Source organism: Emys orbicularis, chromosome 13 (assembly GCF_028017835.1).
Source record: "Emys orbicularis isolate rEmyOrb1 chromosome 13, rEmyOrb1.hap1, whole genome shotgun sequence".
Lineage (NCBI taxonomy): Eukaryota > Metazoa > Chordata > Testudines > Emydidae > Emys > Emys orbicularis.
The window spans coordinates 17460601-17532252 of NC_088695.1; the positions used below are offsets into that span (position 1 = coordinate 17460601).

The 71652-nt window shown below is 47.2% G+C and overlaps 2 protein-coding genes across 2 annotated transcripts; one reads left to right on the top strand and one right to left on the bottom strand.

The window, feature by feature from the left end:
• Positions 1-8866: 8866 nt before the first annotated feature.
• On the top strand, positions 8867-16765 carry LOC135887523 (L-amino-acid oxidase-like). The gene is made up of 7 exons (XM_065415253.1): positions 8867-8903; positions 9844-10058; positions 11391-11503; positions 12641-12842; positions 13569-13637; positions 14716-14852; positions 15904-16765. Exons 1-7 carry the CDS (start codon positions 8867-8869, stop codon positions 16763-16765), a joined length of 1635 nt encoding a protein of 544 aa, XP_065271325.1.
• Positions 16766-22045: 5280 nt separating this feature from the next.
• Positions 22046-38203, bottom strand: LOC135887524 (L-amino-acid oxidase-like). The gene is made up of 7 exons (XM_065415254.1): positions 38167-38203; positions 28670-28884; positions 27103-27215; positions 25991-26192; positions 25181-25249; positions 23656-23792; positions 22046-22907 (listed from the first exon to the last, which is right to left on the bottom strand). Exons 1-7 carry the CDS (start codon positions 38201-38203, stop codon positions 22046-22048), a joined length of 1635 nt encoding a protein of 544 aa, XP_065271326.1.
• Positions 38204-71652: the final 33449 nt, after the last annotated feature.

Below are 71652 nucleotides of genomic sequence, written 5' to 3' on the forward strand. Positions count from 1 at the left end.
GGGCCTGCCGGTTTGGTGTGAGAGATCACTCACGCAGTGCCAGGCCACAGATTTCGACTTGCAGGCAGCCATGGTAAGACACAGTCTTTTGGCTTTTTTAACCTTCTTAACATGTGGGAATGGTTTCAAACAGTAGCGCTCTCATTTCCCATACCAAGCACCCGTTGGGTTGGCCATTTAAAATGGGTTTGCAATGTAAAAGGAGGGGCTGCGGTTTCCGGGTTAACATGCAGCACAAACCCAACTAACTCCCCTCCCCCCACACACACCCAATTCTCTGGGATGATCACTTCACCCCTCCCCCCCACCACGTGGCTAACAGCAGGGAATATTTCTGTTCAGCAGAGCAGGAAGGGGCACCTCTGAATGTCCCCTTAATAAAATCGCCCCATTTCAACCAGGTGACCGTGAATGATATCACTCTCCTGAGGATAAGAAAGAGCAATAAGGAATGGATGTTGTCTGCATGGCAGCAAACACCGGGACCATACGCTGCCATGCTTTGTTAAGCAATGATTCCAGACTACGTGCTACTGGCCTGGCGTGGTAAAGTGTCCTACCATGGCGGACGGGATAAGGCAGCCCTCCCCAGAAACCTTTTGCAAAGGCTTTGGGAGTACATCCAGGAGAGTTTTCTGGAGATGTCCCTGGAGGATTTCTGCGCCATCCCCATACACGTTAACAGACTTTTCCAGTAGCTGTACTGGCCGCGATTGCCAGGGCAAATTAATCATTAATCATTAAACACGCTTGCTTTTAAACCATGTGTAATATTTACAAAGGTACACTCACCAGAGGTCCCCTGTGTGCCCTCAGGGTCTGGGAGCACGCCTTGGGTGAGTTCGGGGGTTACTGGTTCCAGGTCCAGGGTGATAAACATATCCTGGCTGTTGGGGAAACCGGTTTCTCAGCTTCCTTGCTGCTGTGAGCTATCTACATTATCTCCATCCTCATCTTCCTCGTACCCCGAACCCGCTTCCCTGTGTGTTTCTCCAGTGAGGGAGTCAAAGCACACGGTTGGGGTAGTGGTGGCTGCACCCCCTAGAATGGCATGCAGCTCCGCGTAGAAGCAGCATGTTTGCGGCTCTGCCCCGGACCTTCCGTTTGCTTCTCTGGATTTGTGGTAGGCTTGCCTTAGCTCCTTAATTTTCACGCGGCACTGCTGTGCGTCCCTGTTATGGCCTCTGTCCTTCATGGCCTTGGAGACCTTTTCTAATATTTTGCCATTTCGTTTACTGCTTCGGAGTTCAGCTAGCACTGATTCATCTCCCCATATGGCGAGCAGATCCTGTACCTCCCGTTCTGTCCATGCTGGAGCTCTTTTGAGATCCTGGGACTCCATCACGGTTACCTGTGCTGATGAGCTCTGCGTGGTCACCTGTGCTCTCCACGCTGAGCAAACAGGAAATGAAATTCAAACGTTCGCGGGGCTTTTCCTGTCTACCTGGTCAGTGCATCTAAGTTGAGAGTGCTGTCCAGAGCGGTCACAATGAAGCACTGTGGGATAGCTCCTGGAGGCCAATAACGTCGAATTCCGTCCACACTACCCCAATTCCGACCCGCTAAGGCCAATTTTATCGCTAATCCCCTCATCGGAGGTGGAGTAAAGAAACCGGTTTAAAGGGCCCTTTAAGTCGAAAGAAAGGGCTTCGTCGTGTGAACGTGTCCAGGCTTAATTCGATTTAACGCTGCTAAAGTCGACCTAAACTCGTAGTGTAGACCAGGCCTTAGACCCAGAGCAGGGAGGTTTCATCGGCACTTATGGCCTTCCATCCCCCCCGAGTTACCTGGTAGCTATGCCTAGTGACACCAACAAACCCTTTATCTTCTCCTACCTCATGGAAGTCAAATCTTTCCCCAATGATACGGAGTACTTGATTGAAGAAGGGAAATTAAGCCATGGGGCTGTACAGATGATCGGAGACTTGATGAATGAGGGTGCTGGATTCCACACGTCATTTCTTAACTCTCTCATGGAGTTTAATATCTTCTTTCATGAAGATGGGTGAGAAACGAATGTACTTAAATTGCAAGGTCTTTGGGGCATGGCTACATCTTTTCATTCTACATGTGTGGAGTTTACCTAGGACAATGGGGCCCTTGATTGTTGGCCTCTAGGAGTACGTCTACATTGCCACTGGGCTGCCCATGGCAGTGAGTCTCCTAGGACAGGTTGAGAGACTTAGGCTAGTGGGGATTTTACTAGCACTGTACAAATAGCTGTGTAAACAGCGCTCTGAAGTTGCAGCTTGTGCTGGAGCTTGGGCTCTGTAGCCTTGGGAGACGGGTGGGCTTGAGAGCCCGAGTTCCAGCCCAAGCAGCAACTTGAAAGCACTGTCTACACAGCTATTTCTACAGCGCTACTGAGAGCCCCACTAACCTGAGTCTCTCGACCCGGGCTGGGAGTCTTGCTGCCACCGGCACTGTAGATGTACCCTTTGTGTGACTGCAATGTGAATAAATAACTAAATAAATAACATCCTTCTTCTTGTAGTTGATAGGGGAAGAGGCAGACACTCCAGATTACCAATGGGAAACACCCCGTGCGGAGAGAAGCACACTCTGTTATCGAATGGGCATATTGTCAGCAATATACTCCTTGATTCCTTAATCTGGGCCATAATTTTGACTCACCCCAAAATATCATTAGCAGAGATTTAATGTCATCCGGTGGGCCATGTACACTTCCAGAACGCTGAGTTCAGTTACACTGAAACATCTGGAAACCTGGAAATGAAGTCATGGTATATTCCACTCACCCATCCTACTGTTCAAAGTACTCCAAATTGGGATCTTTACTCCTACCCCAAAGCTACAGGAAGGTCAGCAATTTTTTAGCTAATGTGAGTAAAGGTCGATTTTATAGCACTCAGAAAAATTGTCTGTCAAACAGCAGTAATTCTCAAACTGCTGCTCCACTAAACTAACACAAAGAAACATTTGTCATAAAGCAATTAAAGTTGGGTAAGTCTCATATCTCCCAACACAAACCATTCAAAGTTAGATAATGCTATGGTATAAGACAATGCTTGTTCATAGACTTGAAGGCCAGGGGGCATTAGATCACTTGGAGGATGGGAAGGTGATCAGGAACGGTAAATATGGATTCACCAAGGGCAAGTCATGCCCGACCAACCTGATTGCCTTCTATGATGAGATAACTGGCTCTGTGGATATGGGGAAAGCAGTGGACGTGATATATCTTGATTTTAGCAAAGCTTTTGATACAGTCTCCCACACTATTCTTGCCAGCAAGTTAAAAGAGTATGGATTGGATGAATGGACTATAAGGTGGATAGAAATCTGGCTAGATTGTTGGGCTCAACGGGTAGTGATCAACAGCTCGATGTCTAGTTGGCAGCTGGTATCAAGCAGAATGCCCCAGAGGTCGATCCTGGGGCCGGTTTTGTTCAACATCTTTATTAATGATCTGGACAATTGGATAGATTGCACCCTCAGCAAGTTTGCAGATGACACTAAGCTGCGGGGAGAGGTAGATACACTGGAGGGTAGGGATAGGTCCAGAGTGACCTACACAAATTGGAGGATTGGGCCAAAAGATATCTGATGAGATTCAACAAGGACAAGTGCAGAGTCCTGCACTTACGATGGAAGAATCCCATGCACAGCTACAGGCTGGGGACCGACTGGCTAAGTAGCAGTTCTGCAGAAAAGGACGTGGTGATTACAGTGGACGAGAATATGGATATGAGTCAGCAGTGTGCCCTATTGCCAGCAGATCAAGGCCAGAAGTCTATGTTGGATATTAGGAAACACTATTTCACTGGGAGGGTGGTGAAGCACTTACCTAGGGAGGTGGTGGAATCTCCATCCTTAGAGGTTTTTAAGGCCCGGCTTGACAAAGTCCTGTCTGGGATGATTTAGTTGGTGTTGGTCCTGCTTTGAGCAGGAGGTTGGACTAGATGACCTCCTGAGGTCTCTTCCAACCCTAATCTTTTGTGAATCTATGATTCATCTCGTTTGATCTCCTGTTTATCACAGGACAGAGAATGTCACCCATTTACTCTGGTATTGAGCCCAATAACTTGTGTCTGACTAAAGCATCTTCAAGAAAGTCTGGTCTGGAATTGTAGACATCAAGCAATGGAGAATCCACCTCTTCCCTTGGGAGTTTGTGCCAAGGGTTAATCACCCTCTCTACTAACAAATTATGCCTTATTTGTAATTGAAATACATGTGGCTTTAGGTTCCCAATCATTGGTTCTTCTTCTGCATTTATCTGATAGATTAAAGAGGCCTCTAGGACCTGATATTTTCTCCCCCTGTTAATCTTCTTTTGGGATAAACTAAACAGCTCGAGCCTTCTAGTAAAGGCAAGTTCTCCAGCCCTTGAATAATTTCTGTGGCTCTCTTCTGCACCTTCTCCAGTTCTCCAACATCCATTTGGAAGTGTGGACACCGGAACCAAATACAATGTTATAATGTTGGTCTGACCAATGCCATGTAGCGAGGGAAAATAACCTCCATGCTCTATCTCCTCTCTTTACACATCCAAAGACCGCCTTAGCCCCTTGTGCCACAGCATCACACGGGGAACTCATGTTGATCTGCTTGTTCATTATGACCCCTGAAACCTTTTCAGAGTCACTGCTTTCTAGTAATGTGTAAGGAGCGGGATTTGAACCCACACCCCCACTGAGAAACAAAGCATACAAGAAAAGCCAGGACAGAATTTCCTCTTGAGACAACTCTAGCCACATTACAATACCCATTCAACATGTTTGCATTGATAGTCAGACTCTGCATGGTCATGAATCCAGACACAGAGAGTACATTAATCTCCTCACAGTACAATCCAAATATTTTATCACAGCCCCTGCAACACCAGCTTTGATGTGTGTCATGATGCAGCATGGTATATGTTTGGTGGAGAAGCATTAGAGTGCAACTGAGGTTCTGCATTGTATTGGGAATGAGACCATATCTTTGTGTGCCCCGTTTACATTAGCACCTCCTGTGGAAACACATGCCTCAGGACCCACCTAATACATTACAGAGCAAGCAAGAAATTCTTCCAATCACGCCTCTTCCACGTTGCTGCCTCCGGTTTCTGGGAGTTCACAGAGCTAAATGATGGCTCGGCAGGATGTGTTGGCAGGCTGGTCAAACTTCCTGTAACGTGTGCAGTGGACAGTCAAGTTTTCCCACATTGCACCATGAACAAAGGGCTATTTGGTGAATGTCTTGTACAAGGTGAACAAACAGTTTGACTTTAGGGAGAGTTCCAGGAATGACCACATGTTTGCTGTTCGCTGGTACAAGCTGGCAACTTGGGGAGTCACTGGACTCTGGGAACTCACTGTCAGCCCGACTCTTTTATGAGGAATTGGACTGGGTGCTGGACCGAGCACCAAGCCACTACCACTTCACAACACCACTGGTCAGGCGGGATGGTGACTTTCTGACCTCTCAATCGGGGGGGTGGGGATTCAATTTTCCTCCTGGGTCCTCTTTATTCTCCTTTTTAAAGATAGGTACTATCTTTGCCCTTCTCCTGTCCTCTGAGACGTTACTCTGCCTCCAGAAGTTCTCAAAGATAATTGCTAAAGGTTCCAAGATTTGTTCAGCTAGTTCCTGATTTGGTGGTCTATATTAGAGCCCTACCATGATGTCGCCTTTATTTTTCATCCCATTTACCTTTACCCAGAGACTTTCAACTGGTCTGCAGGGCCGGCTTTAGCAAGAGCGGGGCCCGATTCATGGGGGCGGGGCTTGCGGCAAGCCCTGCCCCCAGGAATCGAGCCGCACTCCGGCCATGTTCGCCGGGCTCGGGTCCAGCCCAGATCCCCTCGGCGGCCGGAGCCGGGCCGGGCTGGGCGGCCAGACCCGAAGCCGCGCCGCGAGGGCCGGGCCGGGCGGCCGGACCCGAAGCCGCGCCGCGAAGGCCGGGCCGGGCGGCCGGACCCGAAGCCGCGCCGCGAGGGCCGGGCCGGGCCGGACCCGAAGCCGCGCCGCGGGGGCCGGGCCGGGCCGGACTCGAAGCCGCACCACGGGGGCCGGGCCGGGCGAGGCCGGGCCGGGCTGGACCCGAAGCCGCGCCGCGAGGGCCGGGCTGGGCCGGGCCGGCCGGTCCTGAAGCCGCGCCACGGGGGCCGGGCCGGGGGGCCGGACCTGAAGCCGCGGAGGCCGGCGCGCTCGGCCGGAACCGGGGCCGGACTAGGCCGTGCCTCCCCATAGCCCTTCTCGCGCCCCCCGCCACCCTGGGTTACCTGGTGCTGCCTGCCCACCCCTGCTTCTTTTCAGACTTCCCGCGAACCTCTGATTCGCGGGAAGCAGGGGAGGGGGAGGAGCAAGGGGCGGAGCGTTCAGGGGAGGGGAGGAGGGGGAAGTGAGCTGGGGGCGGGGTGGAGTGCTGCGGCGCGGGGCCCTCTTAGCGCGGGGCCCAATTCAGCCGAATCGGCTGAATCGGCCTAAAGCCGGCCCTGCTGGTCTCTCTCCCACCTCCTTCTGGACCTCAGAACAAGTGTATATATTCTTGATGTATGATGCATCATCATCTCCAATTTCTCCATGCCTGTCCTTCCTGAACAAGCTTTTTGAAGTGTGGACACCAGAACTGAGCACAACATTGTAATGTTGGTCTGGCCAATGCTATATAGACAGGTAAAATAACCTCCCTACTCCCACTCTTCTCTTCACACATCCAAGGACTGTCTTAGCCCTTCTGGCCACAGAATCACCCTGGGAGCTCATGTAGAGTTGCTTGTCCATTCTGTCCCTTTTTCAGAGTCACTGCTATCTTGTAATGAGAGCACACAGGAAAGAGGAAAACTGATCCTTGAGTTTGCTGTCTCGACAACTCCAGCCAGCCTGATGCTTGCTATTAGTCACTCTATAATGCCCACACGTGTGCCAAGCTGTACTATGCAGTGTGATATGTGTTTGCAGTTGAAGCATGAGGTTGTAACTAAGGTTCTCCTTTGTACTGTAAGGGAGATTATAGCTGTGGATACCCCACTTCCATGAGCACCTCCTAGGAGACCAAATGCCTCAGGGTGCGGCTAATGCATTCCAGAGTCTGCACCTCTGGGTCACCAGCTGGAATCCAGCCCAGCTCAGCAAGGACTGACAGCTGTTCCCATCCCATCTAGTCGAGATCTGGTTTGCCCTGTGTGAGTTGAGTTTGGTGAATCTCAGTTCCAGCTCCCACATCACAGACTGACCACCTAGCTTTGCACTGATTGGCAGACTCAGCCTATGTGACACTGTCTTTACTAAGCCGCCGCACCTAAAATTTTAAAACAAAAATCCCTAACCTCGAGTTGGATGGTTTACATCAGATTTTGGCTAAATGAGTACAGTAAACTTTCTCTCCTCTGTTTTCTTTCTTTCTTTCTTTCTTGGAACAGCCTTCCCCCCCCCCCCCCCACCGCCAATATTTTAAACTCTGGTAAACGTCTTGTGTGTGTGTGTGTGTGTTGGTGTTGTCATCATAGGCACTGACTCCAGGGCTGGAGCACCCATGGGAAAAAAATGGTGGGTGCTCAGCAACCACAGGCATCCCCACTGATCAGTGCCTCCCCCTCCCTCCCAGCTGTTTAGCAGCATGCAGGAGGTGCTGGGGGGGTGTACTTAGGAGAGGGGGCAGATCAGGGTAGGAGGAGGTGGGACTGGGCAGGGCAGGGGCAGGAAGGGGTGGAGTGTGGGCGGGGCCTGGTGCAGAGCAGGAGTCGAGCACCCCCCAGGAAAGGACAAAGTCTGTACCTGTGGTTATCATTATTCATGAACAGGCAGAAAAATTAGGCAGAAAAAAGTTGTCTTCAACCATAGGCTTAACCTATTAATTTTGAGCTCAATATTCCTCAAGTTGTGGATTTTAAAAGAGGGAGCCATTATATGGTTTAGGGCTTATCTACAGCAATGGTTCTCAACCAGGGGTACACATACCCCTGAGGATACACAGAGGTCTTCCAGGGGTACATCAACTCCTCTAGATATTTGCCTAGTTTTACAACAGGACACCGAAAAAGCACTAGCGAAGTCAGCACAAATTAAACTTTCATACAGACAGCAATTTGTTTATATTGCTCAACATACTATACACGGAAATGTAAGTACAATATTTATATTCCAATCAATTTATTTTAGAATTATATGGTAACAATGAGAAAGGAAGCCATTTTTCAATAACAGTGTGGCTGTGACACTTTTGTATTTTTATGTCTGATTTTGAAAGCAAGCCGTTGTTAAGTGAGGTGAAACTTGGGGGTACGCAAGACAAAATCAGACTCCTGAAAGGGGTACAGCCATCTGATAGGGTTGAGAGACACTGAGCTACATAATTGCAACCTTAACTGTCAACCATAATTGGAACCTTCATTGTGAAGGGGCTACCTTCCCTCCAGGATATTGCTGCTACAAAATTTCCTGATTGGGTCACGTGCACAGCAATTTGCATAAATGAAGCCCTCATCGCTGGAGGTAAAATAGGGAAATACCCTTAGCTATCTGATGTTTCAAAACATTATTGTTGTTGGAAATCAACAAATTCCTCAAGGGGATTCAGACCCCCTTTGAGAGGAATCCATACTGAATTATGTCTTGAACTATCTCTGCTGAGATGAAGACAGATATATGTATGAGTTGGATATATACATGTGTGGGACTTCCAGAAAAAAATAGTTGCTTGGGTACTAGTAAACTGGTGTCTCCTGATGAAAGGGTGTGACCGAAAGAGGGAGGGAACTATACAGAGGTGGGTCTTTAGATTGGAAATTCACCTCCTCTAGAATTTTTAATTACGTATTTCTCAATATTTGGAACATACTGATTGGTAGGAATTTTTGAACCACTTTTTTCTTTTGAGCCAGCCTTCTTCAGGCTATATAATGAAGGTTCTCACTTGATGACTTGTCCTACTGGTGGAAACATGGACAGATTCTGTAAGTGAAACTACTGTGCTGGGAACCCTGCTTTGGGGCTGGGAAAGATTGCCTATTAGTCCATCTTAAACTTGAGTTCTTGTTTTGCATCTTTCTCTTTCTCACCTCATACTTTTCTTTCCCTCTTCTTTTCAGACAGGTATGTTTTTGGATTTGTTTTTCAGTGCCACTTTCTGATCTGTAAGGGTTCATTCCAAATGCCATTGAAATTGATGAGAAGATTCCCAATAATTTCCATGAGCCTTGGATCATGCCCTAATGGTAGCTAGTGTGGTGTGTGGGGTTTTTTGTTTGTTTGGGGTTTTTTTTGAGAGAGAGAGAGAGAGAGTGCATACCCATCTATGTGTGTATTTTACGGTACAATTAGGTCAACAAGGGCCTGATCCTCAACCATTGAAAGCAATGGGAGTTTTGTCATTAACTTCAATGGGGGCAGGATCAGACTCTGACGTTGTAAATACATTTATTGTCATTAACCTTGTATAATCCTCTGAGAGAGTGCACTAAGATATTGGGGGACACATTTACAATTTCTCTGCTCTCTTCAAAGCTGTGGCACAAATCAAGGACAATGTTCTAATGCCAGGGATGATTCCATGAGATTCCTCATGTGCTTAAGTTTTGTAGGATCAGTGTTTAAAGCAAGTCACATTATTCAAAGGAAATTGTTGACACTGTTTTGTTTCCTGAGTGAAATTGATGCCCATTTCAAAAGAAAAAAAAAAGGGGGGGGGTTATTCTGTAGTTCTTTGGGTAATTCGTTTGTACCTGAAATTCAGGGCTGTTTTGTTGCACACCTTGTCTGGATTTTAGCTCTGCTGTGGACTGATTTGTGTAATTTCAGTGATGCCACTTGCCATCTAGATTTCAGAGGAGTTTGCTTCCCTGACTGCATCATTCATTCACTGCACCATGCTTTTCTTTGCGCATATGTCCCCAGTGCTTTCCAGGCTGTTTCTACTTGTGGCTGTACTATGGTCTGAGAGTTTCTCTAGATTTCCCGAACCTTGCCTTGATGATCCCGACTACGATGAGCTGGTGAAGATTGCAGAAAAGGGGCTTGGAAAGGCAGCTCATCCAGTGGAGGTGGTCATTGTTGGGGCAGGCATAAGTGGACTCACTGCTGCCAAACTGCTCAGAGATGCCGGTCACATGGTAATTCTATGCACAGAGACGTGTCAGAGCCAGGCAGGGAGTCAGTGCTGGCTTGAGTATTTTTCATTATTTCTTTTCTGAGGAATAAAGGTTATTAGGCTAAAGAATGGTTAAAAATAAAACAAGGGGAATTCACACGAAAGAAAGAGAAAGAAAACTGACAAAGGAAGAGATTTTTCAAAGGCAATAATGGGACTTTAGGTGCCCAACTCCCATTGTATTTCAATAGGATTTAGGCTCCCTCTTCCCATTTCTGTCTTGGAACATTTCCCTGACCCTTCGTTAATTTAAAGCTGGAGGAGTTACAGTAACTATTGTAAGAAATAAAAAACAGAACAAATCCCCAAAAAGCTCCATTTTCAAAATAACCCTATCCATTAGAGAGTGGCAAGTTACAGGAATATACTTTCAAATTCCAATATCTGTACAGGACATACATTCTCTCACAGAAATCTAAGCACAGGAGAATTGATATGCTATTGGTAGCCTTCACTCTTCCTTCTTTTTATGTTCTTTACATGTCACAAACAACAGGGGTGAATTTCAGTCCAGTGGAGACATACCTTTAAATGATCTTCACCCCTGCACAGAGGAGTCACTGCAAGACTTATGAAGTATTGAACTTCCACATAAATCCATTTGTCTTTAAGGTCGGGATGTGCATAGAAGCCTAGGGAGTTGTAAATCCCAGTCTAAGCCCTTTGTGAACTCCGATGACCCTGATTCTATGGAAAACTTCTAGACAAAATGTTCAAACTTGGGTGCTTAAAGTTAAGCAACTACAGGAAGGTTCCCCAAAGCACAGCAGCAGTTAGGTGCAGCACCATTTGTGCTTTAGAAAATTTTCCCTCTAAATCCTTATACCAGCATGTAAGGCTCAGCCCTTGCCACCCTGCCACCTCTCCAAATGACATTAGCTACGTCAACAGAAGCACTGTTGTGTTGTCATAGCTATGTTTACACTGGGTTTTTTGCCTGGAGTGTGTGCTTTTTTCATACCCCTGACCAACACAACTAGGCTGACAACACCTGGGAGCATAGAACTGGCTCTCAGTTTTTTCAGACACACTCTGCTCCCATTGACTGCAGTGGGTGCAGTTCAACCAACACGGAGCATTTTTGAAAATCCCACCTTAAATAAGTGGGTGCAATTTTCAGAGGTGCAATGTACCTAACACATTTATTGATTGAGTTAGGATCTGGTGAGTGGAGAGACATCACAACACTTATTTAGTTGCCTGAATGTAGATTCAGTTGCCTAATTTGAGTCACCAAGGTTTGAAAGCTTTGTCATTTGCACCTGCTTATTCCATTTTCCATGCTTGTTCCTAGGTTACAGTTCTGGAAACCAGTGGTCGTGTGGGAGGACGAGTCAGGACCTATCGAGATGAGACACACGATTGGTACGTGGAGTTGGGAGCCATGCGTTTGCCAAGCACCCACAGGTAATACAGTTTCCACTCCTCAGCTATGTAAGTTGTTCAGGAAAGGAACAGCCCAGTTTTGCAGAATTCTGCTATGAATCATAGAATCATAGAATCTGAGGGTTGGAAGGGACCTCAGGAGGTCATCTAGTCCAACCCCCTGCTCAAAGCAGGACCTAATCCCAACTAAATCATCCCAGCCAGGGCTTTGTCTAGCCTGACCTTGAAAACCTCTAAGGAAGGAGATTCCACCACCTCCCTAGGTAACCCATTCCAGTGCTTCACCACCCTCCTAGTGAAAAAGTTTTTCCTAATATCCAACCTAAACCTCCCCCACTGCAACTTGAGACCATTACTACTATGGTTAAGGATGAGATCAAGCATCCCAAAAGAACTTGCTGACTAGTCTCATTGACATGGGTGGGATCTGGCCAGTAGTAAACAATGTACTCAGCAATAAGTGTTTTCAGGATTAGATCCTAATTATGGAACTGATGATTAGTGAGAGCATGACTGAATTTCCATGAAACCATCAGAAAAACTCCCATTGATCTTAATGGAAGTTGTATCAAGCCCTGAGTCAGAATAAAGCCAGACAATAGATATTGGCTGTTCATTAGCCAAAATGATTTAAGCTGAGTGGCACTATTTCATAAAACACTTTACCCAATGGTTTTGAGAGGAAGTATATGAACAGGAATAGAATAGAGTATTTTTTCAGTACAATTATATGGAACAAAAGCTTATTGAAAAAAACAAACACAAAAACCAGTACCTTAAATACACCCTGACTTCAAAGGAAACTATCCTGAACTCAAACTACAATTTAGAAGCAGAACAGCCAGATGGGATTATTATGTACAACAGCTGTAGTTACCAGTTAATGGGCCAGACAGACAGCTACTACATACCAGGTATCTCCATTTCAGTCAATGGAAATATATCAGTTTACACTGGGATCAGGATCTATTAATTGATCTGTCTAGCTATCATCTATCTATCTATCATCTTCCTACAGCATTAAGAACATCTGTTGGAGTCAGGAAGTTTCAGGAAGGGAACGAGGCAAATCACATATTTACCTTACTATTTGTATAGCCAGAGGAGCATATAACTTGTTTTCATATTTTTTGACTCTCACCTTTCTTTCTTTTGCAGAATTGTTCATGAATTTATTAGGCAATTTTATCTTCAGCTAAACAAGTTCTGTCAGACAGATGACAACGCCTGGTATTTGGTTAATAGTGTCAGGACAAAAGCTGGGAAGGTCAGACAGAATCCTGATATCTTGAATTTTACTGTGGCTCCCTCAGAGAAAGGCAAATCTGCTACGGAACTTTATGAAGGAATTCTGCAGAAGGTATGTTTATTGGTCGATTGTATAAAGGAAAGTAAATTACCAGGCCTGATTCTGAAAAATGGCCCTAACTTCTACTGCAGCACAGGTCTCTTCTTCTATAGTATGTGCTGGTCTCCCCCTCTCTTTTCCCAACACAACCCTTCTCAACACCATTCCAATCCAGAATACATCCGGTGTTAGGAGAATCTGAGCTATAATTCCCCTTGTTGTGGTATGAAGGGGATTTACCAGGGCAGATTATCTGGCCGTGGTTCTCCTTTCACTTTCACTCACCTGAATCAGGAGTAACGACTTGTGATCAGCCCCCCCTCCCCAGAGCTGTGGGTGCTCGGCACTTCTGAAAAGAAACACCTGTTTTTGTTTCCTACACAGTGAACTTGGGATCAAATCCTGCCGTTTAACTACAGCAGGGCTGGAGACTATTCCATGCAACTCAGTTCCATTCAGTGGGGTCTCATGGATACACACAGGAATTAGGGCATTGCACTAGGACTAAAGAGATGTGAGTTCAGTTGCTGCCATAGCTATGTGCTCTGTAAAATGGAGCTGATTCTTCCCTACGCCAAAGGAGTATCTTGGGAATAAAATCCATCAGTGATTATGAAGCCTGCAGATATCATGCAAGTACCTAGGTAGTTAGATAGGAGAACAGAATTTGGTCCCGTGTTTTTGTGAACATATTTCTCTTTCTGTCTATGAATGTTTCCATGCATTGTTCCAACACAGGCCATAGAGAAGTTCCAGAGCACAGATTGTGAAAAGTTGCTGGATCGGTATGACTCCTTTTCCACCAAGGTAATGGATATGGGCCTTCAAGTACCTTTAAATCCAAATGATTATGGAAAGTCTGAAAAAATTGCTCTGAGAGAGGTGTAAAATGCACCTGTTTATCCTGATGAAACCTAATGATGCCAGTTTTCATGTCAAGGTTGTCCTTTATTCAAAACACCAATAAAAGAATGAGGGAAAACATCATATTATGAAGCTCTGCACAGTCTTTTGGGATTGGCATCCCCTTTTGGCAGCCTCAGTGGGCAGGGTTTTGTTTGTGGCCAAGATTATGAAAAATAAAGGACTTAGTGCCAGAAATTTCATATTTCCTTCAATTATTATTTTAATATTGTTATGCTGGAAGGTGTTAATGGTGGCGATCAAACATATCTTTAGTCTATAGGTTAGTCACAGACCTGGTTAAAGTCAATGGGCATGCTAAAAACATTTCATTCAGGTTAAATGGAAGAAGCAATTAAGCTCCTTTCTGGAGTTAGATAGCTGGAGGCAGTGGAAGCCACTGCCCAAGGCACTATCAGGCTGCATGGGTAGACCAATCATAAGCTAAGCAGTGGGGGTTGAGGGTTTCCCTAGGATTGATTGCAGAGATTAGGCGGTTGATTGTTTGCAGCTGTGCTTGTGTGTGAGAGGGGGGGAAATCAAGGAGAAAGAGAGAGTAGCAGTGGTTAACATGGCCCTTTGAGGAAAAAAAGGATAGAGCTTCTTTTGGTCACAGTATTTGCTGGAAAGGCAGACTTCGATTGTCGAGCAGGGACATTGCCTCCTGTTGACTGTTTCTACTGTGTTCAGGAAAACAGGACTCTGTATCCATTGTTTTTAAATTGGCAGGATTGCACCAAAGAAAGACCTGACTCACATCCTCAATCTCTCCTTCATACAGAAAGAACCAGGCAAGGCCTTGGATATTGGCAATGGCTCAGACCAAAAAGGGGCAACAATATCATCACCATATAAAACTTGAAAATAACCTTTTATCTTCTCCTTCCTCATGAAAGTCAAATCTTTCCCCAACGATACCTCCATAAATGTGCTTCTTGTGCCTAAAGAGAGAACAACTTTCCTCCCTTTCCTCCCCTCCCAGGAGTACTTGATTAAAGAAGGGAATTTAAGCCATGCGGCTGTACAGATGATTGGAGACTTGATGAATGGGGGTGCTGGATTCCACACGTCATTTCTTCACTCTCTCATGGAGTTTAATATCTTCTTTCATGAAGACGGGTGAGAAACGAATGTACTTAAATTGCGAGGTTTTGGGGGTGTCTACATTGTCAGTGCACTGCCCATGGCAATGAGTCTCCTAGGACAGGTTGAGTGACTTAGGCTACTGGGGATTTTACTAGCACTGTACAAATAGCTGTGTAGACAGCACTCTGAAGTTGCAGCTTGTGCTGGAGCTCGGGCTCTGTAGCCTTGGGAGACGGGTGGGCTTGAGAGCCTGAGTTCCAGCCCAAGCAGCAACTTGAAAGCACTGTCTACACAGCTATTTCTACAGCGCTACTGAGAGCCCCACTAACCTGAATCTCTCGACCTGGGCTGGGAGTCTTGCTGCCACCGGCAGTGTAGATGTACCCTTTGTGTGACTGCAATGTGAGTAAATAACTAAATAAATAATATCCTTCTTCTTGTAGTTGCTAGAGGCAGACACTCCAGATTACCAATGGCAAACACCCCTTGCGGCAGTTAGAATGTGTGGAGAGAATAAATTAAATTAATGGAGATATCCTATCTCCTAGAACTGGAAGGGACCTTGAAAGGTCATTGAGTCCAGCCCCCTGCCTTCACTAGCAGGACCAAGTACTGATTTTGCCCCAGATCCCCAAGTGGCCCCCTCAAGGATTGAACTCACAACCCTGGGTTTAGCAGGCCAATGCTCAAACCACTGAGCTATCCCTCCCCCCCCAAATGACAGCACTCTCTGTCATCAAATGGGTCATATTGTCAGCAATATAGTCCTTGATTCCTTAATCTGGGCCATAATTTTGACTCACCCTGTGCAGCACAATCTGAATTCCCCAGCATTGGCTGAAATTCCCCTCCGGGCCCCAGGTCTGTGTGTCATTAAGCCTCAGTTCCCCCTTCTGTAAAATGACAATAATAAACTTTTTTTTTTATCTGTCTTGTCTAGCTGGAGCAAAAACTCTTTGAGGCAGGATCTGTCTCAGACACAGACCGTACCTCAAAGGGGCCCCACTTTCTTGTTGTCCCTAAAAGCAATCATAGTACTGCTACTTATGTAATTCTTTCACCCATCACTTCTTGTTTCTTTCAGTTTTGAAGAGATCACAGGGGGATTCGACCAATTGCCCCTGGCCTTCTACCGGTCTATGCCTGGAGTTGTCCAGCTGAACTGCACAGTAGAGCAGATAAAATACATTGGTAACAAGGTCCAAGTATTGTACCGTAGTGCACATGACACATGTAGCGCCTCCTTCATGATGGCTGACTATGTCCTTGTCACAGCCACAGCAAAAGCCACGAGACTTATCAAATTTCTGCCACCGCTTTCCTCCAATAAGACCCATGCCCTGCGCTCCATTCACTATGCCACCGCTACCAAGGTTGCCTTGGCCTGCACTGAAAAGTTCTGGGAGAAGGATGGGATTCGAGGTGGGCCGTCAGTCACAGATCGTCCTTCTAGATTCATCTACTATCCCAACCACAACTTCTCTAGTGGGGTGAGGGTGATTGTGGCTTCCTACACGTGGAACGACGACGCTGAATTCTTTCTTCCCCTGAGTGAGGAGAAGTGCATCGATGTGGTGCTGGAGGACCTGGCAGAAATCCACAATGTATCTAAGGACCATCTCCGGTCTGTCTGTGATAAACACGTGATACAGAGATGGAACCTGGACAAACATTCCATGGGAGCATTTGCCTTATTCACCCCCTACCAGTTTGCTGACTATCCTGGGCCTTTGTTTCAGAATGAAGGGAGGGCCCACTTTGCAGGAGAACACACAGCCCTGCCTCACGGCTGGATTGACACTGCTATGAAATCTGCTGTGAGAGCAGCAAGGAACATCCACAGGGATAGCTATCCGTCGTGGGGGAAACATCAGCTGCAGAAGCAGCAAGAACAACAAGAGCAGGAGCAGGAAAGGGTTGACTGGGTTCAAAAAGGTGAACTTTAATTGCTTTATGGGTGTTTAAGGAAGGCACAACTGCACTGGACACTGAGGAGGGAATTAGAAACTGCACTGATAATCTCCTTCACGGGGACAGATCCTCAACTGGTGTAAATTGGTGTATTTCCATTGAGTCAATAGAGCTAAACCACTCAACACCAGTAGAGGATCTGGCCCCAAATCCATTGTATGTAAACTGAGCTTGTTCTATCTCCTTTGAAATATTAAATAAAACTACTACAGTATAGAAACCTCCACAGAATTAATTTGTTTCATTAATCAAAATCATTACTGATCAAATACAAAGCACTAACCTGTTCTTTATAAATAGAAAAAAATATTGTTCTGTAGCATCCTATCAATAAAGGAATAGATGGAAATAATCCAATATTGCTTTCATTTTGTTCATTAGTTGTAAAGTATGATAATTTGCAGTAGTGATGCTATGGAATAGGTAAGGCTGAGAGAACAGCTTATTCCTAAACCAATTCTAGTCAGTTGCACTTTTCAAAACATGTTTCTAACAGTGCAAATAAACAAAACCAGGCATGCACTGATGGCCTGAAATCCTAGGCCCTGACTAGACTAGAATTGTTGATCATTTCGTCACTCAGGTTGATTGACATGTGGGGTGAACTCCCAAGATGCTGAATGCAAATATAGATACTCCCCAGATGTATGTATGTTGGTCATGGTTCAATCCAGGGCTCGGGAAACAATGTTTGTGTCACTGAATAAACAAGGACACGAATTTTTGTCTAGACAGGGCCCTCTGGGTTATTTCTTTTCAAAGAAAATGTGAATTAAACATTTTCAGATGTTGATGAAGTACATGAGTGTGAAATAAGCCATTTCTCTGCCATTGTGGGATTTGTTTTGAGAACAGGTTCATCCTGAAACTGGGCATGTAATCCAGCCACTCATCCTCCCATGAAATAGTTTGTCACTCCAGGCCTGATTCTACCACACTTCCTTGTCTTATGTAATATCTAAGTCCTGGTCTGCTCTAGAAAATTAGGTCATCATAAATAAGTCACTCAGGCATGTGAAAAATCCACACTCCTGATTGGTTTAGTTAAGCCGACCCAAGTACCCGAGTAGGCAGCACTAGGGCGACTGAGGAATTCTTCTGTTGACCTAGCTACCACCTCTCAGGGAGGGGGTTTATGTACACCAATGAGGGAATCCCTCCATTTGGCATAAATTATGTCTACAGATAAGAGCTACAGAGATCCCGCAGTAGCATTTCAAGGGCAGACAAGACATTTTCTGATTATCCTCATGGGGGACAAGATTGAGCAGTTACTCACATAGAACATAAGAACGGCCTTACTGGGTCAGACCAAAGATCCATCTAGCCCAGTATCCTGCCTTCCAACAGTGGCCAATGCCAGGTGCCCCAGAGGGAATGAACAGAACAGGCAATCATCAACTGATCCATCCCCTGTCACCCATTCCCAGCTTCTGGCTAACAGAGGCTAGCACCATCCCTGCCCATCCTGACTAATATCCATTGATGAGACCTATGCTCCATTCATTTATCTAGTTCTTTTTTGAACCCTGTTATAATCTTGGCCTTCACAAAATGTATTGGACAATGGGATGTTCTGATAACGGCCGTTCTCAAAAATTGTTATCAAAAATCTCAGATTGTTAAAGAATTTAGAACAATCAAGAGATAATACAGCAAGATATTCCCAATCCCAATCCTTGGGGGATCAGTTCTGGATCTTAACACAGATATCAGCAACACATGTTTGGTACTTTGTGCACAATCTTTAGGAGAGACAAATAAAACCTCCTTACTTTCTCTGACACACTCTGTGTTACTGCCATTGTCTGCTCTAGTTTAGTGAATTGTTTTTCACTTCACTAAAAACATATTTACTAAACTTTAACATACGCAATTAAGGTTTTTCCCCTCTTTTATTAAGAAGGGGGAATTTATTTTTCTAATTATTTTAGCATTTATGTTTACTGAGCACAATCATGTGCGTGACTCACTAACATTTAACTCAATCATTACTATTAGTATCAGACTTGGAACTGCATTTATTTTCATACAAATTTTAAGCTATTTTATAGATATAACTAAAAGTACAATTTGAAAATAAGTAACCTTCATCTGCCCAGTGTGTGTTTAATTAATTGTTTTTTAAACTGGCATTGCTAAGGTTTGTATAAGCTAAATTCACATTCTAGAAGGATACTATTAGTTGATTATACCATTTTAAATAATGAATGACAAAGCACAATATGGTAATAAAAGTAATAATGATTATTTCTCTAACCAGGACAGGTTAGGCATTTTAGAACTCACTACTCAAAGAATTAAATTTAAGCATAAGAGAAATAAAATGATGAAATGAACAGACCAGTTGAAAAACTAAAATAACAGCACTGTAATCCTCAACAAACTTTGAAAGAATAAAATTACAAAGACTATATGTGCCTTGTGCATTGCAACAGGAAGTAACAAGAAATAACAACAAAAATAATAATACAAGTGTGTGTGTGTGTGTGTGTGTGTGTGTGTGTGTGTGAGAGAGAGAGTGTGTGTGAGTGTTTGGGGGACTGTGATGGAGACTGTGCGTGTGTGTGTGAGAAAGAGTGTGAGTGTCTCTCCATTGGGGGGGGTGACATAGACTGTGTGTGTGCATGTGCGTAAGAGTGTGTTGGGGAAGTGTGTGAGAGATTGTGTGTATGTGAGAAACAGAGTGTGGGGTGGGGCTTGAAGGATTGTGTGAGAGAATGCTTGTGGGTTAGGGGCATGTGTTTGAGAAAGCATGTGTGTGAGAGTGTGTGTATGTGAGAGACAGCACGTGTGTGTGTGTGTGTGTGAGGTCACACCCTGAGTGTCTGTGTATAGCTGCAGCCCTGGTCCCACAGACACTGACCCCAGCCGTCTGCTAGCAGCACACCAGTTACGCTCTGGCATCCACCAGGCTTGGTTACAACCAGCAAGACGACTCCAACACACTCCCAGTGCCAAATTTCCCCCAAACCGTATGCCCCGTAATGTCCAGCCCTTTCCCGGATAGTTCAGAGAAATAATCAGGTTTGTTTGTTGCTTTGAAGACACAAAAGCACATCACAGCTTACTAACTTAAATGGGCGTAAATACACCCTTGCCTTTAAACATACCAATGAGTCGGTTTATGGCATGAATGAAAATAATTTACTAACAAAATAGACATAGGATTAAGTGAGTTCAAGTATAAGGAATAAAGCTAGAAAGAGTTACAAGCAAAACATGCTTCTAAAAGTCTAAAACTTAATCTAGCAAAATGCATGCTTTGATCAAGCAGGTTTCTCACCCATATTCAATTCCCAGCAACTTCAGCCCCCATCTTAGTTGAAGGACCCCTCTTTTTCAGCCTGTAAGAGCTCTCCCCTCTAGCATCCATCCAGTGATTTCTATGCAAATAGAGCTTCCATTGTTTTTTGTTCCACCATGCTTAATTTACGTAGAAGACAGGTAAATAGCTGCACCCCCATACACACACTGACTTAGGGGGCTAGTTCAAGCCAACAGCGAAAGTCCACACCTTGGCTGGCCACAGAGGGAGCTTTTATGAAGGCCTCTCCCCAGCACAGATCCCACTGGGTGATCATCCTATAACTTTGGCCTGCATTCTGTGCCTAATTGTATGAGTTTACATTTGGTCATATTGAAGTGCAAATTGTTTGCTGGGGCCCAACTTAATAAGCAATCCAGATCACTCTATAAGAGTGACCTGTCCTCTTTTATGTTGCCTGACTGGAGCTGCCCCCCCAAATATAGAAGTCAAACTATGCCTATGGCTATGCACGACAGGTATAATAGGCCAAGGAAGGCTAAGCCTCCCCTGGCAGAGCTGCCGCCAGACACCTGGGCCGTGGTGGCCCCGCCTGTGCTCCGCCTCTTCCTGTCCATGCTCCGCCCCTTGCCCCAAATCCCCCACCACTCGTCACTGCCTGGCTGAGTCCCTCCTCTCCTCCACTCCAATCCCCTCTCCCAGAAGTCCCCACTGCTCGCTGTGTCCCTCCTCTCCTCCTCCCCGCCTTCCCTGAGACCCGCATCGCCTGCTGCTGCCTGGTGAGTCCCTCCTCTCCTCCACTTCCCTCTTCCGTGAGGCTGCCTGCTGCATCCCTCCTCACTCGCCTCTCCCTGGAAGCTGGCAGGGGCTCAGCTCCATCTGGTCGCACGGAGCTTGGGGCTCAGGCCAGCTTGTGGCCCGGAGCTCAGGGTGGCCCGGGCCGGGGCGGCTCAGGACGGCCCGGGGGTCGGGGCAGTTCGGCCGGGGCTCCTCCAATCGCGGGGGTTGGGGGGGCCTTGCAGCTCCAGGGGTTGAGCTGGGGGGGAAGGGTGGGGGCCTCAGGCAGAAGGGGTGGGGCTGGAGGGATAGCCCCCCTGAAGGGGGGTTTCATCCGCTTCTCATGCCTATTGTTTTAAAGTGTGTGGCCCACCTAAGAAAGGTACAGTTCCTGCCCAGATAGAAGGGTGTGTGGGGGGTTTAATTCACATTTTCTTTGAAAAGAAATCACCCAGAGGGCCCTGTCTAGATGAAAATTTGTGTCCTTGTTTGTTCAGTGACACAAACATAGTTTCCCGATCTGGTTCCTGAGCCCTAAATTGAACCATGACCAACATACATACATCTGGGGAGTATCTATATTTGCATTCAGCATCATGTGAGTTCACCCCACATGTCAATCAACCTTAGTGATGACATGACCAACAATTCTAGTCTAGACAGGGCCTAGGGTTTAAGGCCATCAGTGCATGCCTGGTTTTGTTTATTTGCACTGTTAGAAACATGTTTTGAAAAGTGTAACTGACTAGAATTGGTTTAGGAATAAGCTGTTCTCTCAGCCTTACCTATTCCATAGCATCACTACTGCAAATTATCATACTTTACAACTAATGAACAAAATAAAAGCAATATTGGATTATTTCCATCTATTCCTTTGTTGATAGGATGCTAAAGAACAATTATTTTTTCTATTTATAAAGAACAGGTTAGTGCTTTGTATTTGATCAGTAATGATTTTGATTAATGAAACCAATGATTTGTATACTGTAGTAGTTTTATTTAATATTTCAAAGGAGACAGAACAATCTCAATTTACATACACCGGATTTGGGACCAGATCATCTACTGGTGTTGAGTGGTTTAGCTCTATTGACTTCAATGGAAATACACCAATTTACACCAGTTGAGGATCTGGCCCCCTGAAGGAGATTAGCAGTGCAGTTTCTAATTCCCTCCTCAGTTGTGCCTTCCTTAAACACCCATAAAGCAATTAAAGTTCAACTTTTTGAACCCAGTCATCCCTTTCCTGCTTCTGCTCTTGTTGTTCTTGCTGCTTCTGCAGCTGATGTTTCCCCCACGACAGATTGCTAGCCAAGTGGATGTTCCTTGCTGCTCTCACAGCAGATTTCATAGCAGTGTCGATCCAGGCGTGAGGCTGGGCTGTGTGTTCTCCTGCAAAGTGGACCCTCCCTTCATTCTGAAACAAAGGCCCGGAATAGTCAGCAAACTGGTAGGGGGTGAACGAGGCAAATGCTCCCATGGAATGTTTGTCCAGGTTCCATCTCTGTATCACATGTTTATTACAGACAGACCGGAGATACTTTGTGGATTTGTTGTGGATTTCTGCCAGGTCCTCCAGTACCACATCAATGCACTTCTCGTCACTCATGGAAAGAAAGAATTCAGCGTCGTCGTTCCACGTGTAGGAAGCCACAATCACCCCCACCCCACTAGAGAAGTTGTGGTTGGGATAGTAGATGAATCTAGAAGGACGATCTGTGACTGATGGCCCACCTCGAATCCCATCCTTCTCCCAGAACTTTTCAGTGCAGGCCAAGGCAACCTTGGTAGCGGTGGCATAGTGAATGGAGCGCAGAGCATGGGTCTTATTGGAGGAAAGCGGTGGCAGAAATTTGATAAGTCTCGTGGCTTTTGCTGTGGCTGTGACAAGGACATAGTCAGCCATCACTGAGGAGGGGCTACATGTGTCATGTGCACCACAGTATAATACTTGGACCTTGTTATCCTTGGATATTATCTTCTCTACTGTGCAGTTCAGGTGGAGAACTCCAGGCATAGACTGGTAGAAGGCAAGGGGCAATTGGTCAAATCCCCCTGTGATCTCATCAAAACTGAAAGAAATAAGAGGTGACATGTGAAAGAATTACATTAGTAGCAGTATTACGATTGCTTTTAGGGACAATAAAGTGGGGCCCCCTTGGAGGTAGGGTCTGTGTCTGAGACAGATCCTGCCTCAAAGAGTTTATGCTCCAGCTAGACAAGACAGACCAAAAAAGGTTTATTATTGTCATTTTAGAGAAGGGGGATGTCATAGGTTTCACCCCCGCTCTGAACTTTAGGGTACAGATGTGGGGACCTGCATGAAAACCCCTAAGCTTAATTACCAGCTTAGATCAGTATGCTGCCACCACCCAAATCGTCCAACAAAGGGTACATCTACACTGCCAGTGGTATCAAGACTCCCAGCCCGGGTCGAGAGGCTTGGGGTAGCGGGGTTTGCAGAAGCGCTGTAGAAATAGCTGTGTAGACAGTGCTTTGAGGTTGCGGCTTGGGCTAGAACTCAGGCTCTCAAGCCAGCCCATCTCCCGAGGCTACAGAGCCCAAGCTCCAGCCCAAGCTGCAACTTCAGAGTGCTGTCTACACAGCTATTTGTACAGTGCTAGTAAAATCGCCACTAGCCTAAGTCTCTCAGCCTGACCTAGGAGACTCATTGCCATGGGCAACCTACTGGCAATATAGATGTACCCCCAGAGGCCAACAATGGAGGGCCCCATTGTCCTAGGTAAAGTACACACATGTAGAATAAAAGATGTAGCCATGCCCCAAAGACCTTGCAATATAAGTACATTTGTTTCTCACCCGTCTTCATGAAAGAAGATATTAAACTCCATGAGAGAGTTAAGAAATGACATGTGGAATCCAGCATCCTCATTCATCAAGTCTCCGATCATCTGTACAGCCCCATGGCTTAAATTCCCTTCTTTAATCAAGTACTCCTGGGAGGGGAGGAAAGGGAGGAAAGTTGTTCTCTCTTTAGGCACAAGAAGCACATTTATGGAGGTATCATTGGGGAAAGATTTGACTTTCATGAGGAAGGAGAAGATAAAGGGTTATTTTCAAGTTTTATATTGTGATGATACTGTTGCCCTTTTTTGGCCTGAGCCATTGCCAATATCCAAGGCCTTGCTTGGTTCTTTCTGTTTGAAAAAGAGATTGAGGATGTGAGTCAGGTCTTTCTTTGGTGCAATCCTGCCAATTTAAAAAGAATGGATACAGAGTCCTGTTTTCCTGAACACAGTAGAAACAGTCAACAGGAGGCAATGTCCCTGCTCAGCAATCAAAGTCTGCATTTCCAGCAAATACTGTGACCCAAAGAAGCTCTATCCTTGTCTCAAACGGCCATGTTAACCACTGCTACTCTCTTTTTCTCCTGGCTTTCTCCCCGTCTCACACACAGACTCAGCTGCAAACAATCAACCACCTAACCTCTGCAATCAATCCTAGGGAAACCATCAACCCCCACAGCTTAGCTTATGATTGGCCTACCCATGCAGCCTGATAGTGCCTTGCGCAGTGGCTTCCACTGCCTCCAACTATCTAACTCCAGAAAGGAGCTGAATTGCTTCTTCCATTTTACCTGAATGAAATGTGTTTAGCATGCCCATCGACTTTAACCAGGTCTGTGGATAACCTATAGACTAAAGATATGTTTGATCGCCACCATTAACACCTTCCAGCATAAAAATATGAAAATAATAATTGAAGGAAATATGAAATTTCTGGCACTTAGTCCTTTATTTTCCATAATCTTGGCACAAACAAAACCCTGCCCACTGAGGCTGCCAAAAGGAAACGCTAATCCTAATAGACTGTGCAGAGCTTCATAATATGATGTTTTCCCTCATTCCTTTATTGGTGCTTTGAATAAAGGACAGCCTCGACATGAAAACTGGTATCATTAGGTTTCATTGGGATAAACAGGTGCATTTTACACCACTCTCAGAGCCAGGGCCGGCTCTAACGTTTTTGGTGCCCAAGCAAAAAAAAAGTGCCGCCCCGCCAAACCAAAAACAACCCCCCCCGAGCGCCGCCCCACCGAACCAAAAAGAAAATCAACCCCCCCCCCCCCGGAGCGCCACCCCGCTGAAACAAAAACAACAACAACAACAACAACAAAAAATGAGCGCCACCCCACCGAACCAAAAAAAAAAAAAAAAAAACGAGCGCTGCCCTGCCAAACCAAGAATGGCCGCCCCTTACAAGATGCTGCCCCAAGCACGTGCTTGGTTGGCTGGTGCCTGGAGTCGGCCCTGCTCAGAGCAATAATTTCAGACTTTCCCTAAATATTTGGATTTAAAGGTACTCGAAGGCCCATATCCATTACCTTGGTGGAAAAGCTGTCATACCGATCCAGCAACTTTTCACAATCTCTGCTCTGGAACTTCTCTATGGCCTGTTTTGGAACCATGCATGGAAACATTCATAGACAGAAAGAGAAATATGTTCACAAAAACACTGGACCAAATTCTGTTCTCCTATCTATCTAGGCAGATACTTGCATGATATCTGCAGACTTCATAATCACTGATGGATTTTATTCCCAAAATATTCTTTTGAGGTAGGGAAGAATCAGCTCCATTTCACAGAGCACATAGCTATAGCAGCAACTGATCCCAAAGTCCTAATGCAATGCCCTATCTACTAGACCCTAATTCCTGTGTGTATCCATGAGACCCCAGTGAATGGAACTGAGTTGCATGGCATAGTCTCCAGCCCTGCTGTAGTTAAATGGCAGGATTTGATCCCGAGTTCACTGTGTAGGAATCAAAAACAAGTGTTTCTTTTCAGAAGTGGCAAGCACCCACAGCTCCGGGGGGGGAGGGGGGAGAGAGATCACATGTCGTTACTCCTGATTCACATGGGTGAAAGTGAAAAGAGAACCAGGGCCAGATAATCTGCCCTGGTAAATCCCCTTCATACCACAACAAGGGGAATTATAGCTCAGATTCTCCTAACACCGGATGTATTCTGGATTGGAATGGTGTTGAGAAGGGTTGTGTTGGGAAAAGAGACGAGGAGACCAGCACATACTACAGAAGAAGAGACCCCCTGTGCTGCAGTAGAAGTTAGGGCCATTTTTCAGAATCAGGCCTGGTAATTTACTTTCCTTTATACAATTGACCAATAAACATACCTCATGCAGAATTTCTTTATAAAGTTCCTTGGCAGATTTGCCTTTCTCTGAGGGAGCCAGAGTATAACTCAAGATATCTGGGTTCTTTTTGACATTCCCAGCTGTTGTCCTGACACCATTAACCAAATACCAGGCGTTGTCATCCGTCTCAGAGAACTTGTTTAGCTTAAGGGAGAATTGACTAATAAATGCACGAACAATACTGCAAAAGAAAGAAAGGGGAGAGAAAAGGGGAAAAGAGAGAGTCAAAAATAAGAAAATAAATTATACTCTCTACTGGCTATACAAATAATACAGTTGTAAGTATGTTATTGATGTCATTCCCTTATTGAACTTTCCTGATTCCAACTACTGTTATTAATGCTGTAGGAATATGATAGATAGATCTAGATCCTGATCCTGATGTAAACTGATGTAGTTCCATTGACTACAAGGGGGCTACCAGCTATATAGTAGCTGAGGGCTTGGCATATTGACTGGTAACCACAGATGTTGTCTATAATAATCTCATCTAGTTGTTCTGCTTCTAAATTGTAGTCTCAGTTCATGGTAGTTTCCTTTGTAGTTAGGGTATATTTATGATACAGCTTTTTGTGTTTGTTTGTTTGTTTTAATAAGCTTTTGTACCATATAATTGTGCTGAAAAAGATTCTATTCTATGCTATTCTATTCTATTCTTGTTCTTATACTTCCTCACAAAACAATTGGGTGCAGTGTTTTATGAAACAATGCAACTCATTTCAAATCACTTTGGCTAATGAAGAGCCCATATCTATTGTCTGGCTTTCTTTTGACTCAGGGCCTGATACAACTTCCATTAACGTAAATTGGAATTTTTCCATTGGTTTCATGGAAGTTCGACCATGCACTCACAAGCCGCCAGTTCCATAACGAGGCCCTGTTCCTGAAAACACTTATTGCTCAGTTCATTATTTACTATTGGCCATAATCCTACCCAGGTCACTGAGACTAGTTACGGCAGGAAATATTACATCTAGCAGCAAGTTCTTTTAGGATGTTTGATCTTATCCCTAACCATAGCAGAATTCTGCAAAACTGGGTTGTTCCTTTACCAAACAACTTACATGGCTGAGGAGTAGAAACTGTATTACCTGTGGGTGCTTGGCAAACGCATGGCTCCCAACTCCACATACCAATCTTGTGTCTCATCTCGATAGGTCCTGACTCGTCCTCCCACACGACCACTGGCTTCCAGAACTGTAACCTAGGAACAAGCATGGAACATCATTTCCACTCACTTATGTGGCACCTGCACAATTTTAGGCACAAAGGACAAAACTTTCAAACCTTGGTGACTAAAATTAGGTAACTGAATCTACATTCAGGCACCTAAATAAGTGTCCTGATGGCTCTGCACCCACCAGTTCCTAACATTATGTACATTGTACCTCTGAAAATTGCACCCTTTTAAGGTGGGATTTTCAAAAGCACTCCATCTTGGTTGAACTGCACCCACTGCAGTCAATGGGAGCAGAGTGATGCCAACTCTGAGTGCATCTGAAAATCTGAGAGCCAGTTCTACAGTACCAGGGTTTGTCGGCCTAGCTGTGTTTGTCAGGGGCATGAAAAACCACACACCCCAGGCAACGTAAGTATGCTGGCAAAACCCCCAGTGTAAACATAGCTAGGACAACACAAGAGTGCTTCTGTTGACACAACTAACGCCATTTGGGGAGGTGGAGTTACCATACTGACAGAAAAAACTCTTTCTGTCAGCATAAGCTACATCTAACCTAGGCGGCTGTGCTGGAATAGCTATCCTGGCAAAGAATTTATAGTGAGCCTTACACGTCGGCATAAGGATTTTGAGGGAAGATTTTCTCAAGCTGTATGTAACTATCACTGTGCTTTTGAAAACCTTCCTGTAAGTGCTTAACTTTAAGCACCCAAGTTTGTACATTTTGCCTGTAAGTTTTCCAAAGCATCAGGGTCCTCAGAATTCACAAATAACTGGGACTGGGATTTTCAACTCCTTAGGCTTCTACACACATCCTGGCCTTAAAGAAAAATGGATTTATGTGGGAGTTAAATAGGTCATAAGTCTTGCACTGACTCCTCTGTAAACAGGGATGAAAATCATTTAAAGGTATGTCTCCACTGGGCTGAAATTCACCCCTGTTATTTCTGGCCTGAAAAGAACATAAAAAGAAGGCAGACTGAAGGCTACCAATAGCATATCAATGTTCACATGCTTAGATTTCTGTGAGAGAATGTATCCTCCGTACGGATATTGAAATTTCAAAGTTATTCCTGTGACTTGCCACTTTCGAATGGATAGGGTAATTTTGAAACTGTAGCTTTTGGGGGATTTGTTCCTTTTCCTGTTTCTTACGATAGTTACTGTAACTCCTCCAGCTTTTAATTAACGAAGGTTCAGGGAAATGTTCCAAGATAGAAATGGGAAGAGGGAGCCTAAATCCTATTGAAATACAATGGGAGTTGGGCACTTAAAGTCCCATTATTGCCTTTGAAAAATCTCTTCCTTTGTTAATGAGCCTTTTCTTTCTTTCTTTCTTAGTTCTTGTGAATTCCCCTTGTTTCATTTTAACCATTCTTTAGCCTAATAACCTTTATTCCTCAGAAAAGAAATAATGAAAAATACTCAAGCCAGCACTGACTCCCTGCCTGGCTCTGACACGTCTCTGTGCATAGAATTACCATGTGACCGGCATCTCTGAGCAGTTTGGCAGCAGTGAGTCCACTTATGCCTGCCCCTACAATGACCACCTTCACTGGATGAGCTGCCTTTCCAAGCCCGTTTTCTGCAATCTTCACCAGCTCATCGTAGTCGGGATCATCAAGGCAAGTTTCAAGAAAACTAGAGAAACTCTCAGACCATAGTACAGCCACAAGGAGAAACAGCCTGGAAAGTGCTGGGGACATATGGACAAAGAGAAGTGAGGTGTAGTTAATGAATGATGCAGTCAGGGAAGCAAACTCATTTTCTGAAACCCAGATGGCAGGTGGCATCCCTGAAATGACACCAATCAGCCCACAGCAGAGCTAAAATCCATACAAGGGTGTCATAACTATAAAGGAAAGGGTGACAGCTCTCCTGTGTACAGTGCTATGAAATCCCTCCTAGCCAGAGACTCCAAATCCTTTTACCTGTAAAGGGTTAAGAAGCTCGGGTAACCTGGCTGACACCTGACCCCAAGGACCAATAAGGGGACAAGATACTTTCAAATCTTGGGGGGGGGGGAAAGGCTTTTGTGTGTGTCCTTTGTTTAAGGGGTTGTTCGCTCTTGGGACTGAGAGGGACCAGACATCAATCCAGGTTCTCCCCATCTTTCTAAACAAGTCTCTCTTATTTCAAAATTGTAAGTAAAAGCCAGGCAAGGCGTCTTAGATTTACTTTGTTTTCTCAGCTTGTAAATGTACCTTTTACTAGAGTGCTTTCCTTGTTTGCTATACTTTGAACCTAAGACAGAGGGGATTCCTCTGAGCTCTTTAAGTTTGATTACCCTGTAAAGTTATTTTCCATACTGATTTTGCAGAGATGATTTTTACCTTTTGCTTTAATTAAAAGCCTCCTTTTTAAGAACCTGATTGATTTCTCCTTGTTTTTAAGATCCAAAGGGGGTTTGGATCTGTATTCACCAGGAGTTGGTGAAAGGAAGGAGGGGGGAAGGGTCAATTTCTCCTTGTTTAAGATCCAAGCAGTTTGGATCTGTATTCACCAGGGAATTGGTGAAAGGTTTCTCAAGGCTTCCCAGGGAGGGAATTCTTAAGATGGTGGCAGCGGCGGACCAGAGCTAAGCTGGTAGATAAGCTTAGCAGTTTTCATGCAGGCCCCTACATTTGTACCCTAAAGTTCAAAGTAGGGATACAGCCTTGACATGGTGGCACAGCGGTGGAGATCGTTTTAAACCCAAAAGCCAGGAAGAGATTTTTTTTTCCTTCTAGCTGCTTGGAAAGCAGAGCTGAAGGTAGATGCATATCTTATCTCTCCTTGCCTGAAGGCAGAGGTGTTAAGTTTTTTTTAACAAGGTCCTTTGTTAAGAGAACGGTTCAATCAGTGAGCAAACTTTGATCTGGTAAAGGTAATTTACAATCTGAATTGTGTTTTTTTTCTTTTTACATCCTCGGGAGTAGCTTGTTAGAAAGTCTCTGTTAACTCAGCAGCACTCAGCAGGAGCCTGAGCTAAATACATCCCAGTTTCAGTCAACTGCAGAGGGGTGTGACCCAGCACAAGAAAACCAGGAAAATGACTACCAAAGAAGAAAAAGCTAAAGAGGAGGCCCACAAGAGAGCTATGGAGCTGAAAGAAAAAGAGATAGAGCTGAGAGACAAAGAAGAGAAAGCCAAAGAGGGGGCCCACAAGAGAGAGATGGAGCTGAGAGACAGAGAAGAGAAAGCCCAAGAGGAGGCCCATAAAAGAGAGATGGAGCTGAGAGAAAGAGAAGAAAAAGCCAAACAGGAGGCCCATAAAAGAGAGATGGAGCTGAGAGAAAAAGAGATGGAACTGGAAGCAGCCAGGACTAGGCAGGGTGCATCAGACCATCCTAACAACTCCTCTCCAGGTACCACTTCCCATCCCAGGAAATTCCCCACCTACAAGGCAGGCGATGATACTGAGGCCTTCTTAGAAAATTTTGAAAGGGCCTGCCTTGGATACAACATCCCTTCAACCCAGTACATGGTAGAGCTGAGGCCGCAGCTCAGTGGACCCTTAGCAGAGGTGGCGGCTGAAATGCCTAAGGAACACATGAACAGTTATGAACTTTTTAAAAACAAGGCCAGAATCAGAATGGGGCTAACACCTGAGCATGCCCGTCGGCGGTTCAGAGCCCTAAGGTGGAAACCTGATGTGTCATTTACCCGACATGCCTACCACATTGGGAAAAATTGGGATGCCTGGATATCAGGAGCAAATGTTAAATCTACGGAAGAGTTGCCCTTCCTATTGCAAATGGAGCAGTTTTTAGAGGGTGTTCCTGAGGAAATAGAAAGGTACATCCTAGATGGGAAGCCCAAAACTGTAACCGAGGCGGGGGAGATTGGAGCCAAATGGGTGGAGGTGACAGAAAAGAAAAAAGCTAGTAGCAGTTGGAGCGAATATCAGAAGGGGCAAGCCGAAACAAAACCTTATCACCGGGGACAACCCAAGGCCCCACCCACATCCCAAGGGAAACCCCAGACGCCTTCTCACCCCACCACACCAGTCTCCATCAACCAACATCGCCCCGGTGATACCTTAGCAGGGCGATGTTTTAAATGTAATGAACTGGGGCATATAAAGGCTCACTGCCCCAAGAACCCCAACCGATTACAGTTCATTACACCCCAATCACACCAAAGAACCCCAGACCCAGATGCCTCTCTCATACCCTCGGAGCGAAGGGAAACCTTGAGAGTGGGCGGAAAGAAGGTTATCGCTTGGAGGGACACTGGGGCACAAGTGTCAACTATTCACCAATCCCTAGTGGACCCCAAACTCATCAACCCGGAGGCTACAGTGACAATTCAACCCTTCGTGTCACAGTCTGTAACCTTGCCTACAGCCAAGTTGCATGTCCAATACAAGGGCTGGTCAGGAATGTGGAATTTTGCAGTCTATGACAATTATCCCATTCCCATGCTGCTGGGGGAAGACTTGGCCAACCATGTGAAGCTAGCCAAGAGGGTGGGAATAGTCACCCGCAGCCAGACTAAGCAAGCTTTCACCCCCATCCCTGTTCCTGAGCCGTCCACCAGGACCCCGTCTGTGTTACCGGAGACCCAAACACAGGTGGTGGAACCGGATCCCCTGCCAACGACTGCAACAGCCGTAATGGATCCAATCCCAGAGACCCAGCCAAAGCCAGTCCCAGAACCGGAACTGGCAACGCAACCAGCACCAGAACCATTGCCAGCACTGAGTCCAGCGCTTGCAGCCCCGTCTACAACTCCAATGCCAGAGGGCACCAGCGAGCCTAAACTGGCGGAAGCAGCAGATAACCCTACCCAAGAGGCTCAGCCAGAGCCTGAAATACCACATAGTGCACCAGCGGACAGCGGTTCACAGTCAATGGAAAAAGCCCCAACACCTGCATCGCTTCCAGAGGGACCAAGCCCCAGTCCACAGTCCAAGGAGGAACTGATGTCTCCAGCATCAAGGGAACAGTTCCAGGCCGAGCAGGAAGCAGATGACAGCCTTCAAAAAGCTTGGGCGGCGGCACGGAGCACCCCACCGCCTCTCAGCTCTTCTAACCGATCCCGGTTTGTTGTAGAAAAAGGACTTTTATACAAGGAGACTCTTTCTGGTGGGCACCAGGAAGACTGGCATCCTCAAAGACAGCTGGTAGTTCCCACTAAGTATCGGGTAAAACTCTTGAGCTTAGCCCATGATCATCCCGGTGGCCATTCTGGGGTGAACAGAACCAAAGACCGGTTGGGGAAGTCCTTCCACTGGGAGGGAATGGGCAAGGATGTTGCTAATTATGTCCGGTCTTGTGAGGTGTGCCAACGAGTGGGAAAGCCCCAAGACCAGGTTAAAGCCCCTCTCCAGCCACTACCCATAATTGAGGTCCCATTTCAGCAAGTAGCTGTGGATATTCTGGGTCCTTTCCCAAAGAAGACACCCAGAGGAAAGCAGTACGTACTGACTTTCATGGATTTTGCTACCCGATGGCCGGAAGCTGTACCCTTAAGCAACACCAAGACTAAAAGTGTGTGCCAGGCATTGGCAGACATTTTTGCCAGGGTAGGGTGGCCCTCCGACATACTTACAGATTCGGGAACTAATTTCCTGGCAGGGAACATGAAAAACCTGTGGAAAGCTCATGGGGTGAATCACTTGGTTGCCACCCCTCATCACCATCAAACCAATGGTCTGGTGGAGAGGTTTAATGGAACTTTGGGGGCCATGATACGTAAATTCGTAAATGAACACTCCAATGATTGGGACCTAGTGTTGCAGCAGTTGCTTTTTGCCTACAGGGCTGTACCACATCCCAGTTTAGGGTTTTCACCATTTGAACTTGTGTATGGCCGCGAGGTTAAGGGGCCATTACAGTTGGTGAAGCAGCAATGGGAGGGGTTTACGCCTTCTCCAGGAACTAACATTCTAGACTTTGTAAGCAACCTACAAAACACCCTCCGACACTCTTTAGCCCTTGCTAAAGAAAACGTAAAGGATGCTCAGGAAGAGCAAAAGGCCTGGTATGATAAACATTCCAGAGAACGGTCCTTCAAAGTAGGAGACCAAGTCATGGTCTTAAAGGCGCTCCAGGCCCATAAAATGGAAGCGTCGTGGGAAGGACCATTCACGGTCCAGGAGCGCCTAGGAGCTGTTAACTATCTCATAGCCTCCCCCACCTCCAACATAAAGCCTAAGGTATACCATGTTAATTCTCTTAAGCCCTTTTATTCTAGAGAATTAAACGTTTGCCAGTTTACAGCCCAGGAAACTGATGACGCGGAGTGGCCTGCAGGTGTCTACTATGAAGGAAAAAGGAATGGTGGCGTGGAAGAGGTGAACCTCTCCACGACCCTGGGACGTCTGCAGCGACAGCAGATAAAGGAGCTGTGCACAAGCTTTGCACCGATTTTCTCAGCCACTCCAGGACGGACCGAACGGGCATACCACTCCATTGACACAGGTAATGCTCACCCAATTAGAACCCCACCCTACCGGGAGTCACCTCATGCCCAAGCGGCTATACAAAGGGAGATCCGGGACATGCTACAGATGGGTATAATCCGCCCCTCTACCAGTGCATGGGCATCTCCAGTGGTTCTCGTTCCCAAACCAGATGGGGAAATACGCTTTTGCGTGGACTACCGTAAGCTAAATGCTGTAACTCGTCCTGACAACTATCCAATGCCACACACAGATGAGGTATTGGAGAAATTGGGACATGCCCAATTCATCTCTACTTTAGACTTAACCAAGGGGTACTGGCAAGTACCACTAGATGAACCCGCTAAGGAAAGGTCCGCCTTCGTCACCCAGGCAGGGGTGTATGAATTCAATGTACTCCCTTTCGGGTTGCGAAATGCACCCGCCACCTTCCAAAGACTTGTAGATGGTCTCTTAGCGGGATTGGGAGAATCTGCAGTTGCCTATCTCGATGATGTGGCCATTTTTTCTGATTCATGGACAACACCTGGAGCACCTGAAAAAAGTCTTCGAGCGCATCCGGCAGGCAGGACTAACTGTTAAGGCTAAAAAGTGTCAAATAGGCCAAAACAGAGTGACATACCTGGGGCACCAGGTGGGTCAAGGAACTATAAATCCCCTACAGGCCAAAGTGGATGCTATCCAAAAGTGGCCGGTTCCAAAGTCAAAGAAACAGGTCCAATCCTTCTTAGGCTTGGCCGGATATTATAGGCGATTTGTACCACACTACAGCCAAATCGCCGCCCCGCTGACAGACCTAACCAGAAAGAAACAGCCAAATGCAGTTCAGTGGACTGATAAGTGTCAAAAGGCCTTTAACCAGCTTAAGGCAACACTCATGTCTGACCCTGTGCTAAGGGCCCCAGACTTTGACAAACCGTTCCTAGTAACCACAGATGCTTCCGAGCGAGGCGTGGGAGCAGTTTTAATGCAGGAAGGACCGGATCAAGAATTCCATCCTGTCGTGTTTCTCAGCAAGAAACTGTCTGAGAGGGAAAGCCACTGGTCAATCAGCGAAAAGGAATGCTACGCCATTGTGTACGCGCTGGAAAAGTTACGCCCATATGTTTGGGGACGACGTTTCCAACTACAAACAGACCATGCTGCGCTACAGTGGCTTCATACCGCCAAGGGAAATAACAAAAAACTTCTTCGGTGGAGTTTAGCTCTCCAAGATTTTGATTTTGAAATACAACACATTTCGGGAGCTTCTAACAAAGTGGCTGATGCACTCTCCCGGGAAAGTTTCCCAGAGTTAACTGGTTAACAATTGTTCTTGAAATAAAACATATTGTTAGTTTTTATATAATCACTAGTATGTCTAAAGGTACATGTGTTTTATTAACTCTGTTTTCTCCTAGAGCTCCAGGAAGAAATCACAGCCAGTGTGGAACCGGACGTCCAACACTATCTGTGATTTGGGGGGCGTGTCATAACTATAAAGGGAAGGGTGACAGCTCTCCTGTGTACAGTGCTATGAAATCCCTCCTAGCCAGAGACTCCAAATCCTTTTACCTGTAAAGGGTTAAGAAGCTCGGGTAACCTGGCTGACACCTGACCCCAAGGACCAATAAGGGGACAAGATACTTTCAAATCTTGGGGGGGGGGAAAGGCTTTTGTGTGTGTCCTTTGTTTAAGGGGTTGTTCGCTCTTGGGACTGAGAGGGACCAGACATCAATCCAGGTTCTCCCCATCTTTCTAAACAAGTCTCTCTTATTTCAAAATTGTAAGTAAAAGCCAGGCAAGGCGTCTTAGATTTACTTTGTTTTCTCAGCTTGTAAATGTACCTTTTACTAGAGTGCTTTCCTTGTTTGCTATACTTTGAACCTAAGACAGAGGGGATTCCTCTGAGCTCTTTAAGTTTGATTACCCTGTAAAGTTATTTTCCATACTGATTTTGCAGAGATGATTTTTACCTTTTGCTTTAATTAAAAGCCTCCTTTTTAAGAACCTGATTGATTTCTCCTTGTTTTTAAGATCCAAAGGGGGTTTGGATCTGTATTCACCAGGAGTTGGTGAAAGGAAGGAGGGGGGAAGGGTCAATTTCTCCTTGTTTTTAAGATCCAAAGGGGGTTTGGATCTGTATTCACCAGGAGTTGGTGAAAGGAAGGAGGGGGGAAGGGTCAATTTCTCCTTGTTTAAGATCCAAGCAGTTTGGATCTGTATTCACCAGGGAATTGGTGAAAGGTTTCTCAAGGCTTCCCAGGGAGGGAATTCTTAAGATGGTGGCAGCGGCGGACCAGAGCTAAGCTGGTAGATAAGCTTAGCAGTTTTCATGCAGGCCCCTACATTTGTACCCTAAAGTTCAAAGTAGGGATACAGCCTTGACAAAGGGTGTGCAGCAAACCAGCCTTGAGTATTGCCAGATGATACATAAGAGCAAACCAGCTCCTAACGTTACCAGTATACAAAGACGATCATTTTAAGGTATGTCTACACTGGAGATGGATGTGTCATTTCCAGCTTGAGTAGACAGACCTGTGCTCCCTCTTATTGAGCTAGCATGCTAAAAATAGAATGGTATCCACAGCAGTGGAAGCATGGGGTGGGGAGGAGTATATTCCTAGGATCTTGGACAGAATCGTGTTAGGGGCAGGTACCCCTTCCTGCTGCTCACACCCCACCATGGTTACCCTCAGATTATAAGATCTTTGGGAAATGGGCTGTCACTTAAAACATCTTTGCACAGTGCCTAGCACAATGAAGGTGAGAGGCCTGGGTGAGACCTCTTGGATCCACCACACATGGAGTCGTCGACAGCCTAGATAGAGAAGCTCAAATATGTAACTCATCGCTGGTAGAGTGTCTGTCAGTCCCACCCGTGATGTGCCATACCTCAGCCCTAGGGACAGGGTAGCAACCTGGGGAGAGGAGCTGCAATGTAATGAACATAATGGGCAAGAGTTTCAGAAGTGATGTTGTGTGACATCAGCATGGGACACTTGAAAGGGGCACATTTTCAGATAACAGGTGTCCAGCCTTTTCTGAAAAATGAAGCTCCTTTAAGATGCCTCAACTAGGGCACACTGAAATTGCTCTTTACCCTGTAGCTAAACCACAAGACATGGGCTTGATGCAGGAATTAGAAGATGAAATTCTATGTCTTGAATTAGGCAGGTGTCAGACTAGAAGGTCACAATGGTCCCCTCTGGACTTAGGGTCTGTGAAATAATAAGGCATGCAAAATCACTAGCCATTGTTAAAAGTCTTGGCCCAATAGACACAAAATCTTTGTTAACTTTAAGGTCTTGTCCACATTGCAGATCTTTTCCCAAAAAATTCAGATCAGTTTCAAAATCAGTTGAAGCCACAGAGCTGATAAGTTTGTTGTTGGCCATAATCATATTTACAATCAGTTTAAATAATTTGGCTATCAGGACGCTTAAGTAAACCAATTATAAGAATGAATCTGGCTGCTTGAGCCTTGTCTACATTGTGGCTCTAACTAGTTTCAAACTGATTTTAAAACCAGTTTGAATCTTTTAATACATTTCCCCAGTGTGGACAAGATTGTAGTGAAGGGTGCTACTTAACTGTAAAGTTCAAAAGTATTTATAACAAGGAATATTAAAGACATTTAAATAAAACTTTAAGGCACACTCGGTGAGATTTTCAAAAGGGCTCAGTGTTGACCTAAATTTGCTCCCACTAAAGTCATTGAATCTCCACACTGCTACAGTGCTTTTACTCGATTGGCTATTTTGGTGATTAGACCTCTCTGTGCTCCTCAAATAAATTTATTTTTCTAGAAATGCCGTGAGAAACAGCAGGGTAGATCACAGCCCATTCAGAACAATCCTTTAAACTATACACAGATTCACCAGCAATGCATATAAATTCAGTTCACAGTGAAGAAAAACACAGTTCAAGAGTTTCCAGTTTCAGGCGGAAGCTATTACCCAAAGAACCACAGAATAAGATTTTTTTTTTTTCTCTTCCCTTCTCAAACAGGCACCAGTTTCACTCAAGAAACTAAACAGTACCAAAAATTTCCTTTGGACAACGTGACTTGCTTTAAACCCTGATCCAACAAGCCTGACTCACATGAGGAATCTCATGGAACCATTGTTGGCATTGGAACAGTTGTAAGTGGGACCCGCCAGCATATTATTGGATGGCACTTTCTCAGAGGGTTACACGGAATTAACAGCAATCGATTCATGTAAAGTCCTACAGTCTAATCCTTCTGCCATTGAAGTTAAAAGCAAAATTGCCATTGCTTTCAATCATTCAGGATCAAGCCCTTAGTGTGACCAAATTTTTCCATAAAATACCCACAAAGGTGGGTATGCATCCTCTTTTTAAAAAATCACATTGCCACCAAGCGGGCATGATCCAAGGCTCATTGAAATCAGTGGGAATCAACTTCAAGGCAGCAGAAAGGGGCACTGAAAAACAAAGCCCAAGACATATTCATCTAAATAAGAGTGAAAAAAAGTGAGAGGTTAAAAGAAAGAGAAAGATGCAAAACAAGAAAGCAGCTGAAGATGGACTAACACACATCCTTTCCTAGCCCCAAAGCAATTATCCCAGCGCAGCAGTTTCACTTACAGAATCTGTCCATGTTTCCACCAGCAGCTCTTGTCATCTAGTGAGCACTTTCATTTTATAGCCTGAACCAGCTGGTCTCAGAAAAAAAAAAAGTGGTTCAAAACTTCCTACCAATCAGTATGTTCCAAATACTGAGAGAGATGTAATTAATAATTCTAGGGGAAATGAATTTCTAGTCTGACACAATTCTGTGTATCTTTCTGTCCCATCCTTTGATCAGTTGACACAAAGTGACTTGAACACAAGTTAGTTATTTTTCTGGTAAGTCCCCTGTATACATCCAGGTTACACATTTATCTGCCTTCCTCTCAGCAGACATAGTACAATGCCTAATTCTGTAATTTGGCAAAATCTCTATGGATTTTTCTGCCTATTGCTCCCCTAAATCTGAAGAAATCTGTGCAAGGCACAGGGGAAAATTGATAAAATTTCTGTGGATATTTATGCTATACTCCTGCAAGCAATTAAACATCCCTCACTTTGCATCCCTCCATTGAATCCCCTTCTCTTCCCTGTCAAGGCCCATCCCCACTCCACCTATAATCTCTCATTTGATATCTAAATGTCAGCACCTGGCTTTGATCGGGCCCATGATACCAGCCTCCTTGGCTACTTGTTTTCAGAGAAGCACCTGTGTGCTTTCTCCCATTCTGCCTCTTGTGTTTGCTAGCAGCCCCTCATAAACATCCACAGGGCTAGCTCATTATCCTCTTTCAAAACCCTCCTTACAAATTTCCTTTGCTGTAATGCCTAAAAAAAAGCTGACAATGGTTAGACAGCAGCCTGTCATGCTGACCAGTTCAATAATTTTCTTGTACTCCCCTGGTTGTCTGCTTGTAACCATCTCTTGCCCCTTGTCTTATGCTTAGATTGTAAACTCTTTGTAGCATCCCTCAGCACAGTACATCTAGGTCTCAGGCCTACCATCCCTCAGCACAGTACATCTAGGTCTCTCCAGCCGGGCTCCGGCTAGGGTGACCAGGTGTCCAATTTTCGACCGGAACATCCGGTCAAAAAGGGACCCTGGAGGCTCCGGTCAGCACTGCCGACCTGCCATTAAAGGTCCGGTTGGCAATGCTGCGGTGCTAAAGCAGGCTAGTCCCTATCTGTCCTGGCACTACGCTGCGTCCCGAAAGCAGCCAGCAGGTCCGGCTCCTAGGCGGGGGGGGCCATGGGGCTCCGCGCGCTGCCCCTGCCCGAGCACCGCCTCCACACTCGCATTGGCTGGGAACTGGCCAATAGGAGCTGTGGGAGCAGTGCCCCCGCCTACTAATGCCGAACCTGCTGGCTGCTTTCAGGGCACATGCAACGCGGTGTCAGGACAAGCAGGCAGCCTGCCTTAGCCCCGCTGTGCCGCTGACCAGGAGCCGCCCGAGGTAAACCCATGTCCCAACCCCGAGCCCCAACCCCCTGCCTCAGCCCTGAACCTCCCCACCAAACCCGGAGCCCCTCCTGCACCCCAAAGCCCTCATCCCCAGCCCCACCCCAGAGCCCACACCCCTAGCCCAGAGAGCATACCCCCTCCTGCACCCCAGCTCTCTGCCCCAGCCCTGGGTCCCCAAAACCTGGAGCCCCCTCCTGAACCCCAAGCCCCTCATCCCTGGCCCCACCCCAGAGCCCAGACCCCTAGCCCAGAGCCCCTACCCTCCCCCACACTCCAACCCCCTGCCTCAACCTGCAGCCCCCTCCCACATTCCGAATCCCTCAGCTTGGAACCCCCTCCTGCACCTCAAACTCCTAATCCCCAGCCCCACCACAGAGCCTGCACCCCCAGCTGGAGGCCTCACCCCCTCCCTCACCCCAAGCCCCTGCCCCAGCCCAGTGAAAGTGAGTGAGGGTTGGGCAGAGCGAGCCACTGAGGGAGGGGGAATGTAATGAGTTGGGGGATGAGGCCTCGGGGAAGGGGCAGGTGTGACATTCCCCTCTGGTGTTATCTGGACCAGTGATCTGCTAGGTCACTCCAATCCTTGACTCTGGGAGCCAGTCTTACCCAGTTATGCTGTGAGAACCCCCACTCCTGGGCTGTTTATGCACAGCCTCTGGCATGTAAGCTGCTCCTTGGATTGTGCAACTGAATGACACTAGCCAATATCTCTGGTCCCAGACACAACCCTAGGAACCTCTGTCTTGCAGTGTCCAGTAATGCCCACTGGACACTGCAAGTTATATGAGTTTGTCAATTTAACAAAGAAATTGATATGTACCAAGCTTGTTATCCCAAGGGGAGCCTCTGACGTCAAACCAAATGCACTGCTTCAGGTAGAATAAACAAACAGATGTATTAGCTATAAAGATACATTTTAAGTGATTATAAGTGATTATAAGTCAAAACATAACAAGTCAGATTTGGTCAAATGAAATAAAAGCAAAACGCATTCTAACCTGATCTTAACACTTTCAGTGTCCTTACAAACTTAGATGCTTCTCACCACAGGCTGGCTGGTTGCTCTTCAGCCAGATTCTCCCCTTTGATCAGCGCTTCAGTCGCCTGGTGGTGTCTGTAGGTGTAGGTGAAAGAGAGAAGAAGAACATGGCAAATGTCTCTTCCTTTTATCATGACCTTTCCTCCCTCTTGGCTTTGCCCCACCCCCGTCCATCCTTCAGAGTCAGGTGAGCATTACTGAGTCTCTCCAAGACAGGTTGAGCAATTCCCCTGGTGTGGCCTCATGCAGGTGAGTCATTGTATTGTAGCTCCCTTGCTGGACAATGGCTGTTGATGGGTTATTTGACACCCCGCCTGGGCATTGGTTATTTTCCTTGCTGTTGCCTCTGGGGAGCTAATATCTGGCTGATTCCCCCAACTTACAGCATGTTTTAGTGACAACCATACTACACAATTCTCATAACTTCATATGTATTAATGATACACACATATATGGGTAGAGAAATGACTTTCAGCAGATCATAACCTTGCCCCTGATACCTTACAAGGCATGCTGTATATGTAAGATCACAATTATATGAAAATGAAGAATATGGGGGTTACAGTATGCTCCCCCAAGGTACAGAATGTCACAGCAGGGCTAGGGTGTTCAGTTTTGTGCAATTAGAATATTGGCAACCTTAGCTCTGGCTTCTCGTTGTTTTTGTGGATACAGACTAACACGGCTACTCCTCTGATACTTAGGTCTGGCTGCTCTCTCCTCCCAGCCCAGAAAAATCCCTCCTTCCAGCTGGGCATCTGATATCACCATCTCCCAAGTCCTGCCTCTGTCCTTTGTCTTCTGTGCCAGGTAAACAGGCTGCTTAGGCCTCCTCTCCTCTCAGCCTCTCCTCTCATCCGTCGTTTGTTTCCTCACTGGTTGGAACAGGCTGGTCAGGTCACCAGGGTCCTCTCTCCATAGCCCATTGTCCTCCCACTGGCCAGAACCAGCTGTGACTCCCAAGCTGGGCCTCCCAGTCATCAGGTCATCAGTCACCGGGGTATCCATTCTCCAGGCTGTTCACTGGCCCTCTATAACAACAAACTCCCTCTCCCACTGCCTTGTTAAACCAGTAACACACAGAGAAACTGAGTCACAAACCCTCTGCATGCAAACCATTGAAAAACAGGACCCCTACCCCACCCCGCTTCATCACAGATGTCTTTTTTGTTCTATGTTTATACAGCACCTCTCATAATGAGGTGCTGGTCCTTATGAGAGGAAACTCAGAGAGCTTGGCTTTTTTAGCCTAACCAAGGCTGAAGGGACATAGGATTTCTGTCTATAAATACATCAGAGGGATAAATACAAGGGAGGGAGAGGAGTTATTTAAGTTAAGCCAATGTGGACACAAGAATAAATGAATATAAACTGGCTATCAACAAGTTTAGGCTTGCAATTAGGTAAAAGTTTCTAACCATCAGAGGAGTGAAGTTCTGGAACAGCCTTCCAAGGGGAGCAGTAGGAACAAAAAAACCTAACTGACTTCAAGACCGAGCTCGCTAAATTTATGGAGGGGACGGTATGATGAGACTGCCTACAACGGCATGTAGCCAATCTGCAACTGTTATTAGCAAATGTCCCCAATGACTGGTGATGGGACACTAGATGGGAAGGCCTCTGAGTTACTACAGAGAATTCTTTCCCTGATGTCTGGCTGTTGGGTCTTGCCAAAATACTCAGGGTCCAACTGACCACCATATATGGGGTTAGGAAGAAATTTTCCCCTGGATCAGATTGGCAGAGACCCTGTGGGGGGTTCACTTTCCTCTGCAGCATGGGGCATGTGTCACTTGCAGGTTAAAACTAGTGTAAATGGTAAATTCTCTGTAACTTGACATCTTTAAACCATGATTTAAGGACTTCAGTAACTCAGCCAGAGGATTGGGGTTTATTACAGGAGTTGGTGGGTGAGTTCTGTGGCCTGCAACATGCAGGAGGTCAGACAGTCCCTTCTGCAGGGCCAGATTTCCAATTAGGCACAGTAGGCACGTGCCTAGGGGCGCAGGTGTTCTAGGGGCACCTAAAAGTTAAAAGTGGGTTAAAAGTTAAAGTTAATGCACACAGCTCCCCTGCAGATGGGCGGGCTCCTGACATGGGTTGGTGGCCGGCCAGCATCTGGGGCTGGAGCAGAGTGAGCGTCCGGGTCAGCCCACGTAGAGGGCGCTGTGAGCTATGGCCAGGCGGGGCGGCTGCTGAAGGTGCTGGGAATGTCCCAGTCCCTTCCCAATCTCGGCTGTCCCACTGCTTCCACCCCATGCCGGGGAGGGAGAGGAAGGGGCATGGACAGCACACATTTACTTGTACAGGCAGAGCAGGAGTGCAGCTCCCATGCTGGGCCACAGGAGGAATGGAAGGCACTCGGGGACTGCTAACTGTGGGGAGAGGTACACTCCCCCCCTTGCACCTCGCTTGAGGCAGGTGGGCTGCGCCCCAGCTTGGGCTGGGAGCACCGTGCGTGGCAGATGGTCTCGTGCCATCTCGGAGAGGCTGTGCTTATATTTCTTTTTGTTTCATTTTTAATGGAAAACATGAAGGTCAGCTGTAGGCAGGGGGTTGGGGGTGGGGGTGGGCCTAGGGACACATAAGATGTAAATCCAGCCCTGCCCTTCTATGACTGTGTCCAGTTTTGGGCCCCCCACTACAAGAAGGATGTGGAAAAATTGGAAAGAGTCCAGCAGAGGGCAACAAAAATGATTAGGGGGCTGGAGCACATGACTTATGAGGAGAGGCTGAGGGAACTGGGATTGTTTAGTCTCCAGAAGAGAAGAATGAGGGGGGATTTGATAGCTGCTTTCAACTACCTGGGGGGGGGGGTTCCAAAGAGGATGGAGCTCGGCTGTTCTCAGTGGTGGCAGATGACAGAACAAGGAGTAATGGTCTCAAGTTGCAGTGGGGGAGGTCTAGGTTGGATATTAGGAAACACTATTTCACTAGGAGGGTGGTGAAGCACTGGAATGCGTTACCTAGGGAGGTGGTGGAGTCTCCTTCCTTGGAGGTTTTTAAGGCCCGGCTTGACAAAGCCCTGGCTGGGATGATTTAGTTGGGAATTGGTCCTGCTTTGAGCAGGGGGTTGGACTAGATGATCTCCTGAGGTCCCTTCCAACCCTGATATTCGATGATTCTATGATTCTATGACTAGCACTCTATGCACTACAACAACGACAACAACAATAATATGTGCATAACTTTATGCATGTGAGTAGTCCCACTAAATTCAAGTTACACATGACTGTAAGTGTTGGCAGGATCAAGGTCTTATTTAACTTTTTTTTAAATTATCATTAACATTATTCAATACTTATTACAGGTGGACAAAAACTGGGAGAAGGCAGAGGGGAATTTCATGAAAATTAGGTTGAAATTCAAAAAATCCAGGACATTTTCCATTGAAATATTTTCAACCAAGTTTACAGCTGGGAGAATTTTCAGGAAAATTTCATAAGATCTTTTGCCCTCATCTTTTAATGGAAATTCAAAATGTCCATTAAAATGTTTGTTATCATTTAGGAATTCAAAAAAAATCAACCAGTATAACATCTTTCATATCTTTCATTCCAAAAGAACTCAGAGCCCTTCACAGACTATAACTAATATCTGCAATCCTTACTCCCATGACTGGTTCCCATCTAGTACTCGTAAAAAAAAAAAAGAAACTCATCCACACAGCAGCTGGAAGGCATCATTCCCAGTTTGGGTAGACACACATGCTCTATCTCCGCACTTGTGTGGCCACAGCAGCATAGGCAGTGGCTTTGACTAGCTATGCACATATATACCCAGGGTGTCAGGAGGAATTGGGCTCAGGTGGCCAGCCACAGCTGGGAATTGCACTTTCCAGCTACAGTCTGACTGTACAGGGGCTGTCTGACCGGAGGTGGAACAAATCTACAGTGTCCCGGAAAGCCTCATCAACATACCTCTCTGCCTCCCTTAGCTCCTCCAGTTCCACCACCCTGGCCTCCAAAGCCTGTACGCGGTCTCTGAGGGCCAGGCGCTCCTTGCACAGAATGCACACATACGCCACCCGCCCACAGGGCAGGTAATCATACATGCTGCACTCAGCGCAATAAACAGGATAGCCCCCAATCTGCTGCTGGGCTTCTGCCTGCATTCTCTCCTGCAGCTACCTAGGTTAATGATAGGGTTTTTGTTTACATCAAGAAGTTTTGATTATAGTTTAGTTTAAAGGTTTTAAAGAATGGCAAGTGTACCTCGCCCCCTTCCCACTCCCCTTCCAAACTCCCTCTCGAAACTCCCTGTTAGCAGCCCCTGGTCGCTGACTCGCTGCTTTATGAAGCCCTGGCTTTCCTGATAGCCCCACCCCATGACTAAGGCTCAGCCAATGAACAAAGGCTACTAGATATCAAACCTTGTTTAGAAACTCACAGCTTCCAACTGCCGGCCACAGCACACTGTCTTCAAACAAACAAACAAACAAACTAACAAACAGACAAACAAACACAAGCTCAGCACACATCAAGTAACCCCCAAACACAAACACACACTACAGACAGCCACTTACCCCATGTCTTCCTCACATGATGTGTAGGGCTTGTAGGCATGGGAAAATTTGGCCAGTTATACCGGTGTATTTATATCTGTATAGTTTAAATCAAAATAGTTATACCGGTATAACTTCCCAAGTGGACATGCTTAGTCCAGAATCAGAATGGCTTGTTATGGTTTAGTTTAAACCCCTTCCAAAGCACTAAACTGGATAAAGTTACTCTTATTCTGTAATAAGAGTGACTATGGGGCAGTTATATTGATATAAATAGATCAGCTTAAATTCACACTTTAATTTACATAGGTTCCTTTGTAGACAAGCCCTCATTGGGTTTGGTGCAGGTTCCTCAAAGGTATTTCGGGTCCTAACTGTAACTGAAATCAATGGGAGCTAGAAGCCTAAATACCTTTAAGGATCTGGGCCTTTGTCCTTGATGAGCCTGGTTTACTCATTGTTTTTCTTTCCCGCCCCCTTCCTCTCAAGGAAATCATGGGCAGCAGGTATAATGGGCCAGGGGTTGCTAAGCCTACCCTAACCCAGGCCGGGATCCGGCCCATGCGCCGCCCCAACCAAGGCCCCACCCTCATTCCCCCTCTCCCTTGAAGCTGGCAGGGGCTTAGCTCAACCCAGTGGCCTGGAGCTCAGGGCAGCTGGGGCGGGTGGGCCGGTGCTCAGGCCAGCCGGCGGTCCAGGACTCAAGGTGCCGGTGGCCTCGGACTCAGGGCAGCTGGGGTAGGCCAGCTGGTGCTCGGGCCTGTTCGTCCAGGGTACGGTGGGTGAGGGGGTGGGGTTCGGACTCCAGTGGGTGAAGGAGAGTAGAAGGGGGGTAGGGGCGGGGCCTTGGGCAGAAGGGGTGGGGCCAAGGGTCTAGCCTCCCCAAAGCGGGGGTTCTTCTTTGAGTGCTTGTTCCTGTCCATTCCAGTCAGGTGTGTGTGCACGCACGTGCATGGTGGCCGGATGATTTTTCCCATAGCAGCATCTGTTGGGTCGGTCTGGGCATCCCCTGGAGTCACGCCTTCATGGCACCTAATATACAGCCCTGCCGATGCACCACCCCTTCAGTTCCTTCTTACTGCCAGTGGCGGTTAGCTCGAACTTCCTGTAGCTCTTGCTTAGCAAGCACATTCTATAGTTCTCTGTATATAGTTACCGTAGTTATTATTAGTAATTAGAGTTTTTAGTAATTAGAGTTGTTGGGAGTCCCCCTGCCCATTCCGACTCCCCAGAGCCATGGTATGCCATGATCCTTGGGGTTTGAAAACTGTGTGGCCTGCGCAAAGCACATGCCGAAGAGTGATCCACACTCCTCGTGTTTACGGTGCCTAGGGGAGGGTAACCAGAAGGATCGCTGTAAGATCTGCCATGAGTTCCGCCCTAGAACTCTTAAAGAAAGGAAACCGTGGCGTAAGGTGATCCTCATGGAGTCAGCTCTATGCCCCCATTTCGACTCGGGCTCAGGGGACTCGGCTCCTAACACATCGTCCTCGCTGCGGAGTGCCCCAGCACCATTGTCAAGCTTGGCACTGGGAAAAGACTCGTCCCAGGACACTCGGCACGGCACCTCAGGAGGCCCGGCGGAGAGCAGGTACCCATCCCACTCTCCAGTGCCTCAGAAGAAAAAGAAGCCAGACAGCCAGTCACCTCCGGCTAAATCCAGAGAAGTGAGACCCCAGGCAGGCCACAGGTCCAGATCCCCTACTAGGACTGCGTCGACTCCTGCTCAGGCGAGGCAGTTGAGTCCAGGTCCCTCACGCTCACCGGTCCCTACAGGCCAGCAGCTACCGCTCCCTTTAATGCTGGAGGCTTTCGAAGCTGCTTGGGACCTGCTGCACCTTACAGTGCCGTTTTCGCCCCCGAGGAGGAAAGAACCTCCAGTGCTGGCTCACCCTGCCCCCAGGTGCAGTTAAGAGGGAAACCAGCTATGATGTCCAGGCGCTCCCCCCTCCATGTCCCTCGGCACCAGCCCACTTGTCATCAACCTCAGCATCTATCTCGGCATCACTGACTCATCTGACTTCGGCGCAGGCACTGATATCAAAGCCGACTACAGCGCAGGCACCAATGACCCTGGCCCTGATGCCGGCGACAGGCCCACCATCTTCGTCGGTGCAGACAGGAAGATCGGCACCGGCTACATCGATGGTTCCTCCGGTCTCCCTGATGGTGGCACCAACACCGGGTTTGTCATCTATAGCCCCAGCGCCGACAAGCGCCCCATTGGCACCCACACTACTCCGAGAGTCGTGGGATCTCGTGGAGGCGGATGGCAGGGAGTATCTGCTCCTTATAAGCGCTTCCTCCTCATCATCGCCAGATGAGGCATTGTCGGGCACAGCGGTAGCCCCAGTGCTTGAGGACAACAGGGTACTGCAGCAGTTGCTGTGTAGGGCTGATTAGGGTCTGGGCATTAAGCCAAGGACGTAGTCGAGGAGGCTGATCCCATGGTGGACATCCTCGCCCCCTCAGGACCTTCTTGTATTGCCCTTCCACTGATTAAAACTATTGTGGACACCACCAAGACCCTGTGGCAGACCCCTGCTCTCTTGCTGCCCACTGCCAAGCGCAATGAGAGGCATTATTTCGTGACCTCCAGAGGGTACGAACATTTATACTCTCACCCACACCCTGACTCTCTTGTTGTGGACGCTGCTAAGCACCGTGAGCGGCAGGGATTCCAAGGGCCTTCCCCCCAAAACAGGGAGGCTAAGCGAATAGACCTTGTTGGCAGAAAGGACTATTCTACAGGGGGACTGCAGCTCCATACTTTGAACCAGCATGCCACCGTCAGCAGGTACTCGTATAACACCTGTGCAGTGATGGGACAAATTTCCAGAGCTCCTCCCTTCGGACTCCCGAGCTGAGTTCTCGGCCTTGGTGGAGGAGGGGAAACTAGTCTCCTGGGATTCCCTCCAGGCTGTGTTGGATGGTGCAGATGCTGCCACTAGGGTCATGGCTACTGGGGTGGCAATGAGAAAGGGCTCCTAGTTCCAAGTCTCAGGGCTCCCTTACGAGGTCCAATAGACCATTCAGGACCTCCCATTTGGGGGTGTGACTCGACAGACAAGAGGCTGCACAGCCTGAAAGACTCACGAGCCACCCTCAAGGCTTTGGGCCTACACACTCCCGCCACACAGCCGAGACACTTCCGCCTGCAACCTCCTCCAAGATTCCATCAGCAGAACCGCCAAGAAAGTTCTCAGAGGAGGAACAGGAGTGGCAGGAAGAGACAACACCTGTCTTCAGGCCAGGGTTCTGGCCAACCCAAACCGCCTTCTAGCCCTAACCCAGCCTTTTGAAGGTGCGGTCGAGGACGGTGCACCAGATCAGAGACTGGATCTACCCCACCTTACCTTTTCCTCCCGACTGTCCCTTTTCTACAGTGCATGGTTCCATATCACTTCGGACCGCTGGGTGGTCTGCATGGTAGTGAGAGATTACTCCATCCAATTCTGTGCCCTCCTGCCTTTCCACCCTCTTTCCCCATCCCTCTTCAGGGACCCCTCTCACAAGAAGCTCCTTATCCAGCAGTTGCAGTCGCTCCAATCGCTAGGGGCAGTGGAGGAGGTTCCTCAGGAACACGGGGTGAGGGCTTTTATTCCCGGTATTTCCTAATACCGAAAGCCAAAGGCTGTCTCAGGCCTATCCTGGACCTGTGAGAATTCAACAAGTTTGTGAAGAAACTCAGGTTCCACATGGTCTCCTTGGCCTCCATCATCCCCATACTAGATCCAGGAGACTGGTATGCTGCCCTTGACTTGAAGGATGCATATTTTCATATTGCAGTCACTCAGCCCCACAGGAAGTACCTCAGGTTTGTGGTTAACGGTATCCACTACCAATTTACTGTCCTCCCATTCGGTCTGTCAGCAGCACCTGGAGTCTTCACCAAGTGCATGGCAGTCGTCGCCGTGTTCTTGCGAAGGCACCAGGTACAGGTATTTCCGTACCTCGACGATTGGCTGATTAAAGGCCGCTCCAGGACCCAAGTGGAAGCTCAGGTTGGATTCATCAGAGACACCTTCGACAGCCTGGGTCTACTTCTAAATGAAGCAAAATCGACTCTGTCCCCTGTCCAGAGGATAGAGTTCATAGGGGCAGTACTGGACTCGACTCAAGCCAGGGCATACGTGCCACAGGCAAGGTTTCATGTCCTCAATGATATAATTTGAGGCCTCAGACAGTTCCCCACCACTACAGCAAGGAACTGCCTGAAACTTCTGAGACACATGGCTGTCTATACCTACGTGGTGCAGCATGCCAGACTCAGGCTTCGACCGTTTCAGTCGTGCCTCACGTCAGTGTATCACCCAGCCCGGGACAGCTTGGACAGGATCGTGATCCTGCCTCGCCCTGTCCTCAACTCCCTCCTGTGGTGGATCGACACTCAGGAGGTGTGCTCAGGGGTTCCCTTTGCCGCCCCACAACCGTCCCTGTCACTGATGGCAGACGCGTCAGACTTGGGCTGGGGAGCTCATCTGGGAGATGGCAGGACTCAAGGCCTCTGGTCTCAAGCAGATCTGGGTCTCCACATCAATGTCAGAGAGCTGAGAGTGGTGCGCCTAGCATGTCAGACCTTCCGTCCTTACCTAACTGGACAATGTGTATCAGTAATGACGGACAATACAACAGCAATGTCCTATATCAACAAACGGGGGGTGCGCTCTCCTCTTCACTGTGCCAGGAAGCCCTCTGGCTTTGGGACTTCTGCATAGAACAATCAATACACCTGCAGGCATCATTCCTCCCCGGGGTACATAACGAGCTGGGGACCACCTCAGCAGGTCGTTTCACAGCCATGAGTGATCCCTTCACCCGGATGTTGCAATTTCAATCTTCCAGAGGTGGGGTTTTCCCCAGGTAGACTTTTTCGCCACACGACACAACAGGAAGTCCCAGCAATTCTGCTCCTTCCAGAATCACAGCCCGGGCTCCAGCGTGGATGCGTTCCTCCTCCATTGGGGAGGCTCTCTCCTATATGCCGTTCCACCCACACTGCTCATTCTCAAGGTGCTTCTCAAGAGCCGCAGAGATCGGGCTCAGGTCATACTGGTAGCACCAGCCTGGCCCCATCAGCCCTGATACACATCTCTCCTAGACATGTCCTTAGGAGCCCCGATTACCTTGCTGTTCTTCCCAGACCTTCCCACACAAGATCACAGGTGTCTCCAACACATGAACCTCCAATCGTTTCATCTCACAGCATGGAAGCTCCATGGTTAAATCTGTTGTAGCTTTCCTGTTCAGACCAGGTTAGACAGGTCCTCCTTGGCAGTAGGAAACCCTCTACGAGAGCCACATACCTTGACAAGTGAAGAGATTTTCAATCTGATTTTCAACGCTAGCTTCAGTACCGCTCATTCTGGACTACCTCCTCCATCTGAAGCAGGAGGGACTCTCGATGTCTTCAATAAGGGTGCATTTAGCCGCCATCTCGGTCTTCCACTCGGGCGTGCAGGGCCAATCTGTGTTTGCTAACCCCATGGTCAGCTGATTCCTAAAAGGGCTCAACAGGCTATACCCTAACGTCCGTCAGCCTGTCCTGGCCTGGGACCTCAACTTGGTCCTTTTTAGGCTCATGCTCCCTGCTCTACCTCTCTTACAAGGTCACGTTCCTGGTAGTGATAACCTCGGCCAGGAGGGTGTCTGAGCTCAGGGCCCTGAATTCAGAGCCTCCATAAACCATGGTTCAGCTCAGACCTCACCCTTTCCTCCCGAAGGTTGTGTCGCAGTTTCACATCAACCAGGACATCTTTCTCCCGGTCTTCTACCCTAAGCCGCATTCCAGAGGCAGGGAGCAGAGGCTCCACTCTCTGGATGTCTGCAGGGCACTGGCCTTTTACATCAAGAGAACGAAACCATTCAGAAAATCGGTCCAGTTATTCGTGGCAGTGGCGGACAGGATTAAAGGTCAGTTTGTGTCATCCCAATGCATATCGTCATGGATAGCATCCTGTATTCATGAGTGCTACAACCTGGCAGGTGTTCCTGCACCTCCAATCACTGCACACTCCACCAGGGCACAGGCTTCATCTACAGCGTTCCTGCCTCAGGTCCCCACTCAAGAAATCTGCAGGGCGGCGACATGGTTCTCCATACACACTTTCGCCACGCACTATGAGATTACCCAGCAGGCCAGGGACGATGTGGCCTTCAGACGAGCAGTACTCCAATCAGTGGAAGACTCCAACCCTGCCTCCTGAACTTGGGCTTGGGAGTCACCTGATTGGAATGGACATGAACAACACATCTCAAAGAACAACAGTTACAAGAAGGTGAGTAACCGTTTTTTCACGCACCACCCATGCTCCTAAATAAGTAAATTAAGGTTCACTTCATCTGAGAAGTGTAACTTTAAATTGGCACTCCCCAGATTTTTAAATGTTCAAGGTTTAGCGAGGCTGTTTAGATTTTTTTTTTATCCTAAGATTCTTGAAATGTAACATGCTCTCAACCTGCTGATCTGCGACCACAGTCAGAACTTCACTTTACTGGAATATTTGTATATGTTGTAATAGCTGATGTTTCTCCCCTTGCCTGGGCCCCACTTCCTCCTTCACTTTCCTTCTGAGTTTATGAGTCTGAGCACCTCCCAGACCTCTTTGCTTCCCATTTATGTCAGTGAAACACAAAAGTGACCACACAGGCTGGTAAGACAATCTGAAGTGCCTGTAACTTTTGAAATTTTCCTTACTTGTGTGGTTTCCTCTAGCCCTGTTACTGTCTCAGCAGTTTCTCCTAAACTGCCACAACCTCAAGAAGGGGACCTCTAAGCTGGTAGTGACCTGGTTTAAGAGATTTACATTGGCTCTACAAGTGAAGGGAGCATGTTTATAATAATATGTGGAGATATGCCTATCTCATAGAACTGGAAGGGACCCCAAAAGGTCATCAAGTCCAGCCCCCTGCATTCAGTAGCAGGACCAAGTACTGATTTTGCTCTAGATCTCTAAGTGGCCCCCTCAAGGATGGAACTCAAAACCCTGGGTTTAGTAGACCAATGTGCAAACCACTAAGCTATCCCTCAGATAATGACAGAGATGGGATACAGAGTGCAGGGCACTATGCCTATCGCTCCTGCCAAGAGCCTGTAATGGGGCCAGGTCTACACTAGAAACTTATATTGGTATGACTGCATCTCTCAGGGGTGTGAAAAATCCACACCCCTGAGCGAGGTAGTTATACCAGCCTAACCCCGGGTGTAGACTGGGCTCTGTTGGCAGGAGAGCTTCTCCCACCAACATATCCACCACTTCTCAGGGAGGTGGATTAACTACACCAATGGGAGAGCTCTCTCCTGTCGGCATAGAGCGACTTCACTAAAGCGCTACAATGGCACAGCTGCGCCGATGAAACCATTATAAGTGTAGACTTGTACATATCTACTGCTTCTCAGAGAGGTGAGTTAACTACTGTGACAGTCTATACCCTTATGTTCATCTATGTACAAGGCTATGATAAACTTTGTAAAAAGTATGCCTTGTGAGGTATCATTTGAAAACACATAATTCGCTGATCATTATTGTCCTAGTAAAATATGCATAGCAACATTGTATGTAAATATATAAGATTCTACTGTATGTTGTTACTAAGACATATTCCAAATCTGGGGAGACTGCATCAAACCAGTTCCTCAGAAACAAAAGTCAAACTTATGTCTCAGCCAGGTGTCAACAAGATCAAATAGTCTATCACATGGTCAAGTGGTCATTCTTTGGCTCTGGTGGAGCTGGAAAAGGCAAGGCTATACACTTTGAGCACCCATGGAAAAAAATTAGTGGGTGCTTAGCACCCACCAGCAACCAGCTCCACCTCCCCCCCCCCCAGTGACTCCCGCCTGCTGGCGGCCCGACAGATCAACTCCTCCCCTCCCTCCCAGCACCTTCCACCCACTGGAGGCCGTGCCAATCAGCACCTTGCTCTGGGAGGGAGGAGGAGGAGCAGGGATGGGGCGCGCTCAGGGGAGGGGATGGGACTGGGCAGGAAGAGGCGGGGTGGGGGCAGGAAGAGGCAGGGGGTCAAGGATTGGAGGAAGGGGTGTTGTGGGGGTGGGGCCTCGGGCTGAGCGGGGGTTGAGACCCGTGGGGAAAGTTGAAAGCTGGCATCTGTGGCATCACGCTCAGTGTAGACATACCCTAAGGTTCTAAATCCAAGTGATGAAAAGCTCTGGGAATTCCATGAACTTGCAGGTGTATGTTTTTTCAGGGCTTAGTTTCATGCACAGGATTGATCAAATTCTGCGTGTCAGGCATAAAGGATTGTATTTTTATACCACTGCTATTACACTGCATTCAATGGAGTATAATGAATGGGAGACTAGAATTTGACCTGCTGTCTTTCTCAGCAATTTCCTGTGTATCTTTCTGTATGTGAATGTATTCATGATTCCTACACAGATAGCGAAGATAGTATTCAACTCTGGCTGCAGATACTTCTGGAATAACTTTGACAGCTTTTCCATTGAGATAACAGATACCCCTGCTCCGCCCTGAGGCCCCACCCTTCCTCTGCCTCTTCCCTCCCCTGAGGTCCCCCCTCTTCCACATCCCTTCTCCTTTCCTCTCCCCACTGTCCCCTGCCCCAGCCCTTTCTTTTCCCCCTGCCCACTGAACAGCTGATCGGCAGCCGGACCTGGGGCCCAATGAACAGCTGATTGGTGGCCAGCCCCGGGGCCCCACCTGAATCACTGTGGCTGGTGAGTGCTGAGCACCCCCTATTTTTGTCCATGGGTGCTTGAGCCCTGGAGCACCCATGGAGACAGCGCCTGTGCATCGTCCTGCTAAACCTTACTCTCATGGGTAAATAGGATTTACTTGCTGAGAAAGGACTACTTGAGGGCGCTGGGTATAATAGGCCAGGGGAGGCTAAACCTCACCTAATCCAGACCGTGGCCCCACCCACGCTCCACCCTGAGGCCCCGCCCTCGCTCCCCTCCTTCCCTGAAGCCGGCTGGGGCTCAGCTCCAGCCAACGGCCTGGAGCTCGGGGTTTAGGCCGGCAGGTGGCTCGGGGTGGTTTGGGCCAGCCCGGGGGTTAGGGCAGCTGGGGCAGGCAGGCTAGGGCTCCTCCAGCTGGGGGGGGAGCTCAGGTGGAAGGGCAGGGGCCAGAGGGCTGGCCTCCCCAAAGGAGGAGTTCATGCACTGCCCAGGGTAATGATTTAAAATATCCTCAATGGTATTTGAGTTAGTGCCCATTGAACCCTTGTTTTGTTTTCTTTTGTTTTGTTGCCTTCGTCTGCAGCATGGGAGGTGGATCCCCTGCTAGGACTAGGAAAGGATCTCATTTCTCTCACACTGGTGTAAATCAGGGATGACCTCCTTGGAGTCACTGGGCTTGATTTCCCTCCTATTCACTCTGCTGTATATCAAGAATAATCACGTTGAGTCAGGCCCAGGCCTGGCAGTCCCATTCAATGGTTAGAACCCGGCTGAGTGGGGTCAGCAACTGGACCCAGGGGTCAGAGCCAGAGTCAGGAATCAGATTCAATGGTCAGATCTGGAGTCAGGACCAAGCAACCAGAGCCAAGGATGGGAGCCAGAGACAAGAACCTGGCATCAGAGCCAAGCCTCGAAACCAGAGCCAGGAACCAGGAACACAACCTGAGCTGATGCAGGACAGAGGCAAGAGCCGTCACAGCTAGAAGCCAAAGCATGGCCCAGCCAGCAATCTGCTGCTGCTGCTGAGCTTAAAAGCAAGCCTGTTTGCTCCCCCTAGCCAATCAGGCAGCCTGTCCGGTGGCCCTACTGCAACTCAGCAGAGCTCATTAATCTGCCTGGAGGCTGGACTGACAAGTCCTCAGGCTCAGCTGAAGTGCTCAAAACACAGTGGAGTTATTTGCAGTGTAGTTGTAGCCGTGTTGGTCCTAGGATATTGCAGAGACAAGGTGGGTGAGGGAATAGCTTTTACTGGGCCAACTTCTCTTGGTGAAAGACACAAGCTTTCGAACTACACAGAGCTTGTTAGAGTCATGTCAGTGTAAAAGCACTGCAAGTACTACATCGTTCTCCCACTACGAGAAAGGGACCAAGTGACCTTCTCCGTTGGATCATATGAACTGGAACCATAAACTCCCTGAACATTAAATCTCACCAAATGAGGGTCAATCCATCCTCATCATCATATCCACTCATTATTATCCACACCCGAACATAGCCACTTTATGAACTTCATACCCTCATATCTCAATGTCTGTACTTTGACCCATCAACCTTTTACCCCCAATCGGGGATATTGCAGATTATGTATTCCTCATGCCACCTTATCTTAAACCAAACTTTGCACCCTCGATAATCTGTATGTTATTCCCTGATAACCAGAAACTTCTATGCTCAAACTCTGTTCACTATTTTTTTTAACATCATCTTAATGAAAGCACATTCAGTCCCTATTACAGATTCACTACAGTTGTGGGCCAGACTGACTGAGATGTTTTGACAGCTTCGGGCCACTTCATGGATGCAAAGCAGGTGTACATGCAGCATAATTAGCCCTCTGTATAGGGATGCTGCTGCTACGTGCTGAGCACACTCTGCTCCTATTGATTTGAGTCCAACTTCAGATCAGTGGCAGCTCCAGGAAACTATCAACACCTGGCAGTATCAGGCCTTTTTTACAACACAACAACCTGCATACCTTGCTCTGTGTCGCATAAAATAGGTCTTCAGCAGATTTTCCTTTCTTTGAGTCAACCATGGGGTAATTCAAGATATCAGGACTTCATTTGACATTTCCTGCTCTCTCGCTGGCACCAGTAACCAAATATCAGGTGCTGTTACTCTGTGAGAACTTGTTTAGCAGAAGTTTAAATTGTTCAATAAATGTTTGGACAATTCTAGAGTGAGAGAACAGAGAGGGTAATTTTGTTTAAAAGGAAAAGTCTTATACACGAACCAGAAGCAAACTGGAGATCCTGTTCAAACTGGTATTTTTTACTTGAACCAGAACCAAACCTGCACCATAATTTTGGTCTATCAACTGAACTTGAACCAGAATCAAGAGGGAAAAAAAGGTTACCGCCCCGACAAAAAGTGGATGGGCCAGGCCCATCCACTGGGGTAGCGTCCACCCAATCTACTTCCTCAGTCGCACTGCTGCATCAGAGTGGAGTACGGGCACTCTTCCTTGAGGATGAAGAGGGAACCCCGATCGTGGGAGGCACTTGAGGTCCGGGAGTGGTGTGATGATGAGTGGGTTTTGCTCCCAGTGGGGGGTGAGATGAAGGGGAGAGGAATGAAAAGCAGGCACTACTCCAGTCGTGCTTCAGAACTGGAGCTGGATGGTAAACAAACTTTGATGCATCTCTGCAGTAAAGACACAGGTGCTAACACTTTTTTCACCTATAGGGGTTTTGTAGGGTGGGAACATCCATTCCACTTGCCATGGGGCAAGGCATCTTCCGTCGACCTGACTCTGTAAGAGTCTACACAAAAATGTCACTCCCACCGATGTAACTCGCCCGTTATTCCGACGTAATAATGCACCTTCGCAAGAGGCGTAGTGCTAGGTCGATGCAGTTAGGTCGACTCAGTGTCAGTGTAGACACTGCGTTGCTTACATCGACTGTTAATGGCTTTCAGAAGCCTTCCCACAATGCTGCACACGGGCAGTTAAATCGGTGCAAGCGCTCCTGGTGAGGATGTGCACCGCCAGCACAAGGAGTGTAGTATGGACGTGCAAAAGTGATTTAATTACTGCGGTGGCTGTACAACACCGTAACTTAGGTCAACATAATTAGGTAGCATAGACTTGACTTTAGCGACAGTAGTGCCATTTGCAAGGAGTCAGGCTATGTCTACACTAGCTCTCCCACCAACACAGCTACCGCCGCTCATGGGGGGGGGTGTTAATATGCTGACGGGAGAGCTCTCTCCCGTTGGCATAGAGCGGCTGCACAGGAGACCTTACCGTGGCGCAGCTGCATTGGTACAGCCGTGCTGCTGTAAGTTCACTAGAGCAGACAATAGCCTAAGAAGCAACTTGGAATTTGGAAAGGCGAAGTCTAGAGTCATAACAAGCTCTGCAAAATTTGCAATTCAATTCAACTCACACAGCTGACAATGACTCAAAATCACCCCCTCTGACCTGCTAAAACACACCCACACTTGATCAGATTCTGCAAATGTGCAACTGGGCTGCACTATTGACACTTGTACAGAGGATTGTTTCAGCACTAGGTTAAATACCACAGTTAGTAGCCCTTCACTTTCATACTTGCATTCCATCAGAACTCTTGGGTGAAGGCCATCTGGTCCTGGTGACTTTTTATTGTTTGATTTTTCAATTTCTTCTAAAATCTCTTCTTCTGACACATCACCGTGGGAAAGTACTTCACATTCGTTACCCAAGAAGGATAGCTCTGATGGGGCTATTTCCTCCACGTTCTCTGCAATGAAGACCTATTCAAAGACTTCATTTAGCCTCTCTGCAATGGCTTTGTCTTCCTTTTCACAACGTACGCATCTAGTAGCCTGCTTGCAGGCGTCCTTCTTCCACTGTACTTAAAAATCACCTTACCGTTAGTTTTTGCATTTTTAGCAAGTTGCTTCTCAAACTCTTGCTTGCCATTCCTTATTATACTTTTACACTCAACCTGCCAGAGTTTGGGCCCCTCCCTATAATTCTCATTAGGATTTTATTGCCATGTTTTTAAGGATGCCTTTTTGCCTCTACTGGCCGCATTACAGTACTTTTTCACAATGGTGTACACCCACTACATCACTGATGCTTGAAACAGAAGGCACCCAAACCACAAGATTGTGCATTAAGAATCTCCTCTATTTTCACACAGTAAAGAGCCGAAGAGGGGATGGTGGTATTGGAACAAGCAAACCTTTCAAAGTCTAGAATTTAAAACAACCAAACAAGGGTAACTTCTGCCTTCTAGAAAGCCAATACACTCTCTGATCACCAAAGATAAGCTATATGTCACAGCTTTCTCTACTTTGAAAGACAGCATTGCCCAAGAAAGAGAAGGTAAAGAGGTCGTTTGGTTTTCAACACTCAATGACTGCTTAGAAAACAGCCATGCTAACATAAGAATGGCCATACTGGGTCAGACCAAAGGTCCATCTAGCCCTGTATCCTCTCTTTCGAAAGTGGCCAATGCCATGTGCCCTAGAGAGAATTAACAGAACAGATAATCATCAAGTGTTGCTCATTCCCAGCTTCTGGCAAACAGAGGCTAGGGACACCATCCCTCCCCATCCTGGCTAATAGCCATTGATGAACTTATCCTCTATGAATTTATCTAGTTCTTTTTAGAACCCTGCCATAGTCTTGGCCTTCACAACATCCTCTGGCAAAGAGTTCCACAGGTTGACTGTGCATTGTGTGAAGAAATACTTCCTTTTGTTCATTTTAAACCTGCTGCCTATTAATTTCATTTGGTGACCCCTAGTTCTTGTGTTAGGAGAAGGAGTAAATAACACTTGCTTATTTACTTTCTCGACACCCGTCATGACTTTATAGACCTTTATCATATCTCCCCTTAGTTGTCTCTTTTCCAAGCTGAAAAGTCCCAGTCTTATTAATCTTACCTCATACCCCTAAGCCATTCCATACCCCTAATCATTTTTGTTGCCATTTTTTGTACCTTTTCCAATTCCAATAGATCTTTTTTGAGATGGGGCAACCACATCTGCACGTAGTATTCAAGATGTGCACGTGCCATGGATTTATATAGAGGCATGATATTTTCTGTTTTATAATCTATTCCTTTCCTAAGATTCCCAACATTCTGTTCACTTTTTTAACTGCTGCACACTGAGTGGATGTTTTCAGAGAACTATCCACAATGTCTCCAAGATCTCTTTCTTGAGTGGTAACAGCTAATCTAGACCCCATCGTTTTATATGTATAGTTGAGATTATGTTTTCCAATGTTCATTACTTTGCATTTATCAACATTGAATTTCACCTGCCATTTTGTTGCCAAGTCATCTATTTTTGAGAGATCCTTTTGTAGCTCTTCGCCATCTGCCTGGGACTTAACTATTTTGGGTAGTTTTGTATCACCTGCAAATTTTGCCACCTCACTGTTTACCTTCCCAGATCATTTATGAATATGTTGAATAGGTCTGATCGCAGTTCAGACCTCTGGGGAACACCACTATTTACCTCTCTCCATACTGAAAACTGACCATTTGTTCCTATCCTTTGTTTCCTATCTTTTAACGAATTACCAGTCCATGAGAGGACCTTCCCTCTGATCCCATGACAGCTTACTTTGCTTAAGAGCCTTTGGTGAGGGACCTTGTCAAAGGCTTTCTGAAAATCGAAGTACACTGTATCCACTGGATCCCCCTTGTCCGCATGCTTGTTGACCCCCTCAAAGAATTCTAGTAGATTGGTGAGGCATGATTTCCCGTTACAGAAACCATGTTGACTCTTCCCCAATAAATTATGTTCATCCATGTGTCAGACAATTTTGTTCATTACTATAGTTTCAACCAGTTTACCCGGTACTGAAGTCAGGCTTCTGTAATTGCTGGGATCATTGCTGGAGCCCTTTTTAAAAATTGGTGTCACATTAGCTGTCCTCCAGTCATTTGGTACAGAAGCTGATCTAAATGAGAGGTTACAGACTACAGTTAGTAATTCTGCAATTTCACATTTGAGTTCCTTCAGAACTCTTGGGTGAATACCATCTGATCCTGGTGACTTATTACTGTTTAGTTTATCAGTTTGTTCCAAAACCTCCTCTAATGACATCTCAATCTTGGACAGTTCTTCAGATTTGTCACCTAAAACTAATGGCTCAGGTTTGGGAATCTTCCTCACATCCTCAGCCATGAAGACCAATGCAAAGAATTCATTTAGTTTCTTTGCAGTGGCCCTTTCGTCCTTGAGTACTCCTTTAGCATCTCGATCGTACAGTGGCTCCACTGGTTGTTTAGCAGGCTTCCTGCTTCTGATGTACTTAAAACAATTTTTGCTATTACTTTTTGAGTCTTTGGCTAGCTGGTCTTCAAATTCTTTTTTGGCCTTCCTAATTATATTTTTACACTTCATTTGCCAGTGTTTATGCTCCTTTCTATTTTCCTCACTAGGATTTAACTTCCACTTCTTAAAAGATGCCTTTTTGCCTCTCGCTGCTTCATTTACTTTGTTATTTAACCACGGTGGCACTTTTATGGTTCTCTTACTGTGTTTTTAAATTTGGGGTATACATTCAAGTTGAGCCTCTATTACGGTGTCTTTACAAAGTTTCCATGCAGCTTGCAGGGATTTCATTTTTGGTGCTGTATCTTTTAATTTCTGTTTAACTAACTTCCTCATTCTTGTGTAGTTCCCCTTTCTGAAATTAAATGCTACAGTGTTGGGCTGCTGTGGTGTTTTCCCCACCACAGGGATGTTAAATTTAATTATTGTGACAGACCCAGACCAGTGGGGTACAGGAGTCTGGTAGAGGGCAAATATACTGGTCACTGGATGAGTAGTTTTCTGTTCCCTGAGTGACCAGAGCAGGGGCTGCACTAGAGTAATCAGGAACCTGCTAGAACCAGTTAAGGCAGGCAGGCTAATTAGGACACCTGGAGCCAATTAAGAAGAAGCTGCTAGAATCAATTAAGGCAGGCTAATCAGGGCACCTGGGTTTTAAAAAGGAGCTCACTTCAGTTTGTGGTGCGAGTGTGAGGAGCTGGGAGCAAGAGGCGCAAGGAGCTGAGAGTGAGAGGGTGTGCTGCTGGAGGACTGAGGAGCACAAGCGTTATCAGACACCAGGAGGAAGGTCCTGTGGTGAGAATAAGGACGGTGTTTCGAGGAGGCCATGGGGAAGTAGCCCAGGGAGTTGTAGCTGTCATGCAGCTGTTACAGGAGGCACTATAGACAGCTGCAGTCCACAGGGCCCTGGGCTGGAACCCGGAGTAGAGGGCGGGCCAGGGTTCCCCCCAAACCTCCCAATTGACCTGGACTGTGGGTTCTTCCAGAGGGGAAGGCCTCTGGGCTGTTCCCCAACCCACATGGTGAATCTCTGAGGCAAGAAAATCCGCCAATAAGCGCAGGACCCACCAAGATAGAGGAGGAACTTTGTCACATTATATTATGGTGAATATCACCAAGCAGTACAGCTATAGTCACCTCTTGGACCAGATCGTGTGCTCCATTTAGGACTAAATCAAGAATTGCCTCTCCTCTTGTGGGTTCCAGGATTAGCTGCTCCAAGAAGCAGTCATTTAAGGTGTCAAGAAACTTTATCTCTGCAGCCCGTCCTGAGGTGACATGTACCCAGTCAATATGGGGATAGTTGAATTCCCCTATTACTATTGAGTTTTTTATTTTAATAGCCTCTCTAATCCCGGAGCATTTCACAGTCACTATCACCATCCTGGTCAGGTGGTCAGTATTATATCCCTACTGCTATATTCTTATTATTAGAGCATGGAATTTCAGTCTATAGAGATTTTACAGTACAGTTTGGTTCATTTAAGATTTTTACTTCATTTGATTCTATGCTTTCTTTCACATATAATGCCACTCCCCCACCAGAATGACCTGTTCTGTCCTTCTGATATATTTTGCACCCTAGTATTACTGTGTCCCATTGATTATCCTCATTCCACCAAGTTTCTGTGATGCCTATTATATCAACATCCTCATTTAATATGAGGCACTCTAGTTCACCCATCTTATTATTTAGACTTCTAGCATTGGTATACAAGCACTTTAAAAACTTGTCACTTTTTAGCTGTCTGCCATTACATGATGTAATTAACTGGGACTTTTTTCATATGACTGTTTCTCATCAGATCCTACCTGTATTTTTTCATCTTCCATCCTCTCCTCCTTACTAGGACATAGAGAAGCTCCATTAATAGATCCTCCCCAAGGGATGTCCGAACCACGTGCTCCTCTGCACCCATCAGATTTCCCGCAGCCCTTAGTTTAAAAACTTTTTAAATTTTAAGTACCAGCAATCTGGTTCCATTTTGGTTTAGATGGAGCCCATCCTTCTTGTATAGGCTCCCCCTTTCCCAAAAGTTTACCCAGTTCCTAATAAATCTAAACCCATCCTCCCTACACCATCGTCCCATCCACGCATTGAAACCCTGCAGTTCTGCCTGTCTAACTGGCCCCACGCGTCGAACTGGAAGCATTTCAGAGAATGCTACCATGGAAGTCCTGGACATCAGTCTCTTACCTAGCAGCCTAAATTTGGCCACCAGGAACTTTCTCCTATCCTTCCCTACGTCTTTGGTACCTACATGTACCATGACCACCAGCTCTTCCCCAGCACTACACATAAGTCTATCTAGATGTCTTGAGAGATCTGCAACCTTCGCACCAGGCGGGAAAGTCACCATGCAGTGCTCCCAGTCATTGCAAACCCAGCTATCTTTGTTTCTAGTGATCGACTCGCTCATTACTAATACCTGTCTCTTCCTAATAACTGGAGTTCCCTCCCCCGGAGAGGTATCCTCAGTGCAAGAGATGACCACAACATCATCTGGAAGGAGGGTGTGACGTTGCACTCCATGTTTTATGGAAATATGCTTATGAGTGTGAATATGATGTAACTGAAATATGCTTTATGCAAAAGGTCTCTTGTAAGGTATCATTACAAAGCTTATAATCTACTGAGTGTGTTCATCCTATTTGTTTGCATGTATTATTTCTATGTCTGGAGTTAGGAGAATAAGATATAAATTTGAATTACTGATGTAAACATATTAAGTGGAAGCCATTAAAGGTGGTTCAGAATCAATGACCTGTAAATGGCTCTGTTTACTTGCAAACCTTCCTGGGTATCTGCAGGCCAGCCCTGAAAGAATGGAGGCTCGGGTCTCACAGGATATGTGAACATGTCACCTGATACTGAAATCCATCTTAAACCTGGTGCTTTTCCGTTTAGAAGTAGGGGTGGGGACCCAGAGAGACAAAAAATTCCCGCCTTGTGCCAAAGCTATAACAGGGGGGAACAGAACAAAGGAGGCTGCCAGTCAAGAGAAAACCCCTAGTTTCCACCTAAGATGTCTGCTGGAACTAACAAGGACTGTACCAGGGGAAAGGATTGGGCCCAGACTAGAAAGGAGTCTAGTCTGTGAAAGAAGCTTATTGGAACATCTCTGAGGGTGAGATTTTATCTGTAATTAGTTTCTTAATGTATTAGGCTTAGACTTGCGTGTTTTTGTTTATTTTGCTTGTTGACTTACTTTGTTCTGTCTGTTATTACTTGAAACCACTTAAATCCTCCTTTTTGTACTTAATAATATCACTTTTGTGTATTAATTAACCCAGAGTAAGTGATTAATAACTGGGGGAGCAAACAGCTGTGCAAATCTCTCTATCAGTGTTATGGAGGGTGGACAATTTATGAGTTTACCCTGTATAAGCTTTATTCAGAGTAAAACGGATTTATTTGGGGTTTGGATCCCATTGGGAACTGTGTGTCTGGGTGCTGGAGATAGGTGACCTGCTGAGCAGTTTTTGGTTAATGTCTGCAGCTTTGGGGGCATGGGCCAGACCTGGGTCTGTGGTGCAGCAGGCTAGATTGTCTGGCTCAATAAGGCAGGGTTCTGGAGTCCAAAGCTGGCAGGGAAAACAGGCTCAGAGATAACTTCAGCATGTCAGGGGACAGTCCCAAGGGGGTCTCTGTGACTGAACCCATCACAGAGGGTCCCAACTATGGGATCGTTTCACTGTGCTCCAGTTGGATGCTCTCCTTCCCTGAGACTTTCATTCCCCTCAACAGCACAGAGGCTGTGAGACCGGGGGTAGGACTGCTCTACTGTGTCCCGGAAAGTCTCATCTATGTACCTCTCTGTCTCAACCTTTGAGACAAGCCTCTGCCTTTTCTCACAACACCTGCACCCTAGAGGGAGGGGCTTCCCTGCTCCGACTGTGGGGAGGGTGATCCAGGTGGGAGGGTCCAGGTGCCAGAGGCAGGCATGGCCACTCTGATGGAAGGAGGGGTCCAGCTGGCAGAGGAGGTGGGCAGGGCGATCCTGGAAGGAGGAGTGTCTGGCTGTGACATTCTGTACCTTGGGGGAGCGTACTGTAACCCCCATATTCCTCATTTTCATATAATCGTGATCTTACATATAAAGCATGCCTTGTAAGGTATCAGGGGAAAGGTTATGATCTGCTGAAAGTCATTTCTCTATCCATATATGTATAGCAATAATGCATATGAAGTTATGAGAATTGTGTAGTATGGTTGTCACTAAAACATGCTGTAAGTTGGGGGAATCAGCAGATATTAGCTCGCCAGAGGCAACAGCAAGGAAAATAACCAACGCCCGGGCGGGGTGTCAAACAACCCATCACCAGCCATTGTCCAGCAAGGGAGCTACAATGCAATGACTCACCTGCATGAGGCCACACCAGGGGAATTGCTCAACCTTGCTTGGAGAGACTCAGCAATGCCCCCCAGACATGCTTGGACTTGTGCTCCCAAAGCACATGGACTGAGGGTATAAAACAGACAGAGTGGACACATATTGGGCCCTTCTCCTGCCCCACCTTTGCTGCAAGCAACTAAGACACTGAGAAGAAGACAAGACTCCAACACAGGAGATTGGCCCAGGTTTATGGAACAAACCTGTATATTAAGGACTGCAACATCCAGTGGGGTGAGAAAAACTGCGTAGTCTAGTTGTTGACCAGTCTTGTAGGGACGCATAGCTCCCGAATCGTCAGCTCACAGGTGCGGCACACTGTGTCTGTGGCTACGAGGCAGGAGTGGCCTTCACCCCAGCGTCTGTGATTAGGAAATTTACTGGCTGACTTGATCATCACCCTCGCAGCTGGCTTTCACGTGCACAAGATATGGGTTTGTTATCTTATGTTGTTGTACACTGTATGCTTCTTCTATGCGCAAGAATTTAACCAGTTAGAAGTGTTGTAAGCAGGGAAGTAGAAAGAATAAAAACCTCAGGGAAAAGTCCCTGGGGTTTTTTTTTTGGCTTTCTGGCTACCACAGACCAGGCGTTCTGTTTCCTTTCTTCTCTCGTCGCCACAGCTGGTGACCCCGACGTGATAACCCCCTGCTCACCGGCTGGATATGCCGAGTGCACCCCCGCGGCCGTTTGCCGCCCCTGATTCGTGAGTATGGGGGGGGGGACTTTCCAGTGCCCAGAAGGAGCACGCAAGAGAGTTACAAAAGATTATACGGCAGCGATCATGTGTCGTTGTCTCGGTCGCTCATATTGAGGACCTTCTAAGGGAGATAGATCGCCAGTGCCCCTGGTATCCGGACTGCGGGTCGTTATGGCTTCTTGATTGGATACGGATTGGGACCACCTTGTATAGTGAACCCCGTGCCCCAGTCCAGCACCTGCTGCTCTGGCAGCGTTGCAAGGAGGCGCTGGAGGGGGTCGGCCCCGACGGTCCCAGGCCGGTTTCCCTCTTGCCCCCAGGTGATGGGCCACCCCCCTCCTACCCGCAGCTGACCCTCCCTGCACCGCCGCCCGCGGCGGCGCCCCCCTGCCCACCGGTCGGGCGGGAGGGTGCTGTCGCCGCGGCGGTGCGGCGAGCGCGTGAGGCCGGTCTCTTGACCAACGAGGAATCCAGCTGTGGGTTCGAGGCGTTCCCCGTCTCTTGGCGGGATAATGGTAACGGGGGGCAGATCGTGGACTGGGAGGCTCTCCCCTACTCGGTTCTGCGCGAGCTCCGCAAGGCGGTTCGTGAGACCGGGGTGCGGTCCACTTTCACCCTGGGGATCTTGGAAGGTGTGTCAACTGGTTATTTCTTGCTCCCGCAACATTGGAAAGACATGTGTCGCATGGTGCTGTCTCCCGCGCAATACGTTGTGTGGGATAGCGAGTACCAGCGAGAGGCGCTTGCGGCAGCAGCACAAGGTGGGGGGGCTTATTTCGCTGAGCAGTTATATGGCGCGGGGCAGTTTTCGGGCATCCCCGAGCAGGCGGTGGGCACGCCCCAGGCAGCTTATCCCATCATTGGCCAGTGTGTCCGTCGGGCGTTTCGCAGGGTCCCCGCTGCGGGCGAGTCCTCTAAGTCCTTTGCGGTTACTCGGCAAGGTGCCGCCGAACCGTTCCACCAGTTTGTTGACCGCCTCCACGAGGCAGTCCAGAGGCAGATTGATAACCCGCAGGCCCAAACTGAACTAATGATAAAATTGGCTTACGAAAATGCCAATGCAGATTGCCGCCGAGCCATGCAGGCAGTAGTTGGGCGCCCGGGGTATACCCTGGCAGAATTGCTGCAGGCGTGTGCTGATGTGGGCACTCAGACCCATCAAATGGCCCTGCTGGCGGCTGCCCTCCACAGGGGGCAGAAGCCTCAGGGGAACTGCTTTAACTGCCAAAAGCCCGGGCATTTTCGGCGGGAGTGCCGGGCCCCTGGGGGGGGGGGGGGGCATGCAAAAACAAGCCCCGAACAGACCAGAGGCCCCGCACGCTGTGTCCAAAATGCAAAAAGGGCTACCATTGGGCCGCGCAGTGTCGCTCAGCCGGGGCTGACAATCGGGTCTTGGCTGCCAGCCAAGATAACCCCCCAGGAAACTAGTAGTTGGGCCTGCGACCAGCCCGAGGCCCAAGGCCGCGCCCCTCTCCGTGCACGACGTCCCCGCCGCCACAAGGGGCAGTGCGGGGATTGACCTTGTTAATCAGGAAGATATGGATATAATTCTCCCCGGGGAGGTCCTCCTCATGCCGTCCCAGATCCAGGGCCCGCTGCCGGAGGGCATGGTGGGCCTTGTCCTACCCCGCTCGTCCGCCAGCAAGCAGGGCTTGTTTGTGGTGCCTGCGGTGGTGGATTCGGACTATGGTGGAATTATTTATGTTCAGCTGTGGAGTCATCTCCCGAAACAGCTGTTTCAGGGAGATGCCTGGGCGCAACTCATACTTGTGCCTTACTCCCTTCCGGCAGGGGGAAGAAACGTTCCCCGAACCGGAGGCTTCGGGTCCACCGGCCAGCGCACTGTTCACCCGCAAGTGGCAGCGGTTGTTAAAGATATTGGATCACCCCAACCTAAACGCATTTATTGCCTCAACGATCAGCCGTTCGAGGGTGTTATCGACTCTGGGGCAGACATCACCGTCATCGCCGCCGCGCAGTGGCCCGCCCATTGGCCCACGGAGCAGGCTCCGGCTGTCTGGGGTGTGGGCGGGGCGCAGGACTCGCAACGGAGTGCCCGATGGTTGGAGGTTAGGGCGCCCCAGGGCACCCGCCGCGCCCGTATCCGGCCTATTATTCTCCCCGTTCACCTCAACCTGTGGGGCCGTGATTTATTAACACAGTTCACTGCCACCATCCATATTGATGATTAGGCATACGGCCCTCCCCCTCCGTTGGCTCACTGACGAGCCCGTATGTGTGACAATGCGGTTCTGGCGGGACCCAACTGAGAGTGCCAACTCAGGACAAATTGCTAAAACGGGGCAGTTACAGCCCAAGGCTGGGGTTTCTCTACCTCTAAGGCAACCAAACCAGCCAGACTAAGAGGACTTCGGTCTCACCCCACTGGGTAACCGCAACCTCACAAGCAATTTCCTTAGACACTCCAGTTTCCCAGTATCACCACCAGTGCCGCTCGTTATGGGGATAAATGGTTATGAAAACCAATATCCCAATATACACAAAAAGGGTTCTCTCGATCCCAAAGGACCAAGCCCCAGATCCAGGTCAATATACAAATCAGATCTTTCCCACAGATCACGCTGTTACCAATCCTTTAGAATCTAAAAACTAAAGGTTTATTCATAAAAGGGAAAAAGATAGAGATGAGAGTTGGAATTGGTTAACTAGAATCAATTACATACAGTAATGGCAAAGTTCTTGGTTCAGGCTTGCAGCAGCGATGGAATAAACTGCAGGTTCAAATCAAGTCTCTGGAATACACCCCCACTGGGATGGGTCCTCAGTCCTTTGTTCAAAGCTTCAGCTTGTAGTAAAGTTCCTCCAGAGGTATGAAGCAGGATTGAAGACCAAATGGAGATGAGGCATCAGCCTTTTATAGTCTTTTCCAGGTGTAAGAACACCTCTTTGTTCTTACTGTGGAAAATTACAGCAACATGGAGTCTGGAGTCATATGGGCCAGTTCCTGCATACTTTGCTGAGTTACAAGGCGTATCTGCCTTCTCTCCATGGGTCCATTGTATAGCTGATGGTCCTTAATGGGCCATCAAGGAGGCTAGGCAGAGCTAATCCCAGCTTGTCTGGGATGTCACCCAGAAGCATAGCATAAGTTTGCCATACAGACAGTATAGTGCCAAGATTCATAACTTCAACTACAAAACTGATACACACATATAGACAGCATAATCATAACCAGTAAACCCTGACCTTGTCTAAGACACCCCATTTGACCCCCTTTATACAAGATTTGGGTGCCACTACAGGACCTTGGTTGCAACAATGATCTATATGGTCCCAATTTATGTCAATAACGTCACACCCCTGACGCAAAATGGATGCAGGAAGGGATGACACAAACATCACTGACTGCATCCCAAGAGCTCCCCATCCTGGGTTCTGTCTCACTACAGCTAGTATTGGGATAGAAGCCGTACCAGTGTATAACAGAAATGGTTTATCAAAGTCATGTTTAACAACATGACTGAACCTCTTTACAAACTCAAGGTAAAACTTAGTTAGAACAATAGTGGATTGGATTTGCTCTCGCAGTATGGTTCCTGTATGTCTCATGCGATCTTGCCAAGAGCTAAAGAAAACAGCTACTTTATTCATACATGCTCGGGCAAATGTTTGGAACCCAATTAACATCAAATAAATGCAGATATTAATGTTCTTCATAGCACAGGAATCTTGGCATTTATCCCTGAAAGCAATATGGTATTGTGCCTCAGTTTTCCTTTTCATATAGCACATTAGGTCTGGAATGTCTTTTCCCCTGTGAAAAGTTCCAATATTGTTTACAGGCATTAACTGTGAAACATCAGCATAACAAGGCCTTTTAACATAAATTGTGTTCTCAGGTATTCCTTTTAACATGTTCAAGGGATTCTCCAAAAGATTATGCGCATTGTACACTTTTACAGTTTGTGGTAATAGCAACACATGTGTTACAAAAATTGCCATCAGCAATAACAACAAATTCATTGCGAATGTCCATTTACAATCATGTTTGTCATGCCCCATCTTTGGCTCAATACCACTGGAGTTTGGGCATTCTAGGGTTAGCCTGTGGCTTCCCTTTGCCAAATTTAGTTTTCTTTTTCCTCCTTGTCCTGCAGGATTAAACCCTGATTTCTCTTGCTTAACAGAATTCCCTGGCTGATGGGGTGGGCTCTCTGTGCTAACAGCTATTAGCAAGTCCTTCCTCTCCCAGCCAGGCAAGTAATTTGCATTACCACAGACAGGAGCCAGTCCACCAGTTTTCATATCCTTAACTGCTATCATTTCCAAGGCTGGACTCTGTCTTAAAGAGATACCACACAAACCCAAAGAGTCTGACGGGGAGAGTTTGCTTGCTCTCCCCTGCATCCTCAAGCCTTTAGCCATAAAACTGCTCTGCTCTGTCACATCAGTAACCAAATCTGTTCTTAGACCCTGAAGCACAAACTGCTCATTGAAAGAATCAGAATGGAGACATTCCTGTTCCAACACCATTGTCTTTCCAACAAGTTGGCCCCACACAGCCACTTGGTCATAGGGCTGCCTCAATTCCTTAACAACTTTTACTTCCTCTGAGACCTTCTCAAAGCTACCCACACTGGATCTTTTAAAAGGACAGTCAGTGGATCCATTCACAACAGACAACTTCCGGCTGCTAGGAACTGAAACTTCCTTGATTACATCACTCTTACACCCCTCAGTTGCAGGGAACTGCTTGCACAGATTACCATGAGGATTCCTTTCCCCAGGAGCTTTTCTAAGCAGCAATTCACCCCTCACAGAAATTCTGCCCTTACCCTCTTCACCTAGGGCTTGCTCTAAAGGAACACTTCCCTGAGCAACAACAGACTCTGTCTGGGTCTTACTCACATCCAGGATCACCTTTGGCCCACCAGGCCAATTTCTACACAATCCCCTTTCAGGCAAACCCCTAGACTCACTAGATGAAAGGTTAGAAGCATCCTTCTTTCCTTTGCCACACGCAAGCGTAGGAATTTTTTCCTTTTTGCTACAAGTTGTTAAACTGTCAGTAGGTACCACAACCAAATTACCTTTTCGCTCTCCTTGTGCCCTGGCTAGGGTATCACCCTGATCAGACAGAGTTGTTACCCCCTTCTCCAACCACACACGAGCAACTGGCAAAATACAAGCACCAGAATTGTCTGGTCTCTGGGATTTTGCTAAGACACTAATTGGATGCAACCTAGTTACAGTGCCATTCTCCCCAGCAGACACAAACTTAGGACCACTCCCTTCCTGGGCTTTAGTTGAATCCAGAACCATCTCTGAGACAACTGAATTACTCTCAACCATCACAGGCTGAAAGGCACCTTCTGTCTGCTCCACAGACAAAGAAGAGCTGGAGACACATTTTCCTTTACTAGATACACAGTTTGGGATTTCATTTCCTTTGTCCCAGCACACAGGGCTGTTCCCAGACAACTGCTTGGAGACTGGGGTAGCTTCCTCCATAGGCAAGTCAATACCCCTGACAGACACAGGCACATTCCCTTCATTATCCCTGTTCTTCACACAGGACACAGGTAAGGGATAGGGACACTCATCTTCCACTCTCCTTGCCTTCCCAAACTGCTGACTAGAAAAAGCCATCAGCTCGCAAGACTGCCTAGGCTCCTCCAAAACCTCCTTGTTCTCCTCTCCCTTTGCTTGATCTAATTCCAGATTTACTTCTGAGACATTAGATAGACATTCAGAAACTTCATTCACAGCCAAACAGCTACTTCCCAAAGACAAACTTTTGGAGAAACCCTCCATAGGCACAACCTTAGGATCAATCCTCTCCTGTGCCTGGTTTGCATTAACTTGACTGACCATAGCTTTAATATCATTTCCAATCATAATATCCTTAGGGATTGTGTCTTTTACTCCCACAACCATGGTGCCCTCAAATCCCTCCCATTTCAGGTGGATTTTAGCCAAAGGCACCCTGACAAAATACTCAGAGAAGGCTACAACAGTTACATCTTCACCTGGAAAATAATCTTCCTTCCTGACAAGACTTGCTTTAACCAGAGTAATATCTGCTGCGGTGTCCCTCCATGCCATACTCCTCACTCCATTCACTTCTGCACTGCTAATAAACTCTGCATTATTTTCCCCATATTTAGCTTTAATGTGAGTTTTAAGGTCAAATTCTTCAGAGACCACAGAAACAGCATTTGCATACAGGGCAATAGAGCTGGGCTCTGTGTAGCTTGCCTGTGAGTCTACAACAACAGGGTTAGCATTTGCCGTGGCATTTGGGGTTGCTGGTTTTGGGCTGCCCTTCAGGGTCGGGCAGTCTGGTCTCATGTGGCCCAGCATACCACAGTGATAGCATGTAACCTGTTCCGTCCTGAGATGTGAGTTCCTACCCTCCGGGCCCCCTTGAACTCCTTTAGAAGAGTCAGGTTTGCTTTTAAATCCTTCCCTCCTTTTGAACTGGGGAGAATGGGGATTAGTTTTCCCCGGGGTTTTACACCCTTCCCGAGCCCTGTTTTGGGTGTGGGCATCTGCAATCTCTG

What these genes read in the sequence shown, in the direction of transcription:
- LOC135887523 (XM_065415253.1), top strand. Translation starts at nt 8,867, where the DNA reads ATGACTTGTCCTACTGGTGGAAACATGGACAGATTCT. An exon ending in TGGAAACATGGACAGATTCT is followed by an intron (nt 8,904 to 9,843) that starts GTAAGTGAAACT and finishes ATATGTCCCCAG; the next exon opens with TGCTTTCCAGGCTGTTTCTA. An exon ending in ATGAAGGAATTCTGCAGAAG is followed by an intron (nt 12,843 to 13,568) that starts GTATGTTTATTG and finishes GTTCCAACACAG; the next exon opens with GCCATAGAGAAGTTCCAGAG.
- LOC135887524 (XM_065415254.1), bottom strand. Translation starts at nt 38,203, where the DNA reads ATGACAAGAGCTGCTGGTGGAAACATGGACAGATTCT. An exon ending in TCAGAGATGCCGGTCACATG is followed by an intron (nt 27,216 to 28,669) that starts GTAATTCTATGC and finishes GCTTGTTCCTAG; the next exon opens with GTTACAGTTCTGGAAGCCAG. An exon ending in ATGACAGCTTTTCCACCAAG is followed by an intron (nt 23,793 to 25,180) that starts GTAATGGATATG and finishes CTCCCCTCCCAG; the next exon opens with GAGTACTTGATTAAAGAAGG.